Raw genomic sequence first — 72089 nt, 5'->3', positions numbered from 1 at the left:
GGGGGAAATGACTTACCTGGGACAAGCTGCAGTAGCCGGATCTCTGGCACTGAGTCTGGTTCTGCAGTGCAGGAGGGTGGGTGAAAAAGGAGGACAGCGGTAGTGATAGGGGACTCGACAGTTAGAGGTACAGATAAGAGGTTCTGTGGTCGTGACAAAGAATCCAGGATGGTTTGTTGCCTCCCGGGTGCCAGGGTCAAGGATGTCTCTGATCGATTGCAAGACATTCTGAAGTGGGAGGGTGATCAGCCAGATGTCATGGTGCACATCAGTACCAATGACATAGCAAGGAACAATGAGGAGGTCCTGGAGAGTGAGTATAGAGAGCTTGGTAGGAAGTTGAAAAGCAGGATCTCGCGGGTGGTAAGCTCAGGATTGCTACCTGTGCTATGTGCCAGTGAGGGTAAGAATAGGATGCTCTGGAGGATGAACAAGTGGCTGAAGAACTGGTGTAGGGGGCAGGGTTTCAGATTTCAGGATCATTGGGACCTCTTCTGGGGCAGGTGGGACCTGTACAAGAGAGATGGGTTACACTTGAACTACAAGGGGACCAATATCCTTTCAGGGAGGTTTGTTAGTCCTTTTGGGGAGGCTTTAAACTAGATTTGCAGGGGAATGGGAACCAGGGTGCCAGAGCTGACAGTATGGCTGGGGTGAAAATAAATGATGTTAAAAGTTCAAGCAAAGCCCCAAATAGAAAGGTTGTGAGTGGTGGTAAAAATCTTCTGAGGTGTATATATTTCAATGCTAGGAGTGTTGCGGGGAAGGCAGACGAGTTGAGGGCGTGGATTGACACATGGAATTATGACGTTATAGCAATTAGTGAAACTTGGCTAGAGGAGGGGCAGGATTGGCAGCTTAATATTCCAGGATTCTGATGTTTCAGATGCGATAGAAGCAAAGGAATGAAAGGTGGGGGGTAGCATTGCTTGTCAGGAAAAATGTTACAGCAGTGCTCAGGCAGGACAGATTAGAGGGATTGTCCACTGAGTCCTTATGGGTGGAGCTGAGAAACAGGAAAGGTATAGCCACATTAGTGGGGTTGTATTATAGACCACCCAATAGTCAGTGAGAATTGGAGGAGCAAATCTGCAGAGAGATAGCAGGCAACTGCAAGAAACATAAAGTTGTAGTGGTAGGGGATTTTAATTTTCCACATATAGATTGGGACTCCCATACTGTTAGGGGTCTAGATGGGTTAGAGTTTGTAAAATGTGTTCAGGAAAGTTTTCTAAATCAATATATAGAGGTACCAACTAGAGGGGATGCAATATTGAATCTCCTGTTAGGAAACAAGTTAGGACAAGTGACGGAAGTGTGTGTAGGGGAGCACTTTGGTTCCAGTGATCATAACACCATTAGTTCCAACTTGATCATGGACAAGGATAGATCTGGTCCTAGGGTTGAGGTTCTGAACTGGAAGAAGGCCAAATTTGAAGGAATGAGAAGGGATCTAAAAAGTGTGGATTGGGACAGGTTGTTCTCTGGCAAGGATGTGATCGGTAAGTGGGAAGCCTTCAAAGGAGAAATTTTGAGTGCAGAGCTTGTATGTTCCTGTCAGGATTAAAGGCAAAGTGAATAGGAATAAGGAACCTTGGTTCTCAAGGGATATTGCAACTCTGATAAAGAAGAGAGCTGTATTGCATGTATAGGAAACAGGGAGTAAATAAGGTGCTTGAGGGGTATAAAAATTGCAAGAAAATACTTAAGAAAGAAATCAGGAGGGCTAAAAGAAGACATGAGGTTGCCTTGGCAGTCAAAGTGAAGGATAATCCAAACAGCTTTTATAGGTATATTAAGAGTAAAAGAATTGTAAGGGATAAAATTGGTCCTCTTGAAGATCAGAGTGGTCGGATATGTGCGGAACCAAAAGAAATGGGGGAGATCTTAAATGGGTTTTTTGTGTCTGTATTTACCAGGGAAACTGGCATGAAGTCTATGGAATTAAGGGAAACAAGTAGTAAGATCACGGAAACTGTTCAGATTGAAAAGGAGGAGGTGCTTGCTATCTTGAGGCAAATTAAAGTGGATAAATCCCCAGGACCTGACAGGGTATTCCCTCGGACCTTGAAGGAGACTAGTATTGAAATTGCAGGGGCCCTGGCAGATATATTTAAAATGTCGATGTCTATGGGTGAGGTGCCGGAGGATTGGAGAATGGCTCATGTTGTTCCGTTGTTTAAAAAAGGATCGAAAAGTAATCTGGGAAATTATAGGCCGGTAAATTATTGGAGGGAGTACTAAGAAACAGAACCTACAAGCATTTGGATAGATAGGGACTTATTAGGGAGAGTCAACATGGTTTTGTGCGTGGTAGGTCATGTTTGACCAATCTATTGGAGTTCTTCGAGCAGGTTACCAGGAAAGTGGATGAAGGGAAGGCAGTGGATGTTGTCTACATGGACTTCATTAAGGCCTTTGACAAGGTCCCGTATGGGAGGTTAGTTAGGAATATTCAGTCGCTAGGTATGCATGGAGAAATGGTAAATTGGATTAGACATTGGCTCAATGGAAGAAGCCAGAGAGTGGTAGTAGAGAATTGCTTCTCAGAGTGGAGGCCTGTGACTAGTGGTGTGCCACAGGGATCAGTGCTGGGTCCATTGTTATTTGTCATCTATATCAATGATCTGGATGATAACGTGGTAAATTGGATCAGCAAATTTGCTGATGATACAAAGATTGGAGGTGTAGTGAACAGTGAGGAAGGCTTTCAAAGCTTGCAGGGGGACTTGGACCAGCTGGAAAAATGGGCTGTAAAATGGCAGATGAAGTTTAATACAGACAAATGTGAGGTATTGCACTTTGGAAGGACAAACCAAGGTAGAACATACAGGGTAAATGGTAAGGCACTGAGGAGTGCAGTAGAACAGAGGGATCTGGGAATACAGATACAAAATTCTCTAAAAGTGGCATCACAGGTAGATAGGGTCGTAAAGAGAACTTTTGGTGCATTGGCCTTTATTAATCAAAGTATTGAGTATAAGAGCTGGAATGTTATGATGAGGTTGTATAAGGCATTGGTGAGGCCGAATCTGGAGTATTGTGTTCAGTTTTGGTCACCAAATTACAGGAAGGATATAAATAAGGTTGAAAGAGTGCAGAGAAGGTTTACAAGGATTTTGCCGGGACTTGAGAAACTCAGTTACAGAGAAAGGTTGAATAGGTTAGGACTTTATTCCCTGGAGCGTAGAAGAATGAGGGGAGATTTGATAGAGGTATATAAAATTATGATGAGTATAGATAGAGTGAATGCAAGCAGGCTTTTTCCACTGAGGCAAGGGGAGAAAAAAAACCAGAGGATATGGGTTAAGGGTGGGGGGGGGAGTTTAAAGGGAACATTGGGCGAGGGGGCTTCTTCACACAGGGTGGTGGGAGTGTGGAATGAGCTGCCAGACAAGGTGGTAAATGCGGGTTCTTTTTTAACATTTAAGAATAAATTGGTCAGATACATGGATGGGAGGTGAATGGAGGGATATGGTCCGTGTGCAGGTCAGGGGGACTAGGCAGAAAATGATTCCGCACAGCCAAGAAGGGCCAAAAGGCCTGTATCTGTGCTGTAGTTTTTCTATGGTTTCTATTACACACACTGAAATCCATTGCAACCTTGTGAAAAGGTGGAAAGTTCATGTGATGAGGTATTTAAAAGTTAACTTGACACTAGCCTCCGTGGAGAGAGCAAACCAAGCACAAGAAGGTGGCTAAGCGTCTTCCTGCAGAATGCCACATTTTCTCAGTACAAAGAGCACCTGAGCCTGCAAATTCATCATTCCTCGGAGAGAGAAGCAGGTACAATGCAGTACCTCAGCAGATTCTATGGGAGGGAACTCTGCATTGGTGGTGCAGATAGTTTAGAATGTATATGAAAAAGAGTTACTTTCCCCAAGCAGTAAGGCTGATCAACACTTCCCCCCACTAACCTACCCCTCTATGTCCCCAACCATCACTACTTTATCATTTCCTGTCAGAGTCACCTTATGAACAGACACTACTGCGCCTAGCATTATGGCCATGCAATCAATCTATATACATAAGCTATCTTATATGTTTATATTGATTTAAGGTGCTGGAAAAGGGCCAGTGACGTCATGAAGGATCCCACACGCCCCGCTCATGGACTGTTTGTCCCACTCACATCAGGGAGGAGGCTACGTAGCATCTGTACCAGGACGACCATACTCAAAAACAGTTACTTTCTCCAAGCAGTAAAATTGATCAACACCTTCAATTAACACCACCCCCACACCCCCAACCACCACTAGTTTGTCAGTTCCTGTCAGTCACCTTATGTACAGACACTCCCTTACCAAGTGTTATTTACGGACATACATATATATATATATATATATATACACTATTTTACGCATTTATATTTATTGTGCTTTTTTATTATTGTGTCCTTTATCTTATTGTGTGTTTTTTCTGTGCTCCATTGGACAGAGTAACAATTATTTTGTTCTCGTTTACACTTGTGTACTGGAAATGACATTAAACAATCTTGAATCTTGAACAAACATGAGAAAATCTGCAGATGCTGGAAATCCAGGTAACACACACAAAATGCTGGATAAGTGGTGGAGGCAGATACAGTAGTGAAATTTAAGAGACTACTAGACAGATATACAGGTATGGAGGAATTTAAGGTGGGGGTTATATGGGAGGCAGGGTTTAAGGGTCGGCACAACATTGTGGGCCGAAGGACCTGTACTATGCTGTACTGTTCTATGTTCTAAATTCAGTAGGCCAGGCAGTATCTATGGAAAAGAGTACAGTCGATGTTTCGGACTGAAACGTCAACTGTACTCTTGTTCACAGGTGCTAACTAGCCTGCTGAATTCCTTCAGCACTTTGTGAATGTGTGTGTTGCTTGAATCTTGAATCTTGAACTTACATTAGTCAGGAATTGGATACAATAGCAGAGAGATTATTTTCATTTATTTTATTTAGAGATAGACCACAGTAACAGACTGTTCTGGCCCAACAAACCTTAACCCTAAACTGTGGCTGCTGTCTGTAGCAATACAGACAAAATGCTACAGTAACTCAACCAGTCAGAGAGCATCTGTGGAGAAGAATAAACAGTTGATGTTTTGGGCTGAGACTCTCCATTTCCAGTTCTGATGAAGAGTTCCGGCCAAAATGACTTCAATACATTCTCTTTGAACAGATTGTCTTCATTCTTTGGCTGTTCATCTTTGTGGTTGAGCTTGCCTCCAGCATTTTGCACATGTTACCCTGATTTCCACCATCTGCAGAATCTCTGGTGTTTATGACTTGGTCCTTCCCACCATCACCCCACGTTTGCTTTTGAATCCAGCTTACATCAAGCTTTCTCAATGCCATTCTAAACATGACTGCAACATGGTAACAGAAAAGTTCAAGGCTGTGCTAAATTTAATTTTTCAGAACGAGGAATGTAAACTCCACTACAAAGAGAAGTGCAAGTCAGCAAAATCACTGACCCAGAGCTCTGAATTGAAAATGAAGATGAAATTTGTTACTGAAAGCTGTTACTTTCATTCCGAGTGAAGCACTAACAATCTGTATCCAGAATTCTGTGAAGTTGAGTGCAATAGAATTTGAGTAACTGCAATTCAACTGTAGAGCTCGAGCTGACGTCTGGCGCCTGGCACACGTGTGAGAAAGATGGGATTCCTGGAGGTGAGCATTTGATGTTGTAAATGTTAACAGTTGATTTCATTCCTGTCAATACTTTTTGAATTAGCCTAGGTGTCATCATTAAAACTAAATATTTTATTAAGGAATTGCTGCTATATTTTGGATGTCTTCCAAGGCAAGTCTCTCATGGTTCAGTGTTAAAGACATCCCATATAGTGAAACTTGGCATCGATCAGGTTACACTCACTGACCATTCTGACCTGATAGAACCTAGTGGCAGTGCTGACCAAGATGCTTCTTTGGAAATGAGAGTGTGCAGCCTCTAGCAAGGACAGAATTGCCTTTACTTACAGTTCAATTGTGAATAATTCTGGAATATTGGAATATAGTTCTATTGCTATTTTCATTTGTATCCAAAAGCTTCTGAACTTTTCCACTTCAGTTCACTTTGTCTACATATATTAGACAATGTAGTCTAATACATATATTGTCTGCATATACTAGGTATACATGGAGAGGTGGTAAATTGGATTAGACATTGGCTCAATGGAAGAAGCCAAAGAGTGGTAGTAGAGAATTGCTTCTCTGAGTGGAGGCTTGTGACTAGTGGTGTGCCACAGGGATCAGTGCTGGGTCCATTGTTATTTGTCATCTATATCAATGATCTGGATGATAATGTGGTAAATTGGATCAGCAAATTTGCTGATGATACAAAGATTGGAGGTGTAGTGGACAGTGAGGAAGGTTTTCAGAGCCTGCAGAGGGACTTGGACCAGCTGGAAAATGGGCTGAAAAATGGCAGATGGAGTTTAATACAGACAAGTGTGAGGTATTGCACGTTGGAAGGACAAACCAAGGTAGAACATACAGGGTTAATGGTAAGACACTGAGGAGTACAGTAGAACAGAGGGATCTGGGAATACAGATACAAAATTCCCTAAAAGTGGCATCACAGGTAGATAGGGTCGTAAAGAGAGCTTTTGGTACATTGGCCTTTATTAATCGAAGTATTGAGTATAAGAGCTGGAATGTTATGATGAGGTTGTATAAGGCATTGGTGAGGCCGAATCTGGAGTATTGTGTTCAGTTTTGGTCACCAAGTTACAGGAAGGATATAAATGAGGTTGAAAGAGTGCAGAGAAGGTTTACAAGGATGTTGCCAAGACTTGAGAAACTCAGTTACAGAGAAAGGTTGAATAGGTTAGGACTTTATTCCCTGGAGCGTAGAAGAATGAGGGGAGATTTGATAGAGGTATATAAAATTATGATGGGTATAAATAGAGTGAATGCAAGCAGGCTTTTTCCACTGAGGCAAGGGGAGAAAAAACCAGAGGACATGGGTTAAGGGTGAGGGGGGAAAAGTTTAAAGGGAACATTGGGGGGGCTTCTTCACACAGAGAGTGGTGGGAGTATGGAATGAGCTGCCAGACGAGGTGGTAAATGCAGGTTCTTTTTTAACATTTAAGAATAAATTGGACAGATACATGGATGGGAGGTGTATGGAGGGATATGGTCCATGTGCAGGTCAGTGGGACTAGGCAGAAAATGGTTTGGCACAGCCAAGGAGGGCCAAAAGGCCTGTTTCTGTGCTGTAGTTTTTCTATGGTTTCTATAACTTTTTGACATGTCCAGAATTTATTTAACTCCACCATGAACAGTACCAAGCCTGGCTGCGATAGGGGGAGGGTTGGGCATGGGGCTAGCAACCCATACCATTTAAAAACCCAAAGCTACAGAAGCACCAACAGAAGTTCCAAAGACCTCCAAAGAGGAAGGAGGGAAGATGGGCTACAGCTGGGGACAATGTGAAAGACTGGCCCAGGTCAAAGTACTCTGGCGAGCTGCTGTTGGCAGCTGATGCCCCAGAAGGAGTGATGGGCTTAAGAAGAAGATGAAATAATTTCATCGATTTGGACTTACTCAGGTTGATATAATATTTATGCCACTTCCTGATTATGCGTACAAGTATATTCAATGCACTGCTTAAATTACTTAAAGAGGCTTGAATACTTCAGTAACTCCCTTCTTAAAACCCTCAACCTTTCTAAATACTTCTCCCTGTAAGACTAGATTTAAAATCTGTCTTTTTAACCTAGTTTTTGATCATCTATCCTACAATCTCCTCCAAATATTTGGCATCAATTTTTTTTTGTTTGTCAGCCCTCCTGCAAAGAAGCAACCTGCGGTGTTTGTTGGATTAACATCAGTTAAATAGAAGGTTGCTGTTACAAGAAAGATACTAGCATGACTGACTGGCAGGAGGTAAAGTGTGGGAATAAAGGGAGTTTTTTTTGGTTGGCTGCCGGTAACTAAGGGTGTTAGAAACAGAAACGAAGAAAACCTACAGCACAATACAGGCCCTTCAGCCCACAAAGCTGTGTCGAACATGTTCTTACCTTAGAAATTACCTATGGTTACCCATAGCCCTCTATTTTCTAAGATGCATGTATCTATCCAGGAGTCTCTTTTTAAAAAAAAACCCTATCATATCCACCTCCACCACTATCGCCAGCAGCCCATTCCACGCACTCACCACTCTCTGCGTTTTTAAAAAAAAAACTAACCCCTGACATCTCTTCTGTACCTACTTCCAAGCAGCTTAAAACTGTGCCTTCTCGTGTTAACCATATTAGCCCTGGGAAAAGCCTCTGACTATCCACACGATCAATGCCTGTCATCATCTTATACACCTCTATCAGGTCACCTCTCAACCTCTGTCACTCCAAGGAGAAAAGGCCAAGTTCACTCAACCTATTCTCATAAGGCATGCTCCCCAATCCAGGCAACACCCTTGTAAATCTCCTCTGCACCCTTCCTGTAGTGAGGTGGCCAGAACTGAGCACAGTACTCCAAGTGGGGTCTGACCAGGGTCCTATATAGCTGTAACATTACCTCTCGGCTCCTAAACTCAATCCCACGATTGATGAAGGCCAATGCACCGTATGCCTTCTTAACCACAGAGTCAACCTGCACAGCAGCTTTGAGTGTCCTATGGACACGGACCCCAAGATCCCTCTGATCCTCCACACTGCCAAAAGTCTTCATCAGGGGACAATTTACAATGACCAATTAACCTACCAACAGGTAGGTCTTTGGACAGAGGGAGGAAACTGGAGCACCTGGGAGGAAACCTACATGGCCACAGGGAGAACGTACAAACTCTTTACAGGCAGTGGTGGGAATTGAACCTAGGTCACAGGTACTGTACGGCATTGTGCTAACCACCATGCTACCATGCCATCTCAATTTCGTACGAAGATGAGGAGGAATTCCTTTAGCCAGGGTGTGGTGAATCTCTAGAATCCATTACCCCACGTGGCTGAGGAGACTGAGTCATTGGGTGTATTTGAACTGGTAGTTGAGTGTTAAAGGTTACGGAGAGAAGGCAGGAGAATGGGGTTGAGAGGATAAAAATAGATCAGCCATGATGGAATGGTGGAGCAGCCTTAATGTCTAAATGGTCTAATTTTGCTCCTCTGTCAATGGTCTTTTGGCCTTATGAAGAATTTCCCTCTTTACTTTTAACAGGAATACCTCCATTCACAGAGAGCAGTGAAAAGTTTTTTTGTTAATCTATTTTTGTTACCATTTAGATCTGTTGCATCTTTTTATTGATTTTTAACTTTCAACTGGTGAGAAGCTGTGGCTCAGGCGAATATAATTTTCAAGACCAATGCTGCTCCATGTGCTGGCCAGGTAGGTGACAAACTTTGCAAATAGCGTTCTTGGTTTTTCAGGAGCTTGATAAAGAGGATAATATTGTAGTTTCACTAACATCTTTCAATTACGAGGGGTGATTGATAAGTTTGTGGCCTAATGTAGAAGGAGATGAGTTATACAGCTCTCATTACATGCACATGCAGTTCAACTCTTTGAGTGAGGATGCAGAAAGTTTGAAGTTAATAACTCAACAGGGTGATTGATAAGTTCATGGCCTAAGGTAGAAGGAGATGAGTTATTAACTTCAAACTTTCTGGATAATCACTCAGTTACACTGCATGTGCATGTAACGAGAGCTGTATAACTCATCTCCTTCTACCTTAGGCCATGAACTTATCAATTGCCCCTGCTGCGGACACTTTCTGGAGGTCCAAGATCCGTATGCTCCATGGCCGCTGGACTAAGTGTGTAAATGTAGGAGGGGGCTATGTTGAAAAATAAATGTGCTAGGGTTTCTAAAATTGACTCCTTTTACGAGAGGGGGAGATAATTTTGCACAGATAAGCATTTCAATCTATGTACCTTTCAATCATAAATGTAGAATAATGCAAAAGACCTCATTTACACAATGACAGTATACTGTAGCACCACACCAGACAAGGAACTCAGCAGCTCAGCTTCAGTGCAAACATAGAAAACTGCTTTCTGGAAGCTGGAACCAACAAGCAGAAAATGCTGTACTTGGAGCATCGAACATGACAGCAATGTTCAGGCCCCTCAGCCCATGAAATTTGTGCCGACCTTTTACCCTTCTTTAAGATCAATCTAACCCTTCCCTCCCACATAACTCATTTTTCTATCATTCATGCATCTATTTAAGAGGTGCTTAAAAGTCACTAATGTATCTGCCTCTACCAGCATCCCAGGCACCCACCACTTTCTATGTAAGAACAGCCTACCTCGGACACCCCACTTTATACTTTCCTACAATCCGAAAGTGCTGTAAGTACTTAGGTGCTAGAGCAGCATTTATAGAAAGAGGTATAGTATTGCCTTTTGCATCAACTGCTTATCTCTCCAAAGATGCTGTTTGACTTGTTGAGCATTTATAGGGTAATGCACCAGTATTTTGTTCTCTATTTATCACAGGTACCTGTGTTGCAAAGCATTGCACACCAACAGCAAACACTGTATGTATGCCCTGTGCTCGGGGAACTTACATGAACCACCCAAACGGTTTAGAAAGGTGCATGGAGTGCAAGTATTGTGATTCAGGTAAACAATCCTTCTATAGTCATAGTCATACTTTATTGATCCCAGGGGAAATTGGTTTTCGTTACAGTTGCACCATAAATAATTAAATAGTAATAAAACCATAAATAATTAAATAGTGATATGTAAATTAATAAGTCCAGGACCAGCCTATTGGCTCAGGGTGTCTGACTCTCCAAGGGAAGAGTTGTACAGTTTGATGGCCACAGGCAGGAATGACTTCCTATGACGCTCTGTGTTGCAATCTCGGTGGAATGAGTCTCTGGCTGAATGTACTCCTGTGCCCACCCAGTACATTATGTAGTGGATGGGAGACATTGTCCAAGATGGCATGCAACTTGGACAGCATCCTCTTTTCAGACACCACCGTCAGAGAGTCTAGTTCCATCCCCACAACATCACTGGCCTTACGAATGAGTTTGTTGATTCTGTTGGTGTCTGCTACCCTCAGACTGCTGCCCCAGCACACAACAGCAAACATGATGGCACTGGCCACCACAGACTCGTAGAACATCCTCAGCATTGTCCGGCAGATGTTAAAGGACCTCAGACTCCTCAGGAAATAGAGACGGCTCTGACCCTTCTTGTAGACAGCCTCAGTGTTCTTTGACCAGTCCAGTTTATTGTCAATTCGTATCCCCAGGTATTTGTAATCCTCCATGTCCACACTGACCCCCTGGATGGAAACAGGGGTCACCGGTGCCTTAGCTCTCCTCAGGTCTACCACCAGCTCTTTAGTCTTTTTCACATTAAGCTGCAGATAATCCTGCTCACACCATGTGACAAAGTTTCCTACCATAGCCCTGTATAATATTATAGCAATCCAAATATATTCCCATACAGGTTCACTCCAAACGTCTAAGGGAAGAAAGTTAATTACATGGATTATTCTCTCAATCTCTTTAAAGTGGTAATTCTTCAAGTACTTTGTGCTTTCGAAATTTCAATAACCATCTAATTGAATATTTTAGAACCTCCATTAAGATTGGCAGGTTATATGTAAAGGATTTATCTGGATGTATGACACATACAAAAGCCAACAGCTACTAATAATTTTAGTTGTTTTCTCTGCATTGGTATGAAATTAAGTTATTGCATTGCAGAGCACAGAAACATTCATTTTAGCCCCCAACCATTTTTCACCAACACACTAAGTTTTCTTATTCCATTAAATTTCTCTTAAAGTTAAACAATCTCCCTCAAAAGATAATTGGCAGGTCAGCTTTTTCAAACTACACTTCTAAATGGTGGAATTCTATACCTAAGGGATGCAGACTCAGTTGACAATTTTAAATGCCAGTTCGAAACCTATTTATTTAACCTTGCTATTAACTAACATCTTTTTGTCTTTTATTTTCATGTTTATTTTAATTTTGATTTTATTTCTTATTTGTACTTTTATCCTATTGTAAAGCACTTTGAATTACAAACGTTTGTACATCAACTGTGTGAAAAGTGTTCCATAAATAAAGTTATTGTTATTATTTTCCTACATTAGGACCATTATCTGTCTATGCAGAGTAATGGCTCAGGCATTCTATCTGATACCATAGCTGCCTCTGGCAGTGCGTTTCAGTTATCGAATATTCTGTCTTAAAAGCTGTTCCCTAAGATCCCCTTTAACACTCCTGCCTCTCACTTTAAACTTGTTTCCTCTTGTTTTTGATACCCCTACACTGGGAAAATAATTCTGACTATTTATCCTTACTATTCCTTTTCCGTAATGAAGGTGTGATTCTTCAAGTTCAAACTAAATCTATTATCAAAGTACATATGTCACCATAGAAACCCTGAGATTCACCTTCTTGCAGACATACTTGGAACATCCAAGAAACACAACAGATTCAATGAAAGACTGCACCCAACAGGATGGACAAACAACCAAAATACAAATAGAAAAGGAAAAAAAATGAATAACAATAATAAATAAATAAGCAATAAATATCAAACATCAGATGAGGAGTCCTTGTGAGTCCATAGGATGTGGGAACAGTTTAGTACTGCAGCAACTGAAGTTATCTGCTCTGGTTCAAGAGTCTGACGTTTGAGGGGTAATAACTGTTCCTGAACCTGGTGGTGTGAATCCTCAAGCCCCTGTACCCTCCTCCTGAGAAGAGCATGGCCTGGATGGTGGGGGGTCCTCGATGGATGCTACTTTGCTGCAGCAACACTTTGTTCAGAATGTGCTTAATGGTGGGGAGGGCTTTACCTGTGATGGACTGGGCCATGTCCACTGCTCACTCTTCCTTCAGCTAGTCCTGACGAAGGGTCTCGGCCTGAAACGTCGACTGCACCTCTTCCTAGAGATGCTGCCTGGCCTGCTGCGTTCACCAGCAACTTTGATGTGTATTCCACTGCTTTATGTAGGATTTCCCTTTCACATGTGGAATCTGTAATGGATTTGGTGGATGATGTAAGCAGATTGTGGAGGAAGTGCCTTTCAGATAGAGAAATCATTAACCCAGCATCACATTTTTCTGACTTCAAAGGTTCACTTTAATATCAGTGAATGTATACAGTATACAACCTGCAATACGTACTCTTCACAGCCATCCACGGAACAAGAGCCCCACAGAATGAATGATAGAAACATTGAAGCCTCCAAAGCCCCCCTCCCTTCGCACAAGCAGCAAAAGTATCAACCCACCCCCCTCACACTAGCAGAAGCACAGAAACCCCCCTCCACACCCCCACTATGCATGCAACAGCAGAAGTCCCCCAAAGAGACCCTGATCCAGAGTCCATCAAAACTACAGTCCATAACCCAGCACCCTGGTATCTCAGCCAGGTTCTCTTTCCACAGAGGGAGAGAGAGGTTGCTCCTATAACAACGAGAGTGGAGACCAGCAACTCACTGTTTCGATGTTGTAATCTTCTGGGTCACTTCTCCAAGCCCCCTATGAACTAAAGCAGCAGTTTTTGTTTTATGGTTTGTTTGCAACGTATAAATCTCAATATGATTGTTGATGTGGGCTGACAAAAGTTTAATTTGGATCTAAACATGTTTTAATTCTAGAGCTGGGACTTAAGACCGTGCGTGAATGCAGTGAAACTCAGGATGCAGTGTGTGGCTGTAAAGAAGGGTATTTCTGCTTGGCAAAAACGAGAGGTACATGCCACATGTGTACAAAATATATCACAGTTTTCAATAGCAGTATAAGGGACAAAGGTAAGTTATTAAGTTGGAGATTGTTTCATTGTGATTTTCCACAGAAACTGAATATGCATGTGTGGTTTAAGTTGTGGAGTAGGTGGAAATTAATTCTGGACCCCTTTTTGTTGACCATACCCTGAAATAGACAGGGGCAAATCATTTGGGTCAATGCAAAAACCAATTGTAAATTGCTGGTGCTCAACAAGCTTTGAACAGCAGAGATAGAAGTATAGCTCCTGTAACAAAATTATTGTAAAATCCATTCTTTGTTCTTTTCCAATTCAGCAGCAATAAGTATCCGCAAAGGAGAAACTGTATGTATGCTAAAGATGGCTTACTCTCTTCACCCACCCCTCCGCCCCTCTCTCTCTCCATCCATCCCCCCTTCTCCATCCCTCCCCTTCCCTCACTCCCCCTCTCTCCCTCTCTACACCCCTCTGCCTCTCCCTCTCCCTCACTCCCCCCTCTCTCTCCATCCTTCAACATCTCTCTCTTGCCCCCCTACCTCTCTCCCCACACCTCCCCCCCCTCTCTCTATGTCCTTGACTCCATCTCTAGCTCGCACCACTAATCGGAACCCAGCCTAAGAGAGGATTCCCTACATTCACAAAGAAATAGCCTATTTTTGTATCCTTCAAGACCATTTGCTCTAATTTCCTGGACAAACATGTTTTTCACCAGTATCTACGCTCATGGCCATAGACTGGTCTTCACACTAAGTTCTTAAAACACTGCTGTCAACTACTTTCCTTGTACTTTCGCAGAACATTCCCACATCCCAGACTAAACATTTTGTCTTGCAAACTTCCGTTTCATGTTACACATCTTCTCATATACCAATGAGAAATCAAATGTAACTCTTTCCTTCCGGTTCCCAGCATTTTCCAGAGTCCTTTGGGGTCTATTTCCACTCCTCCTCGCCTTCAATGCTTGCCCTGTAGCTGCAGTTCCAGTAGCACCGAAGCAGCCCGAGAGAAATGACAATGCATTTCACCCAAAGTGTCACGTGCAACCAGCTGCCATGTCTCCAAGCAATTTCATGTTTCAGTGCATCAAAGTACAATGTAAACTGAGAGTGCAGTTCACACTCTATATAGTACAGCCCTCCGTTTTTCTATCATCCAAGAGTCTCTTAAATGCCCCTAATGTATCTGCCTCTACCACACACATACCACACTGCTGGTTAGCTTGTCTACTTCAAAGTATGCTTTGAGATGTTGCTCCTACAAAACATTGCTTTAATTAGTTAAAATAAAAATAACAACAGGATATAATGTCAACTCTGATCCTGGAAAAATTAAGCTGACCAGGTAATTAACTTCCCATCAAGTCTGTCTGTGGTTCACAACTGTGTAAGTGAATTTTGTATAATTCAATGTGTGATCTTACTATGTAACCATCCTGATTCTCTGCTACTTTCTAGAGAAATAATTCTGTTCAGGGTTTACAAGTCCCGCTTCATTAGTCACAGTATTCAATATTCATTATGTAGAAGAATTTACTAGAAAACAAGATTGTCTTTACAATATTCCAACAGATCCAGAGCTTTCATTGATGCTTGCAGTAAAGTATTTACAGTGTTTGTTTCAGATTCAGACATCCCAAAATGCTTTACAGTCGAAGTAATGTACAATGCCAAACTTTGTCCAGTATATTCTCAAACTGCTAAATGATAATTATCTGATGTTGCCTGATGTGCCAAGATGAGGCCACCCTCAGGGTGGAGGAGCAACACCTTGTATTCTGTCTGGGTACCCTCCAACCTGATGGTACGAATACCAATGTCCCCTTTTGTGAACAAAATTCCTACTCCCCTTCCTCAATCCCCACTCTGACCTTTTACTTTTTCTCACCTGCCTATTACTTCCCCTGGGTCCCCCCCCCCCCTTCCTTTTCTCCTATTGTCCACCCTTCTATCAGATTCTCTCTTCTCCAGCCCATGGCCTTTCCCACCCACCTGGGTTCACCTATCATCCAGCTTTCCTCTTCCCCCTACATCCATCTTTTAATTCAGGCAGCTTCCCACTTCCCTCTCAGTCCTGATGAAGGGTCTCAGCCCAAAACATCAACTATTCACTCTTTTCCAAAGATGCTGCCTGACCTGCTGAGTTCCTCCAGCATTTTGCGTGTGTTGCTTTGGATTCCATCATCTGCAGATTTTCTCCTGTTGGTGAAATATATTGCCTTTTTTTCCAAGCTATTAGAATGCTTTTATAATAGGATGTCAGTTTAACATCTTATTAACCTACCACTAATACTGGTTACAAGATCACCATTTAAGTGTGTTTATTTTTAAACAGACACAGGTAATCACAAGCAACATGACGTGAAACCAACAGCACGGTCTCTACTTAGCCAAGCCAATGTTCAATTTATGGATCACGAAGGCACACAGAATCAATTGCAACCTGGGAAGAAAACACAAAGGAGGAAGGTCGTTCCTAAACCAGAAACATCGGAAAAATTGTGGGAGTCAGCTCCTGAAGCAACCACACGCCAGTCTAAGGTTACACGTGGACAGGACCCTGTGTCAATGAGAAAGACACTAATGACGATGATGCAAACATTTGATGCAAACTTTCCTAAAGAATCATTAAAGCTTCAGGAGGCAGGAAATAAAGCGATTACAGAATTACAAAATAATATGCAGACCAATCTGGCAGCTCTGCAGAATGTCATGCAGTTTGGGCTCACTGATATGCAAAATACAATTGAGTCAGGCCTATCGAACCTGCAGAACACTGTAAAAACTGGTCTGGTAGACATCAAGAGTGCACTTCAGATTGGAATGGCTGGAATTCAAGAAGCTTTAGTTTCTGGAATGGCTGATACCAAAGGCATTAAAATTGGTCTTGCGCAGGCCGATAATACTCTGAAACAAATGCAGACAAACTCACAAGCTAACTTGTTACTGATGACCAAGCAAATTGGATCACTAGTCAATATACTGACCAAGTTGGCTTCCTCAAACCAAACCATTTCCTTCATCCAGTTTAGGGATATTACTTGTGATCTTTCCAGCAAAGTAGAGTCAATACAACCACAAGTAACAAAAAAGCAGCCGTAGGTTAGCTTTTTGGTCTGAGGCAGACCATGTTTCCAGCTCCACATAGTAATGTACTGAGCAACTGGTACCCATGACCACTGATTAGCCTGGAAGGCAAAACACTCAACAAATTTCAAACAAGATAAAAAACCTTTTAATTTTCCGGATGCAGTTTCCTCCTTTTACTTTCCTCCTATCAAATGCTTACCTACTTCATAGAACAAAGAACATAAAGTAGAACATTACAGCATTCTTTTGGCCTATGAAGTTGTACCAACATTTTAACCTACTCTAAAATCAATCTTACCCTTCCCACCCCACACCCTTTCATTTTCTGTTATTCATGTGCCTCTCTAAGAGTTCCTTAAATGTTCTGATTTTACCTGCCTCTACCAAATCGCTGGCCACCATTCTCTGTGTAAAAATTACCCCTGATATCTTCCCTATACTTTCCCTATAATTTCCTCCAATCGCCTTAACATTATGTTGCCTTTTATCAGCCATTTCCAGGCAATCCATTCAATCTATGCCTCTTACCACCTTGTACACCTCTACTGCGTCACTTCTCATTCTCCTTTGCTCCAGTGAGAAAAGCCCTAGTGCACTCCACCTATCCTCCTAAAATACTCTCTCTAATCCAGGCAGCATCCCGGTAAACTTCCTCTGCACTTTCTCTGAAGCTTCCAATTCCTTCATGTAATGAAGCAACCAGAACAGAACACAATATTGCAACCTTTATTTATTTTTCATACAGATGATGTAGTGCAAAGGGCTTTACAATGGGATAAAAGCACAAATATGAAAATAAGATAAAAAATAAAAATAAACATGAAAATAAAAGTTAAAAAGATTATTAATTAAAAGGTTAAATAAACCTTTTGAGCTCATGTTTAAAAGTGTCAACTGAGTCTGCATCCCTTATAGTTTTAGGTACTGAATTGCACAGTTTAGGAGTGTAGTTCGAAAAAGCTGACCTGCCAAAGGAGACTGTTTAAATTTAAGAGACCAGCAGAAAAAGACCTGAGAGCTGCAGCATGATTATAAAGCAAAACTGATTTTGTGAAGCAGTCCGATCCCAGTCTCTAAAGATAAGTAAGAGAACTTTAAAATCAATTCTAAGTGGCACAGGAAACCAGTGCAGAGCAGCTAGTACAGGAAAGATCCATTTCATTTTAACAAATCCTGGCTTTTGTTAAAAGTCTGATTGAGTTGAAGTTTGTCAGTTTGCCTTGGAAAGCTAGTAAAAATGCATTGCCGTAATCTAATCTATTCAATATAAAAGCATGAATTAGTTTTTTGGCATCATTACACGAAAGAAGTGAACATACATTTGCCATATGTAGAAATGCTGCTCTGGTCACTCTCTTTATGTGGGATTTAAAATTCAGATCTGAACCAACACCTAGGCTTGTTACTTCTGATTTTACAAGGGAGCCAAGTTCCCAAGTTTATCAAGAAGTTTATCTCTTTTGGCGTTAAACCAACCAAAAGTATTTCAGTTTTACCTTTATTTAGTTTTTAGGAAATTATTGCTCATCCATTTGTTTATTGCAGCCAAACCAGAAGTCAGAGAAGATCTGGTGCTATTATCATCAGACTCAACCGAGATGATATGCAATTGTATGTCACCTGCATAAAGATGCTCTCTAATGCTGTCCCCTAAGCAACATTACCTTATGGCTTCATCTTGTCATTTTATTTTAAATAAAACTAAGGCTGAAACTTCCTTATGTCAAGATTTAAATAGGGGCCATGGACAATAATGATTTGATGGAGAATGGACGTGAAAGCACAGAGGAACATCTGGAGAAATTTCTGAAACGCCCGTTCGCTGCTGTCGTTACTGTGTGGTTCGGAATCTTTCGGAGGGTAGGCCTGAAAGGCCTTGCCTGCTTTTGGCGACCAAGAAGGAGGTCGAAACATTCGGACAGAGATAGTGCTCAGTACTTAGTGTCGGAGAGCTGATCAGAGCTCGAAGTTTTCAAATGACTCGGAGTCGGATTGTGGTCGGCATGGCAGGGAGAGTTCTTCCTTCTCCCGTCTGCGTGAGATGTGGGACATTTGAGAAACTTTGAACTTTACTGTGCTCACGGACTTCTTCATCAAGTTATGGTATTGTTGCACTGTTTGTAACTATATGTTATAATTATGTGGTTTTGTCAGTTTTTTCAGTCTTGGTCTGTCCTGTGTTTTGTGATATCACACCGGAGGAAATTATGTATCATTTCTTAATGCATGCATTACTAAATGACAATAAAAGAGGACTATGTGTCTTCATAATCATAATGTATTTTCAGCTGTTAATACTAAAAATAACTAATGATTTAACACTATGTGAATAAACCTGCTTCACAACACTTGAAGAGATAATTTTGATAATTTAAGAAACAGTTGTTGAGCATATCTATATTTCCCAAATCTATATTCCCACCTTCCTTTTGATTTTACATAGCGGTACTTATTACAAGATCTACATTTAATGTAAGAATAATTGTTGCAAATTCCCATAGTTTCAAGATTCAAGATTATTTAATGTCATTTCCAGTAGTGTAAAGGAGAATGAAGTAATTGTTACTCCATATCCGATTCAACACAATGAGGTAAATAGCACATAACTGAAGTTGTTTAAGATGTTGGTGAGGCCTAATTTGGAATATTGTGTGCAGTTTTGGTCACCTACCTACAGGAAAGATGTAAATAAGATTGAAAGACTACAGAGAAAGATTACAAGGATGTTGCCAGGACTGGAGGGCCTAAGTTACTGTATAAGGAAAGACTGAATAGGTTAAGACTTTATTCCTTGGAATGTAGAAGATTGAGAAGAGAGTTGATAGAGGTATACAAAATTATGAGGGATATAGATAGGGTAAATGCAAGCTGGCTTTTTTCATTGAGGTTCGGTGGGACTACAACTATAAATCATGGATTAAGGGTGAAAGCTAAAAAGTTTAAGGGGAACATGAGAGGAACCTTCTACACTCGGAGGATTGTGACAGTGCAGAGTGTGTTGCCAGCACAAATGGTGCACGTGAGGTCAATTTCAACAACTAAGATAAGATTCGATAGGTACATGAATTGTAGGGATATGGAGGGCTATGGTCCCAGTGCAGGTTGATGGGAGTAGGCAGTTTAAATGGTTTGGCATACACTAGATGGGCTGAAGTACCTGTTTCTGTGCTGTACTTCTCTATGATTCCACAATAAAAATACACAATAGATATAAATACATAAGGTAGCTCATATACATAGATTTATTGTACATTCACAAAGTGACTCTAGGCACAGGAGTGTCTGTCTATCAGGTGACTGACAGGAAATGATAAAGTAGTGGTGGTAGGGGATGTGGAGGGATCGGCTAATGGGTTGAGGTGTTGATTGGCCTTATTGCTTGGGGGAAGTAACTGTTTTTGAGTCTGGTGGTCCTGGCGTGTATACTACATAGCCTCCTCCCTGATGGGATTGGAACAAACAGCACCACTTCATCTTTAACAAAACTTGCAAATCATAAGCATTTATCACAAAGGAAAGAGTCAGAATATTAATATAGAGCACTGCAGTGCAGAACAGGCCCTTCAGCCCACCTGCTCTGTGCCATCCATAAGATAAATCCAAACTAACCGCATCTGCCTGCACGTGATCCATGTCCCTCCATTTCCTGCCTGTTCATGTGCCTGCCTAATTGCCTCCTGCTGACCTACCACAGTCGTTTCTGTTTCCATCAATTCCCCTGGTAGTGCATTCCAGGAACCTACAATTTTCTGTGTAAAAATTAAACATTTGCATCATAAAAGGAGGGAGGAGAAGATGGTGGCGTGACGCAGCGCGCGCAGCCGTTTCGAATTGATATCGATATGTGTTAACTAGGATGCCATGCACAATCCTGATTTGATGGAGACAGCCGTGAGAAGCACAGAGGAACACCTGGAGAAACTTCTGAAATGCCCGCTTCGCTGCCGCTGCTACTGTGCGATTGAGAATCTTCGGAGGGGAAGGCCCCAAATCCTCGGCTTTGCCTATTGCCTGTTGCCAGGGCCGGGGTCGAAGCGCTCGGCAGAGATGGTGCTCGGTGTCGGAGAGCTGGTCGGAGGATGGGAGTATTCGGACGGACTCGGAGTCAGACTGTGGTCGGATGCTTCCGGGATGTTGCACTGGCAAGTTTGCGGCGCTGGAGGTTCACCGTCTGCGTGAGATGATGGGACTTTCGAGAGACTTTGAGACTTTTACCGTGCCCATGGTCTGTTCTTATCAAATTACGGTATTGCTTTGCACTGTTGTAACTATATGTTATAACGTATGTGGTTTTTGTCAGTTTTTAAGTCGGTTTGTCATGTGTTTCTGCGATATCATTCTGGAAAAACATTGTATCATTTCTCAATGCATGCATTACTAAATGACAATAAAAGAGGACTGTGTGTCCTCATAATCTAAAACTAAATCCTCTTTAAAGTTTCCCCTTCTCACATTAAACCTGTGCCCTCCATTTCCATCCTGTCAAATTAATACCCCTCTTATTTTTATAAATTTCTATCAGGTCACCCCTGAGCCATTGATATTCCTGAGAAAACAATTAAAGTTTGTATAACCTCTTCTTCTAGGCAACTTGCTGGTAAACCTCTTCTGCACCCTTTCCAAAGTCTCCACATCTTCCTTGTGTTGTAGCGCTCAGAACAGCACACAAGTGTGGCCTAGCCAAAGTTTTATATGGCAGAAGTGTAGCTGAAATAAAAGAGAAAATAAGGAGTAAGAAAGCAGATCCCTGTGCATGCTCTGCCCAAACAAGAGCAACTTGTTAGCCTCCAACCTGATGGTTATGTCGGACCATGGCCTCTGCTTCTGCCACAGTGAGGGCACTGTCGGGTTGGAGGAGCAACACCTCATACCGTATTCCACTTAGATAGCCTCCAAACTGATGGCATGAATATTGATCTCTCTATCTTCAGGAATTATTTCCCCTCCCCCTTCTTCAATTCCCCACTCTGACTTCTTACCGCTTCTCTTCAAATGCCTATCACCTCCCTCTGGTGCCCTTCCTCCTTCTCTTTCTCCCAAAGGCCACTCCTCTCATATAAGACTATTTCATCATGTGCCTCCAACTACCCCAAACCTCATCCTTAATAATCAAATCCAACATCTTCCCGTCAGACTAACTGAACTACAATTTCCTTTTACGCCTCTTTCCTTTCTTGAAGAGTGCAAAGTGACATATGCAATTTTCCAGTCCTCTGGAAACATGCCAGAATCCATTGATTTTGTAAGATTATTACTAATGCCTCCATAATCTCTTCAGCCACCCCTTTCAGAACACTGGGGTGCAGGCCATCTAGTCTAGATGACCTATCTACCTTCAGACCTTTCAGTTTCCCAAGGACCTTCTCCCCAGTAATGGCTTCACATACTTCTAACCCTGTGACACTCTTGAATTTCCAGCATACTGCTAGTGTCTTCCATAGTGAAGACTGACGCAAAATATTTATTAACTTCTTCCACCATTTCCTTGTCCCCCATAACTACCCCTCCAGCAAAATTTTCCAGTGGCCCATACCTACGGTATCAAACTGGATCGAGAACTGAGCACAAAACAAACGCTAGACAATATCAGAATCAGGTTTATTATCACCGGCATGTGACGTGAAATTTGTTAACTTAGCCAGCAGCAGTTTAATGCAATACATAATGTAGAAGAAATAAAATAATAGTAATAAGTAAATCAATTACAGTGTACGTATATTAAATAGATTAAAAATTATGAAAAAATACAGAAATAATATATACTAAAAAAAGTGAGGTAGTGTTCACGTGTTCAATGTCCATTTAGGAATTGGATGGCAGAGGGGAAGGAGCTGTTCCTGAATCAATGAGTGTGTGCATTCAGGTTCCTGTACCTCCTAGCTGATGATAACAGTGAGAAAAGGGCATGCCCTGGGTGCTGGAGGTCTTTAATAATAGACGCTGCCTTTCTGAGACACCGCTCCTTGAAGATGTCCTGGGTATTTTGTAGGCTAGCACCCAAGATGGAGCTGACTAAATTTACAACCCGAGCAGCACCTCAGTTCAGGTGACCTTTTAAATACTCAGTTCTTGGTGCCCAAAACATGACTGCCAATTAGCAGGACCATCCTAATCCTTAAAGAGGCCATACCAGCTCTCTATACTCCAGAGTTAGAGCATCTAAATGCCAGAAGCCTGTACAGTTGGGAACGTCTTGTAAAAGGACCTCCTCCCCTACAGCCAACACCTGACGGCCCTGGCTGCTCAGAGAGGCAGTGATGGTAATCGTGGATGAGAGCTTCTCCCTCTCAAATTGCAGGGTGAGTTCTGTCATATTATGATCACTGGTCCCCTAAGGGTTCTTTTACCTTAAGCTCTCTAATCAATTCCAGTTCATTGCACAACACCCAATTTGGAATAGCTGAATGCCTTAGCAAGGCATTTGATAAGGTACCCCGTGCAAGGCTTATTGAGAAGGTAAGGAGGCATGGGATCCGAGGCCAGAACTGGCTTGCCCACAGAAGGCAAAAAGTGGTTTAGATGGGTCATATTCTGCACAGAGGCCAGTGACCAGTGACCAGTGGTGTGCTTCAGGGACCTGTTTTCTGGGACCCTTACTCTTCAGAATTTTTATAAATGACCCGCATGAGGAAGTGGAGGGATGGATTAGTAAATTTGCTGATGACACAAAGATTGGGGGTGTTGTGGATAGTGTGGAGGGCTGTCAGAGGTTACAGCAGGACATTGATAGGATGCAAAACTGGGCTGAGAAGTGGCAGATAGAGTTCAACCCAGATAAGTGTGAGGTGGTTCATTTTGGTATGTCAAATATGATGGCAGAATATAGCATTAATGGCAAGACTCTTGGCACTGTGGAGGATCAGCGGGATCTTGGGGTGCAAGTCCATAGGACACTCAAAGCTGCTACGCAGGTTGACTGTGTGGTTAAGAAGGTATACGGTGCATTAGCCTTCATCAATCCTGGAATTGAGTTTAAGAGCCGAGAGGTAATGTTGCAGCTATATAGGACCCATGGTCAGACCACACTTGGAGTACTGTGCTCAGTTCTGGTCACCTCACTACAGGAAGGATGTGGAAACCATAGAAAGGGTGCAGAGGAGATTCACAAGGATGTTGCCTGGATTGGGAGCATGCCTTATGAGAATAGGTCAAGTGAACTTGGCCTTTTCTCCTAGGAGCGATGGAGGATGGGAGGTGACCTAATAGAGGTGTATAAGATGATGAGAGGCATTCATCATATGGATAGTCAGAAGCTTTTTCCCAGGGCTGAAATGGCTAGCACGAGAGGGGATAGTTTTAAGGTGCTTGGAAGTAGGTACAGAGGAGATGTCAGGATAAGTTTTTTACGCAGAGAGTGGTAAGTGCGTGGAATGGGCTGCCGGCAACTGTGATGGAGGCGGAAACGATAGGGTCTTTTAAGAGACTCCTAGATGGATACATGGAGCTTAGAAAAATAGAGGGCTGTGGGTAAGCCTAGGTAGATCTAAGGTAAGGACATGTTCGACACAGCTTCATGGGCCGAAGAGCCTGTATTGTGCTGTAGGCTTTCTATATTTCTATGTTTCTGTCCCTTAGTGGGCTCAAGCATGCATAAGCTGCTGTAAAAAGCCATCTTGTAGGCATTCTCCAGGAAGAGGTACAGTCGATGTTTCGGGCCGAGACCCTTCGTCAGGACTAACTGAAAGAAGAGCTCTTGGCTCCATCCCTCCCCCTCCTGTCTTCTCTTATCATTTTGGATCTCCCCCTCCCCCTCCCATTTTCAAATCTCTTACTAGCTCTTCTTTCAGTTAGTCCTGATGAAGGGTCTCGGCCCGAAACGTCAACTGTACCTCTTCCTATAGATGCTGCCTGGCCTGCTGCATTCACCAGCAACTTTGATGTGTGTTGCTTGAATTTCCAGCATCTGTAGAATTCCTCGTGTTTGTAGGCATTCTACAAGTTTCCCCTCACCAACCTGATTTTCCCATATTGAAATCCTCCATGACTATCATAACATTATTGACATGCATTTTCTATCTCCCATTGTAATTTATAGCCAATGTCTTTGCTACTGTTTGGAGGTCTGTATATAACTCCCATCAGGGTCTTTTTATCCTTGTAGTTCCTTAGCTCTACCCACAACAAATCTATACCTTCGATCCTATGTCACCTCTTACTAATTTGATTTCATTTTTACCAACAGAGCCACCCCACCCCCTCTGCTACCTGCCTATCTTTTGATTCAATCTGTATCCTTGGATGTTAAGCTTCCAGCTGTAATTTTCTTTCAGCCACAAATTAGCGATGAAAGCGTGGGGGGGGGGAGCTGAGGGGGACTTTGGGGTTCCCATGTTTAATTGTCATTCATTCTTTGGGACACTCCTCTGTTTTCGTGGATGTTTGCGAAGAAAAAGCATTTCAGGGTGTATATTGTATACATTTCTCTGACATTAAATTTGACCTTTGAACCTTTGACTACAACATCATACATGCCAATCTTTAACTGTGCTACAAGTTCATCTACATTATTCCATGCACTCAATTATAATACCTTTAGTCTCGTATTCACCCTTTTCAATTTTGTCCGCCTTTTATATTGCGATTCATCCCGTTTACTACAATTTTGCCCTATCAACAGCCTCTTTTTGCTAGCAGTCTCACTACACACTGCCTCTGTTTGTAAACCAACTACCCCATCCTTAGCACTACCACTCCAGTTCCTGTTCCCCTGCCAAATTAATTTAAACTCTCCCAAACATTTCAGCGATGAGGCAAGTGAGGTTATCCCCTTTGGTTCAGGAGCCTGATAGTTCAGTTGTACTAACTGTTCCTGAATCTGGTGGTGTGGTTCCTGAGGCTTCTGTACCTTCTTCCCGATGGCAGCAGTGAGAAGACAGCATGTCCTCTGGGTAGTGGGGGTTCCCTGATGATAAGATGCAGCTCTGCAGTGGCCGTATCCACTACTTATTTGTAGGATCTTCCGTTCAATGACATTGGTGCTTCCATACCAGACTGTGATGCAGCCAGTCAATATACTCTCCACTACACAATTATAAAAGTTTGTCAAAATTTTAGATGTCATGCCAAATCTTCACAAACGAAGTAGAGGCACTACTGTGCTTTTTTCATAATCTCACTTACATGCTGGGCCCAGGAATGAGAACACTGAGGAATTTAAAGTTGCTGACCCTCTCCACTGCTGATCCTCCTATGAGGACTGGGTCGTGGACCTCTGATTTCATCCTGCTGAAGTCAATAATCAGCTCCTTGGTCTTGTTGACATTGAGTAAGAGGTTGATATTATAGCACCACTCAGCCAGATTTTCAACCTTCCTCCTATGTCACCATTTTTGATTCAGCCTACAACAGTGAAGACATCAATGAACTTAAATATAGCATTGGACCTGTGCTTAGCCACAGTCATAGGTGTCATGTGAGTAAAGCAGGGGGCTAAACACACAGCCTTGCGGTGCCCCAGTGCTGATTGTGGAGATGCTGTTGCCAATCTAAACTGACTGGGGTCTGCAAGTGAGGAAATCGGGGATCCAATTGCACAAGGAGGTATTGAGACCAAGGTCTTGAAGCTCATTGATCAGTTTTGAGGGGATGAATGCCAAGCTGTCGTCATTAAAGAGCATCCTGATGTTTTGCTGTCTAGATGCTCCAGGGTTGAGTGAAGGGCCAGTGAGATGGCATCTGCCGTGGACCTGTTGCGCCGGTAGGCAAATTGGAGCAGATCCAAGTCGCTTCTCAGGCAGGAGTTGATATGTTTCACCTTCAGCCTCTCAAAACTCTTCATCACTGTGGGTGTAAATGCTCCTGGGTGCTTGAAACAGGTGGGTACCTCAGACTGCCAAAGAGGGAGGTTAAAGGTCTCAGTAAATACTCCAGCAAGTGGATCAACACAGGTCTTTAGTATTTGGCCAGGTACTGTGTCTTGCCCAGATGCTTTTCATGGGTTCACCCTCCCGAAGGCTGCTCTCACGTCGGTCTCAGAGACTGAAATTACAAGACCATCAGGGGCTATGGGAGTTTGTAATAGTCCCTCCATGTGTTGACACTCAAAGCGAGCATAGAAGGCATTGAGCTCATCTGGAAGCAAAACCCTGTTGTCACCAATGTCGCTTGATTTCACTTTGTAACTGGTGACAACATTCAAGCCCTGCCACAGCTGTCCAGCATCCTTCAGTGATTCAAGTTGAGTCCAGCATTGCCACTTTGCCCGTGAGATGGCTTTCCAGAGATCGTACCTGGACCTCTTGTAACTTTCTTGGTCACCAGACTTGAAAGTCTCTGATCTGGCCTTCAGCAGATTGTGGATCTCATGGTTCATCCAGGGCTTCTGGTTGGGAAAGACTGAATGATTTTGTGGGGACACATTTGTCTGCAGCTGCTTTTTTAAAGTCCATGACAACCATGGTGTATCCATTCAGGTCCACAGATGAGTCCTAGAACACGGCCCTGTCCACCGACTTGAAGCAATCTCATAGCTGTTCTCTGCCTCCCATGACCTCCTCTTTGTTGTCCTAATCTCTGGAGCTTTATTCTTTAGTCTTTGCTTGTATGCAGATAGGAGGACAGCCATGTTAACAGATTTCCTGAAATGTGGTCTGCGCATGGAATATTAGGCATTCCTTATCTGAATATAACAGTGGTCTAGTGTGTTGGGACCTGTGGTACAACAGGTTATATAGTGATGGTAACTGGCTAGGGTTTTCTTCAAACAAGCCTGATTGAAGTCCCCAACTATGATTTGAAATGCATCGGGATGGATTGCTCCCCGTCTGAAGAAGGCATCAGGCAGTATCTCAAGCACTTGATTATAGTCAGTGACAGGTGGTAAGTGAATTCGGGTGAGGATCACGGATGAAAACCCATCCAGAGGGTGGTCAAAGGAAGTGTGTAGAACCAGAATCAGGTTTATTATCACCGAGATATGTTGTGAAATCTGTTGTTCTGTGGCAGCAGTACAGTGCAAGAAATAAAAATAAGTTACAATAAATAAATAATACGAAATAGGAATAATAAGGTAGTGCTGATGGAACATTCATAGATCTGGTGGCAGAGGGGAAGAGTGTGGGTCCTCAAGTTCCTGTCTGTCCGTCCTGATGGTAGTAATGAGAAGAGAGCATGGCTGGGATGGTGAGGGTCCTTTAATAATGGCTGCTTCTTCATAACCACCTTTTGAAGACATCCTCATGTTGGGAATGGTTATGCTCATGATGGAGCTGGCTATGATTGCCTACAGCCCCCTGCAGCACCTTGCAATCCTGTGCATTGGACTCTCCGTACAAGGCAGTGATGGAACCAGCAGAACACTCTCCACTGTAGAAATTTGCCAGTTTTTGGTGGCATACAAATCTCCTCCAATTACTAATGAAGTATTGACGCTGGAATGGTGTCTGCATGATTACATCTGAAGAGAGAGAGAGGGAGAGAGGGAGAGAGAGAGGGGGTGAGGGAGGGAGAGAGAGGGAGGAGGGAGGGAGAGAGAGACAGAGAGAGAGGGAGGGAGGGAGAGAGAGAGGGAGGGAGGGAGAGAGAGAAGGAGAGAGGGAGGGAGGGAGGGAGAGAGAGACAGAGAGAGAGAGAGAGAGAGGGGGGGGGAGGGGCGGGGGGAGGAGAAAGGAGAAGACAGTCAGAGTGCCAAGTCTCTTGTTGATAATATGCAAGTGAATGTGATAAGTATGCTGTGCTTATTGGTTAATGTGATTTTACTATATTGTAGGCATGCCTGCAATTCAATTAAATTTAAACCAGAATGATGTTATAATCTAAATCATGATTAAAATAGCAGTTAGCACAACACCATTGCAGCTTGGGGCGTCAAAAGTTCGGAGTTCAATCCCGGTGTCCTCTGTAAGAAGTCTGCTTGTCCTTCCTGTGACACATCGGCTTCCTCCCCAGTCAAAAGACATACCAATTAGTAGGTTAATAGTGAGCAATTTCAGGTTCCTGGGTGTCAAGATCTCTGAGGATCTAACGTAATCCCAACATATCGATGCAGCTAAAAAGAAGGCAAGACAGCAGCTATATTTCATCAAAATTGCTGGTGAACGCAGCAGGTCAGGCAGCATCTCTAGGAAGAGGTACAGGCGACGTTTCGGGCCGAGACCCTTCGTCAGGACTAACTGAAGGAAGAGCTAGTAAAAGAATTGAAAGTTGGAGGGGGAGGGGGAGATCCAAAATGATAGGAGAAGACAGGAGGGGGAGGGATGGAGCCAAGAGCTGGACAGGTGATTGGCAAAAGGGATATGAGAGGATCATGGGACAGGAGGCCCAGGGAGAAGGAAAAGGTGGGGGGAACCCAGAGGATGGGCAAGGGGTATAGTCAGAGGGACAGAGGGAGAAAGAGAGAGAGAGAGAGAAAGAATGGGTGTATATAAATAATGGATGGGGTACGAGGGGGAGGTGGGGCATTAGCGGAAGTTAGAGAAGTCAATGTTCATGCCATCATTTTGGATCTCCTTCTTCCCCTCCCACTTTCAAATCTCTTACTAGCTCTTCCTTCAGTTAGTCCCGACGAAGGGTCTCGGCCCAAAATGTCGACTGTACCTCTTCCTAGAGATGCTGCCTGGCCTGCTGCGTTCACCAGCAACTTTGATGTGCGTTGCTTGAATTTCCAGCATCTGCAGAATTCCTCGTGTTTGCGGCTATATTTCATTAAGAGTATGAAGAGATTGGGTTTGTCAACGAAAACACTCAAAAACTTCTATAGATGTACTGTGAAGATCATTCTGACAGGCTGTATCACTGTCTGGTATAGGGTGGGGCTACTGCATGGGACCGCAAGAAGCTACAGAAAGTTGTAAAATTAGTCAGCTCCATCTTGGGTATTAGCCTCCATAGTACCTAAGACATCTTCAAGGAGCGGTGCCTCAGAAAGGCAATGTCCATTATTAAGGACCCCCATCACCCAGGTCATGCCCTCTTCTCATTTTTACCATCAGAAAAGAGGTACAGAAGTCTGAAGGCACACACTCAGTGATTCAGGAACAGCTTCTTCCCCTCTGCCATCCGATTCCGAAATGGACATTGAACCCATGAATGCTAACTCACTTTTTAGTAACTATATATAAATTATTGTTTTTGTGCTATTTTTAATCTATTATACAGTATATATATATTTACTATAATTGATTTACTTACTTATTTCCTTTATTTATCTTTCTACATTGAACTGCTGCGAAGTTAATAAATTTCACAACACTTGCCAGCGATAATGAAGCTGATTCTGATTGTGATTCATTGTAAATTGTCCTGTGATTAGGCAGGGTTAAACAGGCAGGTTGCTGGGCAGCGCGGCTCGTTGCGCCAGAGGGACCTGTTCCGTACTGCAGTCTCTAAAAATAAAAACAAACCAAATAGCCTGGCCCAAGATTGTACTTTGTTACATTAAATCATGTTCGTAATAGGCGTTCGTTTACACTGTTCTACAAACAAAAGAAAATAATATTGTTTAACTGTATGTGCTCACAGCAATAAATCAGATTTTTCCATCAGCTGTCTTGTACATTCCATACTCCAACAGAGAACGTGTCAAATTAAAAGCACAATCCTATTGTTCAGCAAGTCTGTCTATTATTTAATTTATATTGTAATCATGGATGTAAAGCCAAATACTTTCTGCACTATAAGTTTAAAGTTCAAACTATATTTATAAACAAAGTACATTTATGTCACCATGTACAACACTGAGATTCATTTTCTTGCAGGCATTCACAGTAAATACAAAAGAAACACAATAGAATCAAAGAAAAACCATTTATAACAAGACAAACAACCAACATGCAAAAGACAACAAACTGTGCAAATACAAAAAGAAATATAATAATAAATAAATAAGCAATAAATATCGAGAACATGAGATAAAGAGTCCTTGAAAGTGAGACTTTGGATAGAGGGAACAGTTCAGTGACGGGGTGAGTGAAGTTATCCCCTCTGGTTAAAGATCCTGAGGTTTGAAGGGTAATAACTCTTCCTGAATTTGGTGGTGTGAGTCCTGAGATTCCTATACCTCTTTCGCAATGGCAGCAGCGAGAAGAGAGGATGGCCTGGATGGTGGGGTCCTTGCTGATGGATGCTGAGAGGATGGGCATGAGGGCATATTTATATATGTATGAAATTAATACAAGGAAGAGGGAGACCCTAACTGACACCATTGGTTTAGACTGTATAATTGTTATTTTCCTTGTAGATGAACTTTCTTAAGCTTGTTTGCATTTTATATAGTTACCTATGTATGTGCAATTGTTCAGTATGTTTCCTAGTGGTTACAGTTCTTCTGTCTCTTTCTGGAAGTTTCTTGGGTATCACATTATTTGAATAGGAGCTATCTGATTGGTAACTCTTATCTACAAAATTTGAATAGTATTTATTGCTGGTATAATACCCTGGTTAAGATTTCTACTGCTAATGCTGTGGGGTATTTCATTTAGTGGCTTTCTGTAAAAGCAGAGTGTCCTGCTGGTAGAATGTTTTGGTTTTGACTAAAGATAAGGGGCTATAACATTCAACTTAGGAATGTTGTGTCAGCCAATCAGGATGGTGGAATTGGAAGAAGGTTCTGGAGATAGCTGGGCAGAGAGAGATCTGTGACAAACACTGGTGGGGTTCATGGTCTTTTTGGTGGGAGATGCAGGGAAGATAAGATCAGGAGAGACAGCCGTAGGACTCGATCTGACGGAAAGATGCGATTGCAAGGAGTGCTTTACAAGTCAAAGGAGTCCAAGATGGAAAGCTCTACTGATGATTGGTGATGAGAGTCCTGACAAAGGGTCTCGGCCCGAAACGTCGACTGTACCTCTTCCTAGAGTTGCTGCCTGGCCTGCTGCGTTCACCAGCAACTTTGATGTGTGTTGCTTGAATTTCCAGCATCTGCAGAATTCCTCGTGTTTGCGTTTTCTTTCTCTTAATAACTTTTGATAAAGCTGGAATTAGTAAATACACTTTCCTTATAATTGTATGTGATGTACAATCTGTTTTTTCTTGCCAACTGATAATTGCATATGGGTAGTATTTACACAGCATTTGCTCAAATCATGGTAAAGTTAATCGGAACATCCGAACTTTCTTGTTTGGTCGAACCCCAAAGCACACCGACCCTAGACAAATATTGTTTATGAAAATGACTTTTTCACTGCTATGTCACGTGGCCGTTAGCAAAGCCAGCCAACGAGCCAAGTTTGCATATGAGCCCGGTGAGGGGGCTGGTAACAACTTGGTATAGGAAGGCTAAACCACATTGCATCAATCTTATTATTTCCTTTCTTGCCTTTTCCTTCCCTCACTACTAAGCTCTGCTTTCGCTGCTCTATTTTCCCAATCTTTTTGTTCTCTTAGCACTTAATAAGTGACCATATGCAACAAGTTTTATGCCTCATTTTTGACTTCTGACCAAAAACATCAGCATCTAACAGCACTGGTGTGAAAGAGAGCTGAGCATTGAAAGGAAATTCATTGGTGTTCTGCGTCTGATTGGACAAAGCAGGCTTTTCAAAACTAGTTTCTTCAGAGGCAAGAATGGAATTCATTGCCCATCCCTATCTGCCCTGTGACCATTAGCCCCCATCCAACCTATGTGTTGTTTGTATTTCCACAGCACTAACTTTGAGAAGGGAAGAGTCAATGAGAGAATATTGAAGTTGGACACAGCTTATCCACCAGATACCAGACAAGAATCAGCCATGCTTGGTGTGAGATTGGAATCACACACAGAACAAAATAGTACAAAACTGGGACAGGCCTTTCAGCCCAAATATCAAATGACCACTAAACTAATGCCTTTTGCCTACATGATGTCCATATCTCTCCATTTCCTCATGCACCTTTCTAAGATTTCTGCCTTATTTGTCTCTATCGCCACCCCAGGTAGCACATTTTAGGCACCCATCCTGTTTGTGTAAAAAAAACTTGCCCCACACATCTCTTTGAAGTTAGCCCCTCTCACCTTAAATGCATATCCTCTGGTATTAGACATTTCAACCCTAGGAAAAAGATACTGTCTGCCTACTCTATCTATGTCACAAAGGTGGGGAGCAAGGGTGGACCCAAATGCAAGACACATCTTGTGAGGTTAACTTAAATTGAGTTTATTGCTCATTATGAGGAGAGCAAAGCAGAAGCAGGAATAGCGTAATGGACAAGGACTTGGGCCCTGGACTAGGCTGGGACTAAGGGTCTGGACTAGGACTCAGAATCACAGACCTCGGGGCTAGGACTTGATACTTGAACCCCGCCCCCCCAGAGCCAGGACTTGATACTTGAAGCCTCCGGAGCCAGGAACTCTTCATATTCACGGGACAGACTCAGACACAGGACATAAAACACTGAGCCGGGAATCCTCCTTAGACACAGGACAAAGTCAGGACTCTACTTGACACAGGGTCAGGACCCTTCCAGGGTACAGGGCCGGGACCCCTTTTAGACGCATGACATGGATACGGAGACCACACAATGATGGACAGAACTATAACTGGGCTCAAGTACGCTCCAAGCCGCGGCGAGCTCTTGACTCACCCCGGCGGGTTAACTTTGACGGACCCGCTCTGGCAAGAGAAGGCGGCTTGCTGGCACTTGCTTCGGGGAGAGACTAGGCTTGCTCTGGCCAGATCACATTGGCTCACAGTACCTTCAGTGACTTTGTTAACGCTCTCGCGCTGAACAGCTGAAAGCCGGAGACTTATAAACTGCCGGTTCAGCCGAGAGTAAATTGCCTCCAATCACCAAGCCCGAGGGACACGGGAAAACAGGGAACCAAAGGGAAACAGGGAGTCAACCGTCCGGATCGTAACACATACAAAGTAAATTTAAAGGGTACCTGATCCGGACCATGACAATCTATGCCTCTCATAATCCTATGAACCTCTATCAGATCTCTCCTCAACTCCGCTGCTCCAGAAAAAATAACCTATGTCTGACCAGACCATGTAAAGATGGCAGGTATCCAACGGATAATTAGATTTTTTGAGCCAAGCCTCAAGAAGGCAGCATTCATCATTAGGGACCCCCATCACTCAGGTCATGCCTTGTTCTCATCGCTACCATCAGGTAGGAGGTATGGAAGCCTGAAGGCACACACTCAGTGATTCAGGAAAAGCTTCTTCCCCTCTGCCATCCGATTACTGAATGGACATTGAACCCTTCGACATGACCTCACTACTTTTTTATTCCTATTTTTGTACTGCTCATTTAGCTATTGTATTATATATAAATACTTACTGTAACTCATGTTTCTTCTTATATATTGCACTGTACTGCTGCCCCAAGACAACTAATTTCATGACATATGCCAGCGGTATTAAACATGATTCTGATATCTTCAGCACCACTTCATCTTTCAACCCAGCCACAGCAAGGATAGGAATCCCTTGATCTCAGCAAGAGGGTAGGTAAGGAAAGAGTAGGTCCCCTTAGGGACCAGCAGGGAAATCATCTGTAGAGCCTAAAAGGATGCTCCTCGTCGTTACTTACATGGGTGAAGGTACAGCAGCTGGAGAGTTTGGGGTTATTCTGATATTCTGGATCATGTCGGATCCAAAAGGATCCTAGATATGAGGAAGTGTTACGGATATTGGCGCACATTCAATTAGACCAGTGCGAGGTAATGCATTTTAAGAGGTCAAATCCTGGCAGGAGGTATATAGTAAAATGGCAAGGGCCTCAGGAACATTGATGTACAGAGACAGAGCTGGCGGGGGGGGGAGAGGTTGAATAGTTCAGAAAATCGCACAGAGTTGAGTTAATGAAATGGACATTTGGCATTGTCAGAGGAAAGCATCCATCATCAGGTACCCCCACCACCCAGGCCATGCTCTCTTCTCACTGTGGCCATCAGGAAGAAGGTACAGGAGCCTCAGGACCTGCCCCACCAGGTTCAGGAACAGTTATTACCCCTCAACCATCAGGCTCTTGAACCAGAGGGGATAATTTCACTCACCACCACCAACCCCCCCCATCTCTGAACTGTTCCCAAAACTCTATGGAGTTACTTTCAAGGACTCTTCATCTCATGTTCTTGACATTTATTGTTTATTTATTTATTATTAGGGTAGGCACGTGGCCAAGTGGTTAAGGTATTGAACTAGCGACCTGAAGGTCGTGAGTTCGAGCCCCAGTTGAGGGAACGTGTTGTGTTCTTGAGCAAGGCACTTAACCACACATTGCTCTGCGACGACACTGGTGCCAAGCTGTATGGGCCCTAATGTCCTTCCCTTGGATAACATCAATGTCATGGAGAGGAGAGACTTGCAGCATGGGCAACTGCTGGTCTTCCATACAACCTTGCCCAGGCCTGCGCCCTGGAGAGTGAAGACTTTCCAGGCACAGATCCATGGTCTCGCAAGACTAATGGATGCTTTTAAATTTACTATTGTTATTTCTATTTTTTAACCATATAACAATTACAGCACGGAAACAGGCCATCTCGGCCCTTCTAGTCCGTGCCGAACTCTTACCCTATCCTATTCCCACCGACCTGCACTCAGCCCATAACCCTCCATTCCTTTCCTGTCCATATATCTATCCAATTTAACTTTAAATGACAACATAGAACCTGCCTCAACCACTTCTGCTGGAAGCTCATTCCACACAGCTACCACTCTCTGAGTAAAGAAGTTCCCCCTCATGTTACCCCTAAACTTTTGTCCTCTAATTCTCAAACCATGCCCTCTTGTTTGAATCTTCCCCACTCTCAATGGAAAAGGTCTAACCACATCAACCCTATCAATCCCCCTCATAATTTTAAACACCTCTTTCAAATCTCCCCTCAACCTTCTACGCTCCAAAGAATAAAGACCTAACTTGTTCAACCTTTCTCTGTAACTTAGGAGATGAAACCCAGGCAACATTTTAGTAAACCTCCTCTGTACTCTCTCAATTTTATTGACATCCTTCCTATAATTCGGTGACCAGAACTGTACACAATACTCCAGATTTGGCCTTATACAAATTCAACATTACATCCCAACTCCTATACTCAATGCTCTGATTAATAAAGACCAGCAAACCATCTTTTTTTTCCTCTTTCTGTTTTTATTCGCACAGTTTATTGGGTTTTTCTTTGCATATTAGTTGTTGCCTACCCTGTTGGGTGAAGCCTTTCATTGATTCCATCGTGTTTCTTGTACTTACTGCGGTTGCCTGCAATAGAATGAACCTCATATATGGTGACATATATGCACTTTGATAATAAATTTACCATAATTGTGATCTTTGCTTACCTTCGTATATCAAGACACTGAGTGTATGATTTGGGCTGTCATGTTACAGCTGTGAAAGACATTGGTCATGCTGCATCAGGAGTATTTGTACAGTTCTGGTCACCACCCTAAAGGAAGGATAGAGTAGGATTAGAGAGTTCAAAAAAGATACACCAGGATGTTACCCGGAACAGCGGTGCTTTAGTTATAAGGACAGATTGAGTAGGCTAGGTTTTTTCTCATCCTAGTGTAGGAGGCTAAAGGATCAAATATAGAGGTTTATAAGATTATGAGGGAAAGAGTAGATACTTAGTCTTTTTCACATGGTATGTGAGTCTGAAACTCCAGTGCACAAGATTAGGATGAATGGGGAGAAAAAAGTAAAAGGAAGCTTGAGGGGCAAATTTTCACAAAGATTCAAGATTGTTTAGTGCAGTTTGTTGTTTTGTTTTTGCACATTGGTTGTCGTCCGTCCTGTTGGGTGAGGTCTTTCACTTATTCTATTTTGTTTCTTGTATTTACTGCCATTGCCCACAAGAAAATGAATCTCAGGGTTGTATATGGTGACATATATATTCACTTTGATAATAAACTTACTTTACACTTTGATTTCCAGTACACAAGTGTCACTCTGGATCCAATGCAGCACAAAAAATACGGTAAGATAAAGAACACAATAATTTTTAAAAATGCACTAAATATAAATACATAAAAGATAGCTTATATATAGATTGATTGTATGTCCATAAATTGACACTAGGCACGAGTGTCTGTACATAAAGTGATTCTGACAGGAAGTGGTGGTGGGGAGCAGCCTTACTGCTTGGGGAAACTCGGTTTTTGAGTCTGGTGGTCCTGGTGTGGATGCCACGTACCTCCTCCCTTACAGGACTGAGACAAACAGTCCAGGAGCAGGGTGTGTGGGCTTCTTCATGATGTTACTGGCCCTTTTCCAGCACCTTTTTGTATATGTGGTGGTTATATATTATAAAGTGGTAGATAACATGCCAAATGCATCTAGGATGGAGACCTTCATCAGCACTCCTGATCAGACAGGGGACAGGGCGACGGTCAAAAGGCATTTCGGCAATGGAAACAATGACAAGGATGGACGGACAACACCGGCGCCTGATTCTCATTGAACGGCGTTTCTTCTGATCACTTTATCTTCTTTACCTCGGAAACATGATTTACTACAGGCCTTTCCTAACTTTTCAGTTTCGAGAAATATAAAATAAGTCTCATTAAAACTTTGAATTTCTTCCGACGTGCGCCAAGTCGCCGTGACGTCACGGTACGAAAGCGCGGAGGCAGATGGATCCGTGATCGACACCTGTGTGCGCCGATCAGCGCCCAGTCCCTGGACAAAGGCCGGAGGACGCTGAAGGACGGACCAATAGAATTGACGTCGTGGGCGGGACTTCCTGTCTGCGAGGCTGCGGGAAGGCGCGAGGATCGGGGAGAAGTAGAAGATGGCGGCGGGTGGGATTCTCATCGGTGATAAGTTATACTCCAGCATCGCCCTCACCCTGGAAAACTGCCTCATCTCGGAAGAAAAACTCTCTTTAACGGCCTCGGTGACGGATGGGCTGGATCCGGAGGTGGAAACCGACTTACGCATAGTGGGATGCGAGTTAATCCAGGCTGCCGGCATTTTGCTTAAACTACCTCAGGTAGGCCGCGGTGGGCGAGGAGCTGGGTGGGGAAAGCAACAGAGAGACGGAATCGAGAGGAGGTTGGGGGACAGTCGACAGGGGATGGTGGCGATGGCGGGGTTGAGGAGTTCGCCAAGAGTGTTAGAGGGCAGCGACTTCGATGGCGTGGGTGGGGTGAGGCGGATGGTTTCTGAGTGTCCCCAAACCCCATCGCCAGTACTTATTCTCATTGGTTTTACCAAGTTTAGCTGCGCTGTAATATAAATAGTCCATAAGATATAGGAGCCGAATTGTAGGTTGATTGTAGGCTTAATTGTCAAAGAGTCGTAGAGCATGGAAACGGGCCCTTTGCCTAATTGGTCTGTGCTGTCCCATTTGCTGGCATTTGGTCCATAATCTTCTAAAGCTTTCCAATCCATACCTGCCTTTACCATCTCCTTTGGTAGCTGCTACAGAGATACCACCTTTGTGGTAAATAAAAATAGTCGCCTCTGAGGTTTCTGTTAAATCTTTTCCCCTCACACATTAAACCTGTGCTTTTAATCCCCCAACTTCAGGGTTGAGTTCATTCACCTAATCTGCTTTTCTTGATTTTATACACTTATATAAGATCATCTCTCAGTCTCGTGCACTCAAAAAGAACAAAATCCCACCCTGTACAATCTGTCTCCATAATTCAGTCTCTTAAGTCCTGTCAAGATCCTTGTAAATCTTTACATTTCTCAGTTTGGTAACATTTGTTACAGCAGGGCAACAAAGACTGAACACAATACTCCCAAGTGTAGCCTCACCAGCGTCCTGTACAACCACACCATTACCTCTCAAGTCAAGTCGTCACTTTTTATTGTCATTTCAAGACGTTTTTCAGGACCATGGTGCTACATGAAACAATACAACAAACTACACTGAACTATGTAAAACAACACAAAAACTACACTAGATTACAGACCTACCCAGGACTGCATAAAGTACACAAAACAGTGCAGACACTACAATAAATAATAAACAAGACAATAGGTACAGTAGAAGGCAGTAGGTTGGTGTCAGTCTGGGCTTTGAGGAGTCTGATGGCTTGGCGAAAGAAACTGTTACACAGTCTGGTCGTGAGAGCCCGAATGCCTCGGTGCCTTTTGCCAGATGGCAGGAGGAAGAAGAGTTTGTATGGGGGGTGCGTGGGGTCCTTCATAATGCTGTTTGCTTTACGGATGCAGCGTGTGGTGTAAATGTCTGTAATGGCGGGATGAGAGACCCTGATGATCTTCTCAGCTGACCTCACTATCCACTGCAGGGTCTTGCGATCTGAGATGGTGCAATTTCTGAACCAGGCAGTGATGCAGCTGCTCAGGATGCTCTCAATACAACTTCTGTAGAATGTGGTGAGGATGGGGGGTGGGAGATGAACTTTTCTCAGCCTTTGCAGAAAGTAGAAATGCTGCTGGGCTTTCTTTGCTATGGAGCTGGTGTTGAGGGACCAGGTGAGATTCTCTGCCAGGTGAACACCAAGAAATTTGGTGCTCAGACAATCTCTATGGAGGAGTCGTTGATGTTCAGATGAGAGTGGTCTCTCTGTGTCCTCCTGAAGTCAACAGCCATCTCTTTTGTTCACATTCAGAGACAGGTTGTTGGCTGTGCACCAGTCCGTTAGCCGCTGCACCTCCTGTCTGTATGCTTCTATACTCAATGCCTGACAGATATCGGCCAGCGTGCTAAAAGCCTTCTCACCACCCTGTCTAGATGTGACTTCATTTTCAGGGAGCCATGTACTTGTACTCCCACCCTCTATAGTACAACACTTCCCAAGTTTCTGCTGTTCACTGTGAAAGACCTAGGTGGATGAGTTTCCAAAATGCAACACCTCGCACTTGGATTAAATTCCATTTGCCATTCGTCAGTCCACTTATTCTGCTAATCAAGATCCTTCTGTCATTTTTGATAACCTTCATTATTCATAATACCACTTACTTCTATGTCATCTCCAAACGAACCAACCATACCTCATCCATTCTTACCTGTATCATTGATATGGCTGACAAGCAACAGTGGGCCTGGCACCAGCCCCTGAAAGGCACTAGTCATAGCCTCCAGTCTTAGCACCATTCCAACAGCAATCTCTGCTTACTACCATCAAGCCAATGATGTATCTAGTTAGCCAGTTCTCTCTGTATCCATTCCTCTTTTATTTGCCTCTGTTTTTTAATAATCCTTCTACTGTAAGCAATCTGAATATTGCAAATCTGAAATAAGACACTCATGTGATCAGGCAGCCCCTGAAGTCCAGAACCTTCAGTAGTTCTGATTACTCTTCCTATCTCAGCATCTGTTCACTTTTTTCAAAAAACTGATGACGGTCTTCCTTGCTATCCTCCATTCACATCTTGATCATCGATGTATGTCAAAGGACCCCAATACCAACTTTTCCCCATGCAAAATAACCCACATCTATCACCTTATGCCTCCTGTACCAAACTAGTTTTGGACCTTGTGCTCTATGGGGACTTCACTTTTGGTCCGTGTCTAATTTGGGACTTTGATAAAGGTGTTACTGAACTCTGTACATTGAAAACTTATTGGAAAATTCAGTTAGATATTGCATGGTCTAATGGAGGCCATGGAGTTAGAGACGGTAGTTTTGATTTCCTGAACTATACTGGTAACCTAATTGACAGTTTGAGACAATCCATTGGCTTTCAGTTAGTTAGTGCATAACATTTAATTTTGCAATACCTGTGGGTGGGCTTTTGGTTAATTTTGTTATGTTCATTTATTATTGGTTTTGTTGAAATGGAACAAAGCTGAAGGTAGTGTCGATTTGTTGGGTAACTGCATACTTCACATTGATTTAGGTGGCAATGGCAACTGGACAAGTGTTATTTCAGCGGTTCTTCTATTCAAAATCTTTCGTGAAACATTCCATGGAGGTAAGAGTTAAAACAATTATGCATGTAATCTCATTACAAAAAGATACTCAGTAATAAATACAAAGATGTATCAGTGTTCCTGTAAACCTTATTGTTGCCTGGAGAAATGTGAAGGGTATGCATTGATCTGATACTTGCTGTACCTAATTGTACTGGAGAATGTTTGCCCTTTTCCTATGGCTAAATTCGTTCTATCCTTTTTAAGGTTCTCTTGACAAGAATTTGAATGTGTGTACAAATTCTGTTTAACAGTATTTAGTTATCAACCCAATAGATATCCTTTTTTTTTGGGAAGCAAGAGACCTGAAGCTGGAGGAACTCCGTGGGCCAGGCAGCATCTGTGGTGGAAATGGATGTTTGATGTTTTGGGTTGAGACTCTTTATCTAAAATGATCTTTTAATTCTGCGTGTGAACCACCACAAGATCCTAACAATCTGTGAAATAACAAAAAAGGACCAGCTTCATTAGATTTCTTGCATAATAGTCACCAGGGTTAGTTTGGGAGTTTTGTGCAGTATTGTGCATGCTATAGCAGGATTTCAGCGTTATTGAATCGTAAGCATGAAGTTTTTCAGAATGTAATTGTGGTTCACTCTGTGACCCAACTCCATTGTTTATTATTCACCGTCAGTGAATTGATTCAGTCAATACGTGATCTTGTTATTGAAGGAGAATGTATTCTGATTCATTTTCTCTCCCACAACAGATATTATCAATGGCTTGCATTCACTTGGCTTCAAAAATTGAGGAAGACCCCCGGCGCATTCGGGATGTCATCAATGTGTTTCATCATTTACGAAAACTCAGGGAGAAAAAGTAAGTTGTGCATATTTATAGATTACTGAGAATTTTAAAAAATGGTCTTACAGGTGAGTTCCTGTAGAAGAAGCCTTCTGTTAAAGAAGTCTTGGCACTATTTGAAGTTGCAGAAAACTCGCTTTTGACCATAAATTTAGGAAAAAATATTCTGGCTGTAAATACCAGGCTGAACCAGAGTTGTTTAAAGTTGCAGTTTTGGCTTGTGTGGTGGTTCGTAGGTAAAATAATTGTAGTATTTGTGTATTGGAGTTGCAAGATCTTCTTTGCTATCATTTAATTATTGAGGTAGTTCCAATCTACCATGGATCACTGCCTCATGATGAAATAAACCGTCCTGGATTGGAAATTCACTTACAGTGTGGTCTTCCTTGTAATAGTATGAAGATCCTACTTTCATTCCTTTTACATTATCAAAATGGGTGATTACCTTAATACTCAGGCTCTTCAATCAGTTATCCATAAGGTAAATAAGCAAAAGTTGTTTTCTTAGATTCCAAGGATTAGTGGTAAAGGGGAGGAATTGTTTTGTTCAGGGAGAGTAAACAGACCAGGTTTCTGGGATTGAGAATATAAGAATAACGGTTGATTTAACTAAAACATACAGAATTCTCATAGGACATGGCAGGGTAGATGGGAACTTAATGTTTTTTCTTGGCAAGTGCACTACTTGAGGTTCCACTTTCTGGATAAAGTGAAGATTCATGACAAGAAGTCACTGGACAGTAATGAATCTTTAGACCTGAAGGGTGTATCATTGAAACTGCCTGAAATAACATCATATTGGGAAAGGCCAACAGAAATGTGCATGTTCAAAAAGGTAAGATTAGAGTTGAAGGTTAAATGAGCTTGTCCAAAAATGAAGAGTTCTGTTTAGTATGATCATGCAAGGATAACCTTTGCTAACATTGACAGTTTTTACATGGAATCAGTATTTAACCAGACCTGGTGTTTTTCTGTTACGGTAAAGACCTCCTGTGCCACTTCCATTGGACCAAAGTTATGTCAACCTAAAGAACCAGGTCATCAAGGCAGAAAGAAGAGTGCTAAAGGAGCTGGGATTCTGTGTTCACGTTAAACATCCACATAAGGTCGGTCAGTGTAATCTGCTATTTGAGATTAAAAAGTGTTCTTTTTATTCAGATATTAGTTTGCATTATCAAAGTTGGTCTGCCGCGTGTTCTTTTATTAACATTAAGCTAAGATTTTCAGCGCTGGACATAATTTATTTTCAACATTTTGGTCTTATGGGCATTTATTTTTTTTAATCTAGTTTGAAGTTGCAGTTAATCAGGACCAAATTTTACTGCATTTATTTTCATAGCCTTGTGCACATTTCACCATGTTGTCAGAATGCTGTTCTACTACGTGCTTTGGAAGGGAAAACCACAAATATGCTTGAGCCCAACATTTTAATCACGTTGGTAACACTGAGGCACTGAAGGTTTGCGGTCTTGGTTGTTTTCTGATTTCTAATTTCAGATGTTCACATGTCTGTGTTGGATGTAATTAAAAGTTCTTGATTTTGAAAAATAAAATGATGCTGATTACAGAAATTTCATACTAAAACTGGAAATGCACAACATATCAGGCAGTTTTGAGGAAAGGAATGTAAGAAGTAGTTTGGAAACAAGTCATGCAGCTTCTTTCACCTCTCTGCCATTTTGTAGATAATGTTAATCACAGTACTCCTTTCTGTAATTGAGCCTTCACAACCCTCTTGGGGAGAATTCCCTGGATTCTTTACCCTCTGGATAAAGAATTTCTTATCTCTGCCCTGAATGGTTAATGCCTTACATTAAGGCTGTGACTCTTGTTGAATATTTAGATTTTTGGATCATTTGTCTCCCTTTCACAATTGGAATGCTTTCTCTCCTTTTACAGGATCAGATCATGGTAATTAGAGAAGTTTTATTTTGTTATGGGTGCATTGGATTATATGCTCTAATTCTGTAACCAGATTTGAAATGAAGTTGAAAAAAGGAGGCATAAAAGGCACCACAGCTGAAATACTTCCATTATTGTTAGAATGCAACTATTAAGAGATGGGTACACTTTGGCATGTGGTTACTTTCACATTCCAACAACATGCTGTACAAAATCAGATGTTTTAGTCACCAGGAACACCAGATTATATGCAGTAGAAATTAATATATTTCCATCACACTTTTAACTGAGTTTTGTCAGATGTCAGAACCATGAAATGCAACATGTGAAATGAAAAGCAATTAGAAACATTGGAAGATCATTGGATAAGTAAGTGTTCTTTGTGTCCTTGAGCTCCTTTGCCCTTTCTTTCCATTCCTGTACTCACGTACAAATATCCTTGCATCTGCTAAAGTGATGTGGTAGACTCATTGTAGTACATTCACAAAAACAGGAGCTAATCAAGGCACAAGAAGTATATAACGGCGCATCAATTGTCATCTGTCTCTTATATATATGTATATATATATTAAGGTTAGCAATTTTTAATAAATGGAACACAATAGATGAAGACAGTCTTGGGAAGACATTTTTTCATCTGTTATCGGACAGCAGAGATCTTAGTATGGATCCCTAAAGAGCATCACTATTCACCAATGTTCAGCCAGAATAAGTCCCATCAACCACTGCCCTCTGACTTCTAATGGTAAGCCCGTTCTGAATCCAAATTGCTAATTCACCGTGCAGTCCATGCATCTTAATCTTCTGCTTCACATGTAGGACCTTGTCATCCATCTTACTAAAATCCATGTAGATGATATCTACAGTAATACTCTCATCACCTCCTCAAAACTGAATCAAGTTAGTAAGAACTGACTTACCCCGCACAAAGCTATGCTAACTGTGCATAATTAGGCCATGGTTTTCCAATTGCTCTTGCATCCTGTCCCTAAGAATCCTTTCCAGTAATTTCCCTACCACTGATGTGAGACTTGCCAGTCTATAGTTTTCAGGATTATCCCTCTTTCCCTTAAATAATGGAACAATATTAGGTGTTCACTAGTCCTCCATGTCCTCACCTACAGCCAGAGAGGACATGAAGTTAATTGGTCCAGGCTCCATCTGTCTCATCTCTTGCCTCTCAATAACCTGTGATGTATCCCATCAGGTCCTGGGCACTTGTAAACTTTGGTATTATTTAAGCCAGGGGTCTCCAACCTTTTTTGCACCACAGACCAGTTTAATATTGACAATATTCTTGGGACCAGCCGACCAGGGGGCGGGGGGGGGGGGTGCGGTGGGTGTTGTTCAAGTTCAGCAGTGTGTAACAGGTAATGAGGAAAGGTGCAGCTGACTCATATCGTTTTATATAACCAAATCATATTGTTTCCTCGCGGCTCGGTAGCACATGGTTGGGGACCACTGATTTAAGAGACCAAGCTACCCCCTCATCTCGGAATGCCCTAGCAAGCTAGCACTATCCTCCATGTCCTAATGCACCTACATCCTCTACCTCTAAGCAGATGTTTTTTCCTTTATCCTTGAGTGGTCCTGTCTGCTGCCTAGTTACACACATCAAAGTAGCTGGTGAACGCAGCATCTGCAGAATTCCTGTTGTTTGCTGCCTAGTTATCTTGTTCTTGGTGTATCTGTAGACTGCTTTGGGATTCTGTTGAATCCTACTTGCCAAGGACTTCTATCGCCCCCTCCTGTCTTTCCTAAGTTCCCTCGGGTTCTTTATATTCCTACGTCCCCTCGGGTTCTTTATATTCCTACAGGGCTGTGTTTAATTCCTAAATCTTACATATACTTTCTTTCTCTCCTTGGTTAAATTCACTTCAGCTCAACATCCGACATTCCCTGACCCTGTCATTCTTGTCCTCTGTATTGAATTATCCCTGCCCAGTACATAGTGCTGTTGGTCTTCAAACACTTAATCAGCTTTCATCACTCCCGTTTTTGCTTTTCCAAACTGAGAAAAGTTGAAATAAATATCCAAGGCTGTAGTTGGGAAGGGGCTGGAATGATTGGATATGTAGTGTTTACTGCTCGAGTTGTGGTCCATTGTAATTGCACTACTGTGTGTGATACAATATTTTGCCTATATTTCTTTTGGACTAAGTTCTAATGATGATTGATGAACCATCTAATTCCACTAAAGTCCTGGAGGTGTGCCTTGAGTGGAATAACTCTTGTTTTATTCAACCAGTCTACAACAGTTGTTTGCCTGGAAAGAAAACTAAACAACTCATGAAAAATAAATATGGTGTTAATCATGTATTGGGTTGTTTACAGCCACACAGTTAATAGCTGACTGAGGGTCAGTTGTAACTCTGAAACCTGTATCTTCCAGATTATCGTAATGTACCTTCAGGTGTTAGAATGTGAACGTAACCGGCCTCTGGTCCAGACTGCATGGTAAGTTTATTTTCTCTGTTTTTGTGAGATAACCAGCGAAGACAGTGGCAGAAATATGTATCCATGTGCTTCTCTCCTGTCCTGTGCAACAGTTTATTGTGCACTGCTCCTGGTTCAGGCATTCCCAAACCTCATTTCAGATATACAATTGTGCTACCTACCTCATTTGCCCACATTCTCCACTGTGCCAGTAAAAATAATTTACTTTAATTGTGCCATCTCTCAGTTTAGAGAACCTGTAAACCTTGTGGGCGGGGTGCATGACAGCATTGAGTTGGCTGCTCCAAAGAACTTACAAAATGAAAATCTCTTGAGTGGAGAGGCACTTTACCTTTTAGTCTCTCTTGACACAAAGCCAAGGTCAAAATTACCACATGCAAACAAATTAAACCTTGTTCAATTGTTAATCAAAGAATAGTGTGTTAATATATCTGTAATGACATTTCTCATTGGTACTAATTCTAAAAATGAGAGCATTTGGCTGCCTTGGTTACTTGTGCAGGTGGGAATAATATGGTTTGAATTTTGTTTTTCAAATATACTGCCTAATTTATGTTAAAATCCTAATTGAATAATGTTTCATATTTCTGCTTACTTGTCTTTTTTGGCTGGTGTAGCAATTGCTTAATTGAGAACCCATTTTAACTTCTCTTTTTTTCTACTCTTTCGATCAAAGGGTAGACCCTGATGGTAAGTGACTAAGACTTCTGAACTGCCCTCCAAGCACTTTGATGCCAGGATGGCCCTAACTGGCTGCCACTTTGAACCAATCCATTGCAGGTTCTTCTCCAAGAAGGCTGACTGTCTAGTGAGAGGTGGTATATAGTAACTGGCCATTGCTTCTTGTGTTAAACATTTATTTAATTAATGTAAAATCTTGTGTTTTATAAATTATAAAATCTTAATATTTTGAAGTAATATTTTCTTTGTAATTTTAATATTTACATATCTTGATTAGAAGCAATAATGTAATTTTTATTAATTTCTGTAATGGAAGAAAACCCTAATCAAAGACTGTTGAGACTGTTCTGACTGTTGTGCAGCACCTGTGATATCTTGCAGCTTCTCAGTTTCTGATTTGACTGAAACGATTACTGGGACTGCCGAGAAGAATGATTCTCTGCCATTTCTCCTGAAGAAGGCCAGGGAGAACTCAACATACTTTCACGAGTATTTCGATCAAATGTGACGATTACTGGCGAACACTTCATGATAATCTGATCGTGTGGCCATTACAATTGGATAAGGACTGTTTCCAAATATTATTGTTCATGTTAATCTCTTCCCTGTACGGATGTGAGAAGCTGATTGGAATGTTGTCTAGTGTACTTACTGCCAGTGCATGGAAAGTTCTGCTTTGCAAATTAGATGCATTTGTGATCAAGGAGACAAGTTCAGATATTGTAGCATGGAGCGTTATCTCAAAACTTTCATAAATGTGATTCTTTTAAGTATCTCTTGAGTTGTATTGGTTTATCACGAGAGCAGGCCAGTGAGAAGTTAAAATGGGTTCTCTGCAGTTTACTTTTATTTTGTGTTCTTTAACCATACAGGGCTCAAAATGCTTTGTGCAATGTGAGGGTTCTTTTTCTAAGTAGCTTATCTGATAGTGGGAAAATGCATTTGTGTTAAATTTAGAGAAAGGATTTATAGCAGTGTTTTAGTAAACAATGTAATCATTTCATAAAGGACCCAATATAGAGAGGAACCTGGTCTTCATAGACCAATGGTTTTATTAACATTAATATTTTAGTTACAAAGTTGTAGTTAATTCTGGAAATTAGTTTGAATATGTTTGAAAATGGTTAGCTACTAAATTATGGAAATTCGATTCTGGAGAAACCAATTTTTTTTGCAAGATATGGAGATTTGATGCATCTAAATGTTCTGCTTTCACTTTAAAGTGATGTTGATAAATCTTTTTAATATCTAATTGAAGTTTTTAAAAATTTATTATTTGAGTATGTTGTGTAGCAAATACATATGGATTAAAGGATTGTATGTCACAGAGTAGATTGAATTGGCACTTCAAGAATCTGCTTATTTGTCAGGTAGATGAAGGTACCATTCTTTTACGACTTAGAGCTAGACCATATAGGTATTGGAATGGTGTTTTAAGTAAACAGGTGTCTTCAATGAATCAAGATACATCTTTGAAAAGCATTCATTGTCTTCAGAATCTTTTTCTTGTTTGTTTAGCTAAAAAGTACCAGAAAATAGAGCATTTTGAACCCTGTTTGGCTGTTTAATTTCAGATTTTAAGCAGTTGTTCTGAGAAATTAGCAGTGTATTGGGTAGGTTGCCACAACGTTTTTATTATCTATTTCAGGAATTATATGAATGACAGTCTGCGGACAGATGTGTTTGTCCGGTACCATCCAGAGACCATTGCCTGCGCGTGTATCTACTTGGCTGCTAGGGCACTTGAGGTTGGTGAACATTTACTTTCACCTCTTGCATGTTTGTTTTATTTTTAATTTCAGCAGAGGCAGTTTATCTGACCATATCCAGTGTCATAGCCAAGTAGACATTCTTTGTCAGTCTGGTGCTACCAAATGAAAGCAATATAATCAAACACAAGTTTGTTGGTTAGGAGGCTGGACTCTTTTTCAAAACAATACCGCACTTGTTTTTCCATCACACTGCAATCAAGAGATGGCAATTTGTTAATTCAGTACAGACCAATAGGTCACATCAATTCTGCAAGGTCCTTGTGATTTGTATAGTTCAGAGGCCAATACCTGTGCTACCTACTTACAGAGCAATGGATTGTGACTTTAAAAGGAGTCTTTAAATTTTAAAGCATGAGATTACATTGCTTAAGTTTAGTCATTGTGAATTTTAATAAAAGTGAACCCCAGAGTTGATAATACCAATGTTAATGCAAAATAAAAGGCAAATTGTGTAGATTTGATATACAAAATCATACTAGTCTGGAACTATTAAGATATATATAATTATTGTAATAGGCATATTCAGTTGTACTAAGGATATTAAACTCTGACAAGTTAATTTAATAGCTATGTAATTTAGTTTAATCTTTTGCAGATCCCACTTCCAAATCGCCCCCATTGGTTTTCATTGTTTGGGACAAATGAAGACGAAATTAGAGAAATCTGTGTGAAAATCTTAAAGCTCTACGCCAGGAAAAAGGTCTGTAACTTTTGAATGCAGATTGGTGAATGGTTCTAATTGGGTTTTCTATCATTGAAGATAAATACAGTGAAACTTGTTGCTAAATTGAGGTATATGCTATGCTGCAGGCAAACCTGGAGCATCTGGACAGTGAAGTTGAAAAGCGGAAAGTGGCCCTTCAAGAAGCAAAGGCAAAAGCAAAGGGCCTTCTGCCAGATGGCACTCCTGCACTAGAGGCTCCACCTGGCTTCTCCCCATCTTCAAAACCAGGTCTGAACTTCCTTGTGGAACTAAAAATAACTTGACTGACTTCATTTAAACGGCCACTCATCACTAGCTTTCAGCAGTTGAAAATGATTCTACTTATCGTGATAATGTGTAGTATTCAGATTAGTTCAGTGTTTGGCCTGATAATTGTTTGAATTGCTTATGAAGCTGAAGGACCACTGAAAATAACGAAAGGCTTAATATCTTAAAAGTAAACCAAAGTAAGTTTATTCTTAAATACAAAATGTTCTCCTTTTGCCTTAAATATTATCCCCATGCTCCTTCTTGAATCATTGTACATGATTCAAAAGTTCCTGTTTTTCTCCTCTTGTCCACCCTTTTTCCTTTTCTGCTCATCACCTCCCAGCTTCTGACTTCATGCCCCCTTCCCCACCCACCTGGCTTCACCTATCACCTTCTAGCTTGTCCTCTTTCCTTCCCCACCCCATCTTATTCAGGCATCTTCCCTGTCCCCTTATAGTCCTGATGGGATGGGTTTTGGCTCGAAAGTTTATTCCCCTCCATGGATGCTGCCTGACCTGAGTTTCTCTAGCATTTCGTGTGTATTGCTCTGTTTTTCTCTCCTCCTTCCCCTCCATGGTGTAAGTACTGGAATCCCAACAATTGATTTTAGAGTTGCTTCTGTTTAAATGAATAATTAATCTGTAAGTCTGTTCTGATCTGCCAGCATTCACTGGCAAAATCCATCAATGTGTTTTCTAAATGGCAAAAAAAATCTGCTTGAAAGTTCCATGGCAGATGTAATTAACACTTTAAGGGTTAAGGGAGTTGTGGGCTTTGCTGTGATCTGGAATATGGTTTTGTTAAATTTCTGGTAGGATCCATTTGGAGAACTACAATGGTGCTAAAATGTTTGTGAACCTTTTAGAATTTTCTGTATTACTGCATAAATATGACCTAAAATGTAATCAGATCTTTCCATAAGTCCTAAAACTAGATAAAGAACCCAATTAAATAACACAAAAACATGATACTTGTTCATTTATTTATTGAGAAAAACGATCCAATATTACATGTACTTGTTGGAAAAAGTATGCAAATCTGTAAGGTCATGTAAAGAGGAATTCAGAGTGGTGTTTCACTCAATGGGATAACAATCAGGTGTGAGTGTGGGGGACCCTGCCCAAAGAAAAAAACCTGGATCTTCATTATCAAAGTCTGATCTTCACCACACAGGTTTTTGGATGTGTGCCATGCCTTGATCAAAGGAGATTTCAGAAGACCTCAAAAAAAGTTGTTGATGCTCACCGGGCTCTAAAAGGATACAAAACCATTCCTAAAGAGTTTGGGCTCCACCAATCCACAGTCAGGCAGATGGTGTACAAATGGAGGAAATTCAACACCATTGTTACTCTCACCAGCAGAGGTCATCCACCAAAAATCATTCAAAGAGCAGGGCATGTAATATTCCAAGAGATCACAAAGAACCCCAGGGTAACATCTAAGGAGCTACAGGCTTCCCTAACATTGGCTAATGTCAGTGTTCATGAGTCTACCATCAGGCAAACACTGAACAACAATGGTGTGCATGGAAGGACTGCATGGAGAAAGCCAGTACTCTCCAAGAAGAACTTTGCTGCCTGTCTAAAGTTTGCTAAAGACCAAGTGTTTAAGGCAGAAGGCTGTTAGAAGAATGTTCTGTGGACAGATTAGTTCAAAAAAGAGATTTTTGGCTTAAATTAGAAGTGTTTGGCGAAAAGTAAACACTACATTCCAGCATAAGAACCTCGTCCCATTTGTGAAACGTGGTGGCAGTGTCATGGTTTGGGCCTGCTTTGCTGTCTTGGGACCTGGATGCTTGCTATCATTGATAGAACTATGAATTGTTCCAGCAAAATCAACAGGAAAATATCAGGGTATCAGTCTGTGAACTGAAGCTCAAGAGTAAGTGGGTCATGCAGCAAGACAACCCTAAACACACAAGTCAGTCTCCCAAAAATGGTTAAAGCAGAAGAAATTTCAAATTTTGGAAAGGCTGAGTCAAAGTCCTGACCTTAAACCTATAGAGATGTTGTGGAAGGACCTGAAGCAAGCAGTTCATGCAAGGAAGTCCACCAACTGCTGTACTAGGGGGTCACACCAGTTACTGAAAGTAAAGGTTCGCATACTTTTTCCAACAAATACATGTAATATTGGATCATTTTTCTCAGTAGGGTTCTTTTTTATCTACTTTTAGGATTTGCGTGAAGACGAGATCACATTTTAGGCCATATTTATGCAGAAATATTCTGAAGAGTTCACAAACTTTCTAGCACCACTGTACTTTCCATTCAAGAGGAGATTGCATGGTTGAGCTTGTACTCTCTTGGACGTTGAGGGTGATCTGATTAGGATTTTTAGAGTAATAGATATTTTTTTAAAGGAGGAATTGACAAAGTATGTGCTTATACAGGGTATATAAAAAGAAAACAATTAGAGGAGGATAAGTCTGAAAGAGGATATCAGGGATTTTGGAGAACTCTTCTGTCTCTATCATTGTAATATGAGGAGAGATTTGGAAGCTAACAACCAGCTCCATCACCATTTTAAAATCCAGTGCTACCATTGGATTTAACACCTTGTAGTTCCATTAATTTCTCCCTTCTTGCTTTTTTAAGTAGCGTTAATTTTTAAATGGTAAGGGGTTGCCGACTCCATTTGGGGGAACTGGCTTCCTTATGCATCAGCAGCATAGCAGTTAACAGGGGAACCCAGCAGAGTGTGTCCCTGTTCTCTTTCTGATTTGATCATTTTTCCATTCAATTCTTTTCAGAGTCTCCAAAGGATGGGAAGTTGGAGAAACCTTCACCACTGTCCATTCAGGCAATGAAAAATGCTAGAAGAAAACTAGATGAGGAGGAAAAGTGGCCTCGATCTACTAGTCCATTAAATGGGTAAGCAGGGTCAACTGTTGATATATTTGAGTATTACGAAGGAGATGGTAATGGGCTTTAGGAAGACTAAGCCTGCACTGCTTTCTGTTATTATTGATGGTGAGGTCCTACAAGTACCTGGGGGTGCACCTGAATGTCAGACTTGAGTGAAGCACTAGCGCATGGGCTGTGTATAGGAAGGGCCAGAGTCGCCTCTACTTCCTGAGGAGACTGAGGTCCTTTGGAGTATGCAGACCTCTCCTTCACATGTTCTACCAGTCTGTTGCCAGTGCAGTCTTCTATTCAGTGTGGTGTGTGGGGCAATGCCAACTGGCTCAATAGACTGATTAGACAGGCTGGCTCTATTACAGGAGTCAAACTGAATACACTGGAGGCTGTGGTAGAACGAAGGACTCTACAGAAAATCCTAACAATTCTGGACAATGTTTCTCACTTTCTGCATGCCACCTTGGCTGAACAGAGGAGCACTTTTAGTAATAGATTAAGACAAGCGTGCCGCTCCAGAGAGCGCTGTGAGGTCATTCTTACCCTCGGCCATTAGGCTCTATAATGAGTCAACCTCTAGCTGGGGAAGTGATGACTGTTCAAGGTAACTTTCTTCTAATAATTGTATATCTGCACTTGTAATGCTACTGTGACACTGTAGTTTCCTTTGAGATCACTGAAGTATCTATCTAATATTAAAATTGCTCCTTGTACAAATCTATCGTAGCTTTCATAAAAATTCACGACCCTGAAAGCATTTTCTCAACATGTTGCCCTGAATCAGTCTCCTGCTTTACAGTTACAAAGGTAACTTTGTGTTTCTAGTGTTCAAAAGGGGAAGAGCAGCCGAAGTAGAAGCAGAAGCAAAGAGCGTAGTTACTCAAGATCCCGCTCGAGGTCACATTCCCCTAGGAGGCGGTAAGTTTAAATAGTAAACTCTGTACTTAGCAGCTTCTGTGATTAGACAACTTTTGATTGCCTAAGGGATTACTTGAACAAGCAAAGTGATGCATTCTTAGTACAGGCAATCTCTTAGGGCAGTATTTTATGTTTGACAAGGTGATTTTGACTCTTTGGAAATGCCATTGGTTCTGTCGTATCCTGGTCTACACAACAGCAGAACAATCACTTGGGTTCATTGTGGAATTGTATGTTTGTGCGTAATAGATTGATTTTTAAATTGGCGCGTTCCCTCAGAATTGAGCTTGACTGATTTTCATCTATCCATGAGATCTTCTTTGCCTGTGCTGCAGCATCAAGAAATGATTAAATTCCTTCCTTCTGTGGGGAATTCCACTGGATAGTTTGTCATTTTGTAGGTTGATTATAAATGGCTGCAACAAGGGCCAGTGGTTTGGCTTTGTGTATGTAAATTTTCTGCTCCATTTGATCAAGGTTGATTGGATAGCTGTTCAGTTGCTCTGTATGGAATGATCTAAAATTTTAAAATCTGCATTCAGTAATCACCTACGTCACCTCTTCAAAACTCAAATCAATATTTAAGAAATGGACTTGTCCCAGACAATGTCATGCTGACAGTCCCTAATTAGTCCATAGTTTTCCAATTGCTCAAAGCCCATCCTAAGAATCCTGTCCTGTAACTTCTGTACCACATGAGCCTCACCAGTCTTTTGTTTTAAAGGTTATCCCTGTTTTCCTTATGACAACATTAGCTGCTCGTCTGGACATCGTGACTACAGAGGATTTGAATATACTTGTCAAGGCCTCTCAATACCTGGGGTATTATCCCATCAGCCCCCAGAGACTTGCTGTTTAAGAGAATCAACACTACCTGCTTCTTTATCCCAAAATGCCCTCAAATTAGCACACTCCGCACTTATTCACCACCCTCCATGTCCTCCTTAAGTACTCAGTTAGGATCTCAGCCACAACCTCTCCCTAGTTATACTCTTGCTCTGGATGTATGTATGGATTGTCTTGGGGTTCTCTTTAATCCTACTGTCTATATGGTATACAAGCAAAAGCTGTGATAATAAACCAATAACCAGTTCTTACTGTTCTTTACCAATTTTATGATTTTACTGGGGAGAAGTTCAATATTTTAAATGAAATTTCAGACATTTAAACTTGAAGCTTTGATCAATCCCCATGCCTGTAAAATGATCTAGAATGGGAGGCATTTCCACAAAATCTGTGAGAGTGGATTGTTTTCTGTTCTTCTGACCTGTGTGTCACTTTGCCTTTTATACACTCCAAGTGAACTTTCTAATTTACAGGTGTGTTGCTATTTCTTCAGAAATAGAAGTTTAATACATCATTTCCACAACAAGGCTAAAATGGCGATATAACATGGAAGACTTTTACACAGTACTATAGTTTGTCAGGCCAGGTTCATAGCATTCTCTGGACACTCCCAAGCAGCAGGAAATAGCATTTTGAAAGCAGGAATATCGAGTATTCATTCCTAGCTTCCGAAGGACATACTGTATTGTGTTTATACTTGGTATGATTTAGAACATGCAACTTCCCTCCATTAGGGATTTGTAAGCATTACAGAACTGAGTGATTGCAACTTCTGTTATTTTAAATTTACATGGAAGTTCAGATTTCAGGAGAAAGTTTACATGGTTGTATGAACTAGTTGGTTGTGCTGCCATTACATATTGTTATTATGCATTGACTGTGCCATTAGTACTGCTGTTAACTTCACTGGGCTACTGTGACAGTAATTCTTTTTCTGTTCATATTAAATTCATATCTTTATGTTGCGTGGGTAAACTGTTCTGGGTCTCTTTGTTTAACAAATTTCTTTCGTCTGCAGAAGAACAAGAAGTCACTCTGGATCTAACAGTTCTCGATCCCACAGCCATTCAAGAAGCCGCAGTGATTCCCCTCCACAACGACACAAACGAAACTCGCCTTGCATCGGCAGGCAGAAGGCCAAGGAATATGACGATATGCGAGAATACAAATATAATTCCCACAAACGCAGGCGATCACATAGCAGGAGCTACAGCAAAAGTTTGTCGCGATCCAGAAGCAGGTCGAGAGAGCGTCTGGATTTTCCTCGGAAACACAAAGAAAGTAGAAGCCATCACAGGGAGCGAAGGCATGATCAATCCCGGTCCTATGAAAGATCCGCAAAGCATCACAACAGTCACTCCAGTCACAACAGACACAGGCGGTGACACTCAGCCTGTGTAACAGTCATTCTAGTCACAATAGGAACAGGCGCTGATGGACACAACTTGTAACTTTGTAGTTACTCTGGGATTTAAATGCAGTCTCTGAACTTTGTTGAGATTTGAATGGTTTTGTTTGTGAATTGCACTGCTAGTTTTTGAGTTTTCCCATGGCAGATGTAGTGGCCCTTGCTGATGTACTCGCTGGTTTTTGACAGCATCTCACCCAGAGTTGGTAACTTCCATATAAGATTTTCTGAAACTTACGTGACGTACAGGTTTACAGTCTTGTGTTATTTCAAGGTTTATTTATTTTTATTTGCAGCTGTTAAATGTAATTTTGAAATTTTCTTTGTTTCTGAGGCGATAAATGGGCATGTATGTGCATGCTTTTGGATTGGGAAGGAGTGGGAGAGAGGGGGGAGTTCTCTGGTTCATTTTTGGCACTTTAGGGGGTGCCCTATCAGGTGCCAGTTTCATGTTGCAAAATGTTTTATTTAAAATTCCCTTTGAATGTGTGATTGAATACTTTCTATCTGTTATCTTGTACTCAGTCCCATCTATTTTGATCGCTGTTACAGTTTTTTTAAAGATCCGTGGCTGCTTCTCATTGCTGCTGCATATATAAATATTTTTTAGTAGCCATGCTCTTTATAGTTGTGTAAAATACCTTAATATTTTTCTTGGAGAAATAATGTACCCAAGTATGGTTACTTGTAAGTTGTAAAGAGATTTTGTTTGAAGACTGGTTATTCATTGCTGATAATTGTCTTTTCAAGTGTATATGTTAATGAAATAAGGTACAGAACCAGGAGATACGGTATATAAGCCTCAATGTGGTTCAGTGAACATACATGTGCCTTGGATATGCAGGTTTAATGAGTTACGATTGGGATTTGAATATGCATATACTGTAAATAAATTTTTTAACAAAGAACAGTTGAGTGCATTGAAGTTGTACCAGTTTATGCTCACAACCATTACTTTAGCCTGGACATGTTGCAGGCTTCAAACAAGCAACAAGTCCTGCATGGTAAATGATGGAATATCATTGCATGGGACTTAATAAGGCAAGGAGACATTGACATGTTTTCTAATCATATTTTTCTCCACAACTTAAGGCCTGTATAGTTTGAATTTTGTCCAGGACCTGTCTGACAGTGTCTAACTTACCAACCAGTATATGGTTGCATCACAGGTAGACAGGATGTGCTGGTCTTCATCAATCAGGATATGGAATATGTTATAGTTATACTGAGGATATTCTAGAGATATAGAGGATCAGTCAGGGTACAGAGGATGTTATAGTTGTACGAAATGTTGATAGACCACATTTAGATAAATGGTTAGTTTTGGTTACCTTGCTACAGGAAATGTTCCGTTAATTTGGAAAGGGTGCAGAGCTTTACGAGGATGAGCTGTGATTTGAGAGATTGAGCCAGTTGTGACTTTTCAGTTAAGAGTAGGGGAATGAGGGGTGATCTTAGAGTATAAAATCATATGGGACATGAAAAGGATGAATGCAAACAGTCCTTCCTAGAGTTATGGAATGAAGAACTGGAGGTCAGAGGTTCAGAGGGAAAGATTTAAGGGAAATGACAGACAGTCTTTCCACCCCGTCTATGATATAAATTGCGAGAGGAAGTGGATGAGATGGGTGCATTAAAAACATTTTAAAGACATGGGTAGGGAAGTTTTAGAGGGATATGGGCCAAGCACAGGCAAATTGGAGTCTTGTTTGGCACAAACCTGTTGGGCAGAAGGGTCTGTGTGCTCTATGATTATCTTTGTTACGGGAAGGAAACCAAGAACCGGGGGACAACAGTTGTGGAGAACAGACAGGAGCATGGTCAGGATCAAATCCAGGTCACTGGACCTCAGGCAGTGGCACTGTTATGTCTCAGTGCTACCTATTAAGAAAATAAAATTAAACCCACTTAGTAAGAGCCTCTCTCCCTGGGGAAGTAAATATTTTCTTAGAGTTTAAGTGCTGTTCATTTATTAGTTCTCAAAATTTACATTTTTTTTGAGAAGTTCATTCACATTCTTTACCAAAACCTCTAAGAAACATGATTTTAAACCATTGAAAAGCCACCTGATGGTCATTTGTTGATATTTTTTTGATGCCACAAAGATCCTGTGAGCAGCACTTAGCATTGGCTGCCACCTGGCTACAGCATACCACATCTTACAGATTAAAAGTTGTGGATGAACTAGGAGGTTCATGGTCTGGTGAAGGCAAGATCTATAGCATTTGAGTCTGGAGACACAGGACTATACAAGGAAACCAGGTATGACTGATGGTGGGCTAGCTCAAGTGCAAAGGAACAATTTTGAATGAGGTTGGAGGTGAAATCAGATGCACATCAACTGACAAAATTGCCAGGCCAATTACTTATTACAAAGCAAAACCCAACATGAATGGCAATGATGCTTCACTCCCAGATGAGTTCAACAACTTATGCTCGCTTTGAAAGGACAAATAAAACTACAGTCATTAGGAACTCTGCAGCACCCAGTGACCCTGTGATCTCTGGCTCAGAGGTCGATGTCAGCCTGTCTTTCAAGAGGGGAGGGTACCTGGTAGGGCTCTGAAAATATATGCCAACCAACTGACAGATGTGTTCAAAGATATTTTCAATCTCTAATTGCTACAGTTGGAAGTTCCCACCTGCTTCAAAAGGACAACAATCATACCAGTGCCGAAGAGCAGGGTGAGCTGCCTTAACAATTAACGTGCAGTAGCATTCACATCTACAGTGATGAAGTGCTTTGAGAGGTTGGTTAGGGTTAGAATTAACTCCTGTCTCAGCAAAGACCCGGATTCACTGCAATTTGCCTATTTCCACAATGGGCCTACGGCAGATGCGATCTCACTGGCTCCTCACATGGCCTTGGATCACCGGGACAGAGCAAATACCTCAGGATCCCCAGCTTCCTCACCAGAAGACCAGATTGGAAATAACATCTCCACATCGCTGACAATCAATGCTGATGCACATCAGGGATGTATGCTTTGCTCACTGCTCTACTCTCTCTATACCCTTGACGATGTGGCTAAGCACAACTTAAATGCCATCCATTAACTTGCTGACATCACAACTATTGGCAGGATTTCCGACAGTGACGAGAGGGTGTACAGGAGCGAGGTGTATCAGCTATACAAATGCACTCAGCTCCAGTAAGACCAAAGAACTGACTGTATACTTCAGAAGGGGTAAGACGAGGGAACACAAACCAATCCTCATAGAAGAATCAGAGGTGCAAAGAGCGAACAACTTCGAGTTCCTGAATGTCAATATCTCCCAAGAATTTATCCTGGGCCCAACATATCAATGCAGCTACAAAGAGGGCATGACAGCGGCTATATTTCATTAGAAGCTTGAGGAGATTTGGTATGTCACCAAAGTCACTTGCAAATTTCTACAGATGTACTGTGGAGAGCATTCTAACTGGCTGCATCAACATCTGGTATGAGGGGGGTTGTTACTGCACGGGATGGAAATAAGCTACAGAGACTTGTAAATTTAATCAGTACCATCATGGATACTACAGAGGCTAGTTTCAAAGATATCTTCAAGGAACGATGCCTCAAAAAGGCGGTGTCCATCATTAAGGACCCCCATCATGCAGGACATGCTCTGTTCTCATTGCTACCATCAAGTCCGCAATCATACAGGAGACTAAAGGCACACACTCGGCAATTCAGGAATATCTTCTTTCCCTCTGCCATTCAATTTCTGAATGGACATTGAACCCGTGAACTCACTACTTTAAAATTTTGCACTACTTATTTAATTTAACTACTTAACATGTATACCAACTGTAATTCATTTTCTCTATTATTATGTATTGCACTGTACTGCTGCCGCAAAGACAACAACTTTCATGACATATGCTGTATGTGATATTAAACCCAATTCGGATTCTGAGTCTGACTTGTTATATCAGTTCCGACTAATCTCAAATCCTGCTCAGTAGCTACCATTTAACAAAGTCTTTTCACAACTGTCTACAACACACTGAGTTGTAGAAGGCTACATAAAATGCATGATCACAAGAGATTCTGCAGGTGCTGGAAATCCAGATCGACACACGCAAAATGCTGGAGGAACTCAGCAGGTCAGGCAGCATCTATGGATATGAATAAACAGTCGACATTTCAGGCCAAGACCCTTCGTCAAGACTGGAAAGGAAGGGAGAAGATACCAGAAAGGGACAGAAAGGAGTACATGCTGGAAGGTAAAAGCGTGGGGGGCGGGGGAATGAAGTAAGAAGCTGGGAGGTAATGGGTGGAAGAGGTTGGAGAGGGCTGGAGAAAAAGGAATCTGATAGGTAAGGAGCATGGACCATGGCAGAAAAGAGAAGAGGAGGGGAACCAGAGGGAGGTGATAGGCAAGTGAGGAGAAGAGGTAAGAGGGATACCAGAGGGGTATTGAAGAAGAGGAAAAATTACAAAAAGTTAGAGAAATTGATGTTCATGCCATCTGTTTGGAGGCTATCCACACAGAATATGAGGTGAGGCTTCTCCAAGGTGAGACTGGCCTCACCGTGGCAGTGTGGAGGCCATGGAAGGAGGCCTCTGCCACAATTGCCCACTCTGGCCCCCCTCGATATGTATTTGGAATGTCATTTCTGAATATCAAGCTAGTTATTTCCATGATATAATTCAGATAGATTTTACATTTGGGACATGCTGGGGATTACAAAGCTAGTAATGGTATTGGAATCAAGTTTAACAACTATTTACAAGCTGGTGATGTACATGGACAAAGTGGCCATTCCGGCTCCAACCAATGTTGACATTCCTTGTCCTGTTCATCTTTTCTATGACCAGCAAACACTGCTGAACATCAAGAACGCTAAAATCTGCAAGACTACCTCACTAGCAAGCAGAAAAACAAGTCCTGCGCAGTTATGGACTAATGTGTGGAGCAGGCTCTTGCTCCACACTGCGGTCTACTACAGCTACTCAGGTAAGTCCTGTAAGCATGCCTGTATTAAAGCGACTTAAAACAGATTGCTACAGACCCACATTCCCATTGATTCTACTCGATTGTTGGAAGATTGGGACCATAATGACAGACGCCACCTTTTTGAGACATCACCTTTTGAAGGAGTCCTCAGTGCTGGGAAGGCTATGGCCCAGGATGGAGCTGACTGAGTTTACAACTTTCTGCACCTTTTTCCTGATCCCCCGCAGTGACCCTCCATACCAGTTGGTGTTGCTGTCACAACCAGGGGTCATTTTTAAAAAGAGGTTTTTGTTTTGTTAGTATGCGGACTGTACTTTCTCTTTTTCTTGGTATGCTTTGTCCTTGGATTTGTTACCCTTCATGTCTAATTGTTTGCCTTTGCACTAGCCCCGGGTTTTCACTTTGTTTTGCAGGTGTCTCAATTGGGATCATGGGGATTGTTAAACTTTGGTTTTACCACCTGTATTCAATGTGGGATAATTTAATTAACATAGTAATGTCAGTGTCTGGAATTCCTATATGCTCCAGGGTGTATTTGGGGGCAGTGCATGCCAACCCCTCTTGGTTGGGTCGTTGCGGTGTCTTGTCAGGTGAAATTCAGACCAAGTTCTTCGGTGTATCAGGAGTAATTACAGTTCATCAAGATTCTGTACAGTTTGCCTGAGCTCTTATTAGTTCTTCTAGGTAATTTTTGTAATAAATCTTTAGTTTTGTTTGAATTGTGGTTCCTTCATTTGGGTATGCTGTTTTCCTCACAGATACAACCAGTTAGAATAATCTCCATGCTATGTCTGTAGAAATTTGTGAGAGTCTTTGGTGCCAAGTCTCCTCAAACTCCTTATGAAATGTAGTCAATGCATGCCTTCTTTGTAAAAATGTTGGGCCTAGGATAGATCTTCAGAGATGTTGACACCCAGAAAGTTCAAACTGCTTACCCTTTTGATGAGGACTGGTGTGTGTTCCCATGATTTTCCCGTCCTGAAGACAACAATCAATTCCTTGATCTCACTGACATTGAGTATACGATTGTCGTTGCAACACAACTCAACAAGTTGATCAGACTCGCTCCTTGTCACCATCTAAAATTATGCTAACAATTTTATAGATGGCATTTGAGCTGTGCCTAGCCACACAGTCGAGGGTGTAAAGATATTAGAACAGTGGGCTAAACTCACACCTTTGAGGTACGCCGGTATTGATTGTAAGCGAGAAGATAGTTTCCAATCCTCACTGATTGTTGTCTCCTAGTGAGAAATATGGGGTCCAGGTTTTGGAGCCTGTTGATTAGAACTGAGGATATGATTGTGTTGAACACTGAGCTGTAGTCAATAAACAGCAGCCTGGCACAAATATTAGACTATAAGACCATAACACCCAGGAGCAGAATTAGATCATTCAGCCCATCGAGTCTGCTCTGCTATTCCATCATGGCTGATCCTGGATGCCACTCCACCCCATACACCTGCCTTCTCACCATAACATTTGATGCCCTGACCAGTCAGGAAACTATCAACTTTCACTTTAAATATACCCACAGACTTGGCCTCCACAGCTGTCTGGAGCAAAGCATTCCACAGATTCACCACTCTCTCGCTACAAAAAGTCCTTGTTACCTCTGTTCTCAAAGGTCGCCCCTCAATTTTGAGGCTGTGCCCTCTAGTTCCGAATACGCCCACCAGAGGAAACATCCTCTCCACATCCACCTTATCTAGTCCTTTCAACTTTCGGTAGATTTCAGTGAGATCCCCACACATTCTTCATAAGTCCGGTGAGTGCAGGCCCAACACTCCTCTTATGTTAACCCCTTCATTCCTGGAATCATTCTTGTGAACCTCCTTTGGACTCTCTCCAATGATATCACACCCTTTCTGAGATGTGGGGCCCAAAACTGTTGTCAATTCTCCAAGTGCAGCCTGACTAGCGTCTTATAAAGCCTCAGCATTTTCTCCTTGTTTTTATATTCTATTCCCCTTGAAATAAATGCCAATATTGCATTTGCCTTCTTTACCACAGACTTAACCTATAAATTAACCTTCTGGGAGTCCTGCACGAGGACTCCTAAGTCCCTTTGCACCTCTGATGTTTGAATTTGCTCCCCATTTTGATAATTGCCCACTGTATTGTTCTTTTTACCAAAATGCATTATCATACATTTCCCAACACTGTATTCCATCTGTCACTTTTTTGCCCATTCTTCCATGTGCCTAAGTCCTGCTGCAATTGCATTGCTTCCTCAGCACTACCTACCCCTCCACCTATCTTCATATCATCTGCAAACATTGTCACAAAGACATCAATTCCATTATCCAAAACAATGTGAAAAGTAGCGGTTCCAATACTGATCCCTGAGGAACACCACTAGTCACTGGCAACCAACCAGAAAAAGCCCCCTTTATCCCCACTCAATGCCTCCTGCCTGTCAGCCATTCCTCCATCCATGCCAGTATCTTTCCTCTACCGCCATGGGATTTTATCTTGTGTGGCACCTTATCAGACATCTCCTGAAAATCGAAGTAAATGACATCCACTGCCTCTCCTTTGTCCAACCTGCTTGTTACTTCCTCGAAGAACTCGTAACAGAATTGTCAGGCAAGAAACCATGCTGACTTTGACTTATTTCATCATAAGTCTCCAAGTACCCCAAAACCTCATCCTTAATAATAAACTCCAACATTTCCCCAACCACTGAGGTTAGGCTAACTGGCCTATGATTCATCTCTTCCATTTCATGCATGTCTGCCCTCATTCCATCCTCCCGCCACCCTACCAGGGACAGAATTCCTAGTCCTCACCTATCACCCCAGCAGCCTCCACATCCAGCACATAATTCTCTGAACCTTCTGCCACCTCCAATTGGATCCCATCACCAAACACATCTTTCCTCTCTCCCCCCCCACAAACTTTCTGCTTTCTACGGGATCACTCCATACTTGACTCCCTTGTCCATTCGTCCTCCCCACTGATCTCCCTCCTGGCACTTATCCTTGCAAGCAGAGCAAGTGCTACACCCTTTCCATTCAGGGCCCCAAACACTACTTCCGGGTGAGGTGACACTTCACCTCTGAGCGCATTGGGATCCATTTGGTGCGCCCGGTGTGGCCTCCTGTATATCAGTGAGAGCAGGTGTAGATTGAGAGACCGCTTCGCCGAGCATTTTGTTCGTCAGAATAAGCGGGATCCCCCAGTGGCCATCCATTTTGATTCCACTTCCTATCCCCATTCTGACATGTCCGTCCATGGCCTCCTCCACTGTCATGATAAGGCCATATTTAGGTTGGAGGTACAACACCTTATAATCTGTTTGGGTAGTCTCCAGATTTCTCAAACTTCCCGTAATACCTCCCCTGCCCCATTTACCATTTCCCGTCCCCTTTTCCCTCTCTCCTTGCCCGCCATCCTTCCCTCTGGTGCTCCTTCCCCTCACCCCAACCTTCCTTTCTTCCATGGCCTTCAGTCTCTTTCACCAATCAACTTTCTAGCTCTTTGCTTCATCCCTCCCCCTCCAAGTTTCACCTATCGCCTGGTGTTCCTCTCTCTCCTCCCTCCACCTTTCACATCGACTCCTCAGATTTTTTCCTCCAGTCCTGCCGAAGGGTTTTGGCCCAAAACATTGACTGTGCTTTTTTCCATAGATGCTGTCTGACCTGCTAAGTTCTTTCAGCATTTTGTGTGTGTTGCTCGGATTTCAGCATCTGCAGATTTTCTCTTGTTTGTGGCCTATAATTTCCTTTCTTTTGCCTTCCTCTTTCTTAGAGAGTGGAGTGACATTTGCAATTTTCCAGTCCTCTGGAACCATGCCAAAATCAAGTGATTCTTGAAAGATCATGAACAATGTATCTATTATCTCTTCTGCAACCTCTTTCAGAACACTGGGATGTAGCCCGTCTGGTCCCGGTGACTTATCCACCTTAAGATGTTTCAGTTTGCCTCACATTTTTTCGTCTGTAATAGCAATGACACTCACTCCTGCTCCCTGGCACTCACACTGCTAGTGTTTTCCACAGTGAAGACAGATGCAAAATACTCAAAGTCCATCTGTCATTTCTTTGTCCTTCATTACTACCTCACCAGCATCATTTTCCAATGGTCCAATGTCAACTCTCAACTCCGTTTTACTCTTTATATAACAACCACATTGGTAGGAAAAAGGAGGATGTCCTGAAGACAGGATACAGGGAGTTAAGAAGGAAGTTGAGAAGCAGTAATCTCTGGGTTGCTGCCTCTGCCATACGACGATGAGGACAGGAATGGTTTGTCCTCGTATGTCTTTTCCCATCTTATGGCCATTTTAGTTGCCTTTTTTTGGATTTTGAAAACTTCCCAATCTTCCAACTTCCCACTCACTTTTGCTACCTTATATGCCCTTTCCTTGGCTTTTATGAAGTCCTTAACTTCCCTTATCAACTAAGGTTGCCTACACCTGCCATTTGAAAGCAACTTCTTCTGTTGGACATATCTATCCTGCACCTTATGAACTATTTCCAGAAACTTCAGCCACCTCTGCTCTGCCATCATCCCAGCCAGTATCTTCCTCCAATCCACCTGGGCAAGCTCCTCTCTCATGCCTCTGTAATTCTCTCTAGTCTATTGTGATACGATACATCTGACATACTTCTCCCTCTCAAATTGCAGTATGAATTCAATCATATTATGATCACTGTCTCCTAAGGGTTCCTTTATCTTAAGCTCCCTAACAAAATCTGATACACAAAACCCAATCTAAGATAGCCTTTCCCCGAGTAGGCTCAAACACAAGCTGCTGTAAAAAGCCATCTCATTGGCATTCAACAAATTCCCTCTCTTGTGGTCTGACACCTACCTTGTTTTCCCAATCCCCTTGCATATTGAAATCTCCCATTACAATTTGTGTCATTACATGCCTTTTTCAGCTCCCTTTGCAATCTCAACCCCATATCTTAGCTACCATTTGGAGGCCTGTATATGATTCCCATAATGTTTTTTTACCCTTGCAGTTTCGTAACTCTACCCACAAAGACTGAGCATCCTCTGACCCAATGTCACCTCTTTCTAAAGGTTTAATTCCATCTCTTACCAACAGAACCACACCACCACCTATACTTTCCTGTCTGTCCTTTTGATACAAGGTACATCCTTTGATATTAAGCTGCCAACTATGACCCTGTTTCAGCCACGACTCAGTGATGCCCACAACTTCATAGTGACCAATCTCTAATTGTGACATGAGTTCATCCACCTTATTCCAAATACTACATGCATTTAAATACAGTAGTTTCAGCCCTGTATTCTTCACCATTTTGAATTTTGCCTCTGTGGTACAAATTAACTCCATGTATTGTCTGCATTTGTACCCAATCATTGGCTAATCCTTCCTTACAATTCATGTTACACACATCATCTACTTGTAAACCTGCTGGCTCATCCTCAGCTCTATCAATCTGGTTCCCATCCCCGCCATATTAGTTTAAACCACCCCCAACAGCTCTAGTAAACCTGCCTGCAAGAATATTGGTCTCCCTCGGATTCAAGTACAACCCTTCCCTTTTGTATAGGGTCACACCTGCCCCAGAAGAGGTCCCAATGATCCAGAAACCTGAATCCCTGCCCCCTGCTCCAGTTCTTCAGCCACGCATTTATCTGCCACCTCATTCTATTCCTATCCTCACTGTCACATGGCACAGGCGGCAATCCTGAGATTACCTCGAGGTCCTGCTTCTCAACTTCCTTCCTAATTCCCTATGTTCTTTTTTCAGGACTTCCTCCCATTTTTGTTTTAACCTTTGTCATTGGTAGCAATATGTACCGCAATTTCTGGCTGCTCACCCTCCCTTTTCAGGATATTGTGGACGCGTTCAGAAACATAGCGGACCCTGGCACCTGGGAGGCAGACTACCATGGGTGTTTCTTTTTCACATCCACAAAATCGCCTATCTATCCCCCTAACTATAGAGTCCCCTATTACTGCTGCATCCTTTTTAGTTCTAGCCTTCAGAGCCACAGGGCCAGACTCAGTGCCAGAAGCAAGGCCGTTGTCGTTTCCCCCTGATGCCACCTCCCGCGCCAACGGTAGTCAAGATGAAGTACTTATTGTTAAGGGGGGATAGCCACAGGGGTGCTCTCCATTATTTCACATTTTCCCTTTCCTCTCTTGACAGTCACCCATTTATCAGTCTCCTATTAATATTGTCCAGGGGATCCAAGTCTGACTTGAGATCCAGTGAGATTGTAGTGATAGGCAAATTGCAATGGGTCCAGCTCCTTGCTTAGGCAAAAGTTGATTCTGGCCATGACCAACCTTTCAAAGCACTTTGTCATAGTAGGTGTGAGAAGCATTAGGCGATAGTCATTGAGGTAGCTTACTCTGATCTTAGACCATAAGACCTAGGAGCAGAACTAGGCCATTTTGCCTGTCGAGTCTGCTCCACCATTCAATCATGGTTGATCCTTTTTCCCCTCCTCCACCCCACTCCCCGGCCTTCTCCCCGTAACCTTTGTTGCTGAGGCCAATCAAGAACCTATCAATCTCTGCCTTAAATACACCAAACGACCTGCCCTCCACACCTGCCTGTGGTAACAAATTCCACAAATTCACCAGTCTCTGACCAAAGAAATTTATCTGCATCTCTATTTTAAATGGATGCCCCTCTATCCTGAGGCTGTGCCCTCTTGTCCTAGACTCTCCCACCATGGGAAACATCCTTTCCACGTCTACTCTGTCTAGGTCTTTCAATATTGGAAAGGTTTCAATGAGATCCCCCTCATCCTTCTATATTCCAGCAAGTACAGACCCAGAGCCATCAAATGTTCCTCATATGGTAATCCTTTCATTTCTGGAATCATCCTTGTAAAACTCAGCTGAAACCTCTCCAATGCCAGCACATCTTTTCTAAGAAGAGGGGCCCAAAACTGTTCACAATACTCAAGGTGAGGCCTCACCAGTGTCTTATAAAACCTCAGCATCACATCCTTGCTCTTGTATTCTAGACCTATTGAAATGAATGCTAACATTGTATTTGCCTTCCTCCCCACCGAATCTACCTGCAAGTAAATCTTTAGGGTGTTCTGCGCAAGGACTCCCAAGTCACTTTGCATCTCAAATTTTTGGATTTTCTTCCCGTTTAGAAAATAGTCTGCACATTTATTTCTTCTATGAAAGTGCATAACAATGCATTTTCCAACATTGTATTTCATTTGCCACTCTCTTGCCCATTCTCCTAATTTGTCTAAATCCTTCTGCTTCCTACCTGTTTCCTCATCACTACCTGTCCCTCCACCAATCTTCATGTCATCTGCAAACTTGGCAACAAAGCCATCTATGCCAGCGGTCCCCAACCACCGGGCCGCAAAGCATGTGCTACCGGGCCGTGGCGAAACGATATGATTTGGCGATATGAGTCAGCTGCACCCTTCCTCATTCCCTGTCATGGCCACTGTTGAGTTTGAACTCATGCGAGGTCATTACCCGCGCGTCATCCATGTCAGTGCGGGAAGGAGATCAACTCCTCGAGCTTGCAAATGGTGGCGGGCTGAAAAGTATGTTTGAAATAACATCTCTGCCGGCATTCTGGATCAAAGTCAAGGCTGAATATCCTGAGATAGCCACGAAAGCACTGAAAACGTTGCTTCCATTTCCAACATATCTCTGCAATGAATGCAACGAAAACTAAACTGCGGAATAGACTGGACATAAGGAACCCCCTTCGAGTATCGATGTCTCCCATCACCCCTCAATGGGACCGTGTTGTTGAAGGAAAACAAGTATTCAGCCCAGGGCTCCCACTGATTCAGCGATATTGGTGCGTTGCAATGATTTTATATGTTCATACGATTTTATATGTTCATGCGCTGTATCTTTAATATCCAAACGTTACTTAAAATGTTATGATGCTATTATAAATGACTTATATAACCATATAACAATTACAGCACGGAAACAGGCCATCTCGGCCTTTCTTGTCCGTGCCGAAAGCTACTCTCACCTAGTCTCACCGACCTGCACTCAGCCCATAACCCTCCATTCCTTTCCTGTCCATATACCTATCCAATTTAACTTTAAATGATAATATCGAACCTGCCTCAACCACTTCTACTGGAAGTTCTTTCAACACTTACTTCAAGCTCCCCGTCCTCCCCTGATGATTGACTTATCACTATATTCATGCGAGGAAAATAAGTGCTGTGTGTTTAAGCAACACACATCAAAGTTGTTGCTGAACGCAGCAGGCCAGGCAGCATCTGTAGGAAGAGGTGCAGTCGACGTTTCAGGCCGAGACCCTTCGTCAGGACTAAATTCGTTAGATAATCCCTTTTAGAAATAAAATTGAGTGTATTAGCCACTTATTACCAATATTCCGGTCGTGATTAACACCCCCCCACCCCCACCCCCACCCCGAACAGAATCGCCAAAAACGGTTTGCAGAGCATAATATCGGTGGATACACACATGCGCACTGGTACCCACGCAAGGCTTCATGGTCAATGTAGTCTTTCTCGGGGCAAACACTACTCTTGTCTGTTGGCAACCCTACCCTACCCGCCCACCCCACCCCCCCACCCCGGTCCGCAAGAATATTGGCAATCTTAAGCTGGTCCACAGCACAAAAAAGGTTGGGGACTCCTGATCTATTCCATCATATAAATCATTAATATACAGCATAAAAAGAAGTGGTCCCAACACCAGCCCCTGTGGAACACCACTAGTCATTTTCAGTCAATCAGAAAAGGATCCCTTTATTCCCACTCACTGCCTCCTGCCAATCAGTCAATGCTCTAACCATCTCAGTAACTTTTCTGTAATACCATGGGCCCTTAACTTAGTAAGCAGCCTCATGTGTGGCACCTTGTCAAAGGCCCTCTGAAAGTCCAAATATACCACATCCACTACATTCCCTTTATCTATCCTACTTGTAATCTCCTCAAAGAATTCCAACAAGCTCAGTGGGCAAGATTTTCTCTTAAGTAAACCATGCTGACTTTGTCCTACCTTGTCCTGTGTCTCCAAGTACTCCCGGTTAACTGGTCTATAATTTCCTTTCAACACACACAAAATGCTGGAGGAGCTCAGCAGGCCGGGCAGCATCTATGGAAAAGAGTGCAAGAGTGCAGTCGAGTTTCAGGCCAACCCTTCAGCAGGATAGAATTCCTCCAGCATTTTGTGTCTGTTGCTTGGATTTCCGGCATCTGCAGATTTTCTATCATTTATAATTTCCTTTCTGCAGCCTTCCTCCTTTCTCAAAGAGTGAAACATAGAAAACCTACAGCACAATACAGGCCCTTCGGCCCACAAAGCTGTGCTGAACATGTCCTCACCTTAGAAATTATCTTGGGTTACCCATAGCCCTCTATTTTTCTAAGCTTCATGTACCTATCCAGGACTTTCTTAAAAGACTATCGTATCTGCCTTCTCCGCCGTTGCCGGCAGCCCATTCCACACACTCTCTGCGTAAAAAACTTACCCCATTGTATTTCCCAAATCATCCCAAAGTGGAGTGACATTTGCAATTTTCCAGTCCATGCCAGAGTCGAATGATTTTTGAAAGATCATTACTAGTACCTCTCAAATCTGTACCGCTACTTCTTTCAGAACACTAGGGTGCAGTTCAGCTGGTCAGGACGACTTATGTACCCTTACATCTTTCCGCTTTTTGAGCACCTTCTCCCCTGTAATAGTAATAGGGTCATGGGCACAAGAAAATCTGCAGATGCTGGAAATCCAAGCAACACACACAAAATGCTGGAGGAACTCAGCACGCCAGGCAACATCTATGGAAAGAAGTACAATCAATGTTTCGAGCCAAAACCCTTCGGCAGACTGGAGAAAAAAAGCTGAGGAGTAGATATGAAAGGTGGGGGAAGGGAGAGAGAACCACCAGGCAATGGGTGAAACTTGGAGGGGGAGTGATGAAGCGAAGATCTAGGAAGTTGATTGGTGAAAGAGACAGAAGGCCGTGGAAGAAAGAAAAAAGGTGGGATGAGAGGAAGAGCACCAGGGGGAGGCGATGGGCGGCCAAGGAGATTAGATTAGATTAGATGACAGAGGGCAAACAGGATGGGAAATGTTGGGGGGGGGGGGGAAGAATTACTGGAAGTTTGAGAAATCAGTGTTCATGCCATCAAGTTGGAGGCTACCCAAACAGAATATAAGGTGTTGTTCCTCTAACCCAAGTGTGGCCTTATCACGACAGTGGAGGAGGCCATGGATGGACATATTGGAATGGAACTGGGAAGTGAATTAAAATGGGTGACCACCGAGAGAACCTGCTTTCTCTGGCAGACGGAGCACCTGCTAGGTGCTCGGCAAAGCAATCTCCCAATCTACAATCGGTCTCACCCACGTACAGGAGGCCACACCGGGAGCACCAAACACGGTAAACAGCCCCAGTGTCGCCTCACCTGGAAGGACTGTTTGGGGCCCTGAACGGTAGTGAGGGAGGAGGTGTAGGGCCAGGTGTAGCGCTTGTTCCGCTTGCAAGGACAAGTTTGGCATTGCTATCATTGTTTCCCTTTTAAAGCAAGTGGGAACTTCGAACTGCAGCATTAAGAGATTGGAGCTGTGTTTTGAATACTCCTGCTAGTTGGTTGGCACAGGTTTTCAATGTCCTGCCAGGTACACCATCAGGGCCTGATACTCTGCAGTAGGGAGAGGTTGAAGATGTCCTTAGTACATGGGGGCAGAACTGGACCATCGAGGATGCTCCGCTATTTGGTCATGGCTGAACCCCATTCTCCTGTTCTCACAGTCATAGTCATACTTTATTGATCCTGGGGGAAATTGATTTTCGTTACAGTTGCCCATAAATAATAAATAGTAATAAAACCATAAATAGTTAAATAGTAATATGTAAATTATGCCAGTAAGTTATGAAATAAGTCCAGGGCCAGCCTATTGGCTCAGGGTGTCTGACCCTCCAAGGGAGGAGTTGTAAAGTTTGATGGCCACAGGCAGGAATGACTTCCTATGACGCTCTGTGCTGCATCTCGGTGGAATGAGTCTCTGGCTGAATGTACTCCTGTGCCCACCCAGTACATTATGTAGTGGATGGGAGACATTGTCCAAGATGGCATGCAACTTAGACAGCATCCTCTTTTCAGACACCACCGTCAGAGAGTCCAGTTCCATCCCCACAACATCACTGGCCTTATGAATGAGTTTGTTGATTCTGTTGGTGTCTGGTACTCTCAGCCTGCTGCCCCAGCACACAACAGCAAACATGATAGCACTGGCCACCACAGACTCATAGAACATCCTCAGCATCGTCCAGCAGATGTTAAAGGACCTCAGTCTCCTCAGGAAATAGAGACGGCTCTGACCCTTCTTGTAGACAGTCTCAGTGTTCTTTGACCAGTCCAGTTTATTGTCAATTCATACCCCAGGTATTTGTAATCCTCCACCATGTCCACACTGACCCTCTGGATGGAAACAGGGGTCACCGGTACCTTAGCTCTCCTCAGGTCTACCACCAGCTCCTTAGTCTTTTTCACATTAAGCTACAGATAATTCTGCTCACACCATGTGACAAAGTTTCTAACCGTAGCCCTGTACTTAACCTCATCTCCCTTGCTGTTACAGGGGAAAAGTTTCTCCCCGTAACTTTTCATGCCGACTTATAAAGCGTCTATCAGTGCCAACTTGAAATACACCAAATGGCCTGGCTCCCACCGCTGCCTGTGGCTCCACCGTTCTCTGGCTGAAGAAATTCCTCTTTGTCTCCATTCTGAATGGACATCCCTCAATTACGATTGTGCTGTCTAGTTCCAGGGTCAACCATTATAGGAAACACACTCTTCACATCCACTCTATCAAGGCCTTTCAACATTCAATAGGTTTCAATGAGATCTCCCCCCCCCCCCAACATTCTTAATTCCAGCAAGTACAGCCTCTGAGCCATCAAACACCCCTCATTCGATAAGTCTTTCTTTCCTGGAATCATTATGGTGAATCTCCTCTGAAGCCTCTCCAATGTCAGCACATCCTTCCTTAGCTAAGGGGCCCAAAACTGCTCACAATACTCCAAATGAGGCTTCACCAGTGCCTTCTGAAG

The 72089-nt window shown here is 42.4% G+C and overlaps 1 protein-coding gene and 1 long non-coding RNA gene across 4 annotated transcripts; one reads left to right on the top strand and one right to left on the bottom strand.

The window, feature by feature from the left end:
* Positions 1–35761: 35761 nt before the first annotated feature.
* Positions 35762–37227, bottom strand: LOC140188785 (uncharacterized). The gene is made up of 3 exons (XR_011883391.1): positions 37112–37227; positions 35957–36063; positions 35762–35876 (listed from the first exon to the last, which is right to left on the bottom strand). It is a non-coding gene; the product is annotated as an uncharacterized lncRNA (long non-coding RNA).
* Positions 37228–37363: 136 nt separating this feature from the next.
* On the top strand, positions 37364–56030 carry LOC140188784 (cyclin-L1-like). 3 transcript variants are annotated; one of them, XM_072245414.1, is made up of 11 exons: positions 37364–37608; positions 40434–40508; positions 41216–41325; positions 42296–42416; positions 45605–45669; positions 47999–48098; positions 48718–48822; positions 48933–49074; positions 51845–51965; positions 52776–52868; positions 54733–56030. In XM_072245414.1, the coding sequence occupies exons 1-11, from the start codon at positions 37408–37410 to the stop codon at positions 55097–55099; spliced, it is 1500 nt and encodes a 499-aa protein (XP_072101515.1). In that variant the 5' UTR covers positions 37364–37407; the 3' UTR covers positions 55100–56030. The 3 variants fall into 3 exon arrangements, with proteins under 3 accessions (XP_072101515.1, XP_072101517.1, XP_072101516.1); XM_072245416.1 differs by lacking the exons at positions 37364–37608; positions 40434–40508; positions 41216–41325; positions 42296–42416 and adding an exon at positions 46346–46359 and having other exon boundaries at positions 45631–45669; XM_072245415.1 differs by lacking the exons at positions 37364–37608; positions 40434–40508; positions 41216–41325; positions 42296–42416; positions 45605–45669 and adding an exon at positions 46366–46484.
* Positions 56031–72089: the final 16059 nt, after the last annotated feature.

The sequence above is a fragment of the Mobula birostris genome, chromosome 27 (assembly GCF_030028105.1).
Source record: "Mobula birostris isolate sMobBir1 chromosome 27, sMobBir1.hap1, whole genome shotgun sequence".
Classification (NCBI taxonomy): Eukaryota; Metazoa; Chordata; class Chondrichthyes; order Myliobatiformes; family Myliobatidae; genus Mobula; species Mobula birostris.
The sequence above is the reverse complement of the archived record's forward strand: the minus strand, read 5'-3'. Positions and strand labels throughout refer to the sequence as shown.

Bases quoted from the DNA above. Each gene is read 5' to 3' on its own strand.
- LOC140188784 (XM_072245414.1), top strand. From the start codon at position 37,408: ATGGCGGCGGGTGGGATTCTCATCGGTGATAAGTTATACTCCAGCATC. The intron at 49,075-51,844 runs GTCTGAACTTCC...AATTCTTTTCAG, and splicing joins CTCCCCATCTTCAAAACCAG to AGTCTCCAAAGGATGGGAAG. The intron at 51,966-52,775 runs GTAAGCAGGGTC...TTGTGTTTCTAG, and splicing joins TCTACTAGTCCATTAAATGG to TGTTCAAAAGGGGAAGAGCA.